Source organism: Lathamus discolor, chromosome W (assembly GCF_037157495.1).
Source record: "Lathamus discolor isolate bLatDis1 chromosome W, bLatDis1.hap1, whole genome shotgun sequence".
In the NCBI taxonomy this organism is placed as follows: domain Eukaryota; kingdom Metazoa; phylum Chordata; class Aves; order Psittaciformes; family Psittacidae; genus Lathamus; species Lathamus discolor.
Window position 1 is genome coordinate 21,584,393 of NC_088908.1, and position 70,581 is coordinate 21,654,973.

The 70,581-nt window shown below is 50.3% G+C and overlaps 4 protein-coding genes and 2 pseudogenes across 12 annotated transcripts; 2 read left to right on the forward strand and 4 right to left on the reverse strand.

Annotated features, from left to right (window-relative positions):
* Positions 1-12,209: 12,209 nt before the first annotated feature.
* LOC136004439 (5-hydroxyisourate hydrolase-like) lies at positions 12,210-12,878 on the forward strand. The gene is given in 4 exon segments (XM_065660928.1): positions 12,210-12,280; positions 12,282-12,338; positions 12,481-12,614; positions 12,787-12,878. Coding segments are annotated over 4 exon segments (354 nt in total).
* A 263-nt stretch (positions 12,879-13,141) lies between these two features.
* LOC136004440 (dynein regulatory complex subunit 4-like) lies at positions 13,142-22,930 on the reverse strand (annotated as a pseudogene).
* Positions 22,931-25,593: 2,663 nt separating this feature from the next.
* LOC136004351 (dysbindin domain-containing protein 1-like) lies at positions 25,594-35,650 on the forward strand. Of its 9 annotated transcripts, none has more exons than XM_065660806.1 (5): positions 25,594-25,985; positions 28,730-28,768; positions 30,372-30,420; positions 34,565-35,189; positions 35,261-35,650. In XM_065660806.1, coding segments are annotated over exons 2-5 (837 nt in total). In that variant the 5' UTR covers positions 25,594-25,985; positions 28,730-28,766; the 3' UTR covers positions 35,422-35,650. The 9 variants fall into 9 exon arrangements, with proteins under 9 accessions (XP_065516878.1, XP_065516881.1, XP_065516886.1 ...); XM_065660809.1 differs by lacking the exon at positions 30,372-30,420 and having other exon boundaries at positions 34,056-34,705; positions 35,049-35,189; XM_065660814.1 differs by lacking the exon at positions 30,372-30,420 and having other exon boundaries at positions 34,565-34,705; positions 35,049-35,189.
* A 745-nt stretch (positions 35,651-36,395) lies between these two features.
* On the reverse strand, positions 36,396-38,619 carry LOC136004441 (differentially expressed in FDCP 8 homolog; annotated as a pseudogene).
* Positions 38,620-41,361: 2,742 nt separating this feature from the next.
* LOC136004219 (tubulin beta-3 chain-like) lies at positions 41,362-43,921 on the reverse strand. The gene is made up of 4 exons (XM_065660520.1): positions 43,800-43,921; positions 43,383-43,491; positions 42,906-43,016; positions 41,362-42,625 (listed from the first exon to the last, which is right to left on the reverse strand). The coding sequence occupies exons 1-4, from the start codon at positions 43,854-43,856 to the stop codon at positions 41,550-41,552; spliced, it is 1,353 nt and encodes a 450-aa protein (XP_065516592.1). The 5' UTR covers positions 43,857-43,921; the 3' UTR covers positions 41,362-41,549.
* Positions 43,922-44,684: 763 nt separating this feature from the next.
* LOC136004445 (melanocyte-stimulating hormone receptor-like) lies at positions 44,685-45,853 on the reverse strand. Its single transcript, XM_065660932.1, is given in 3 exon segments — positions 44,685-45,572; positions 45,575-45,638; positions 45,786-45,853. Coding segments are annotated over 3 exon segments (1,020 nt in total).
* Positions 45,854-70,581: the final 24,728 nt, after the last annotated feature.

Sequence of the window (70,581 nt, forward strand, 5' to 3'; positions counted from 1 at the left end):
TATACAAAGAGTTGCTACCCCAATGAGTTTTATTATGTTCTTCCTGAACTAACTTCCAAAGTTGGTTATAGGGGATTACAATTCTCCCATCAGGTATCTGAACCCCACCCTCTTTATTTTCCTGTCCTTTTAGATCTTCAATCAATTTTCTATCCTCTTTTGAATACCTAGGTTTAGATTTCTCAATTGTTAGTTTGCCATCAGGGATTAAGGACATGATTTTAGATTGTTCAGCTGCTCCTTTGGCTTCAAAATCAGCCAAATTATTTCCAATTTCCTGATCAGAGTCATCTTGTTGATGTCCTTTACAGTACATAATAGCTACTTCTTCAGGTAGCTGAACAGCTTCCACTAATTGTAGAATTTCTGTAGCATGTTTAATCTGTTTCTCTTGTGTGTTCAAAAGTCTTCATTCTTTCCAGATAGCACCATATGCATGTACCACACTAAATGCGTATTTAGAATCAGTCCAAATATTTATCCTTTAATCTTTAGCCAATTCCAGGGCTCTCGCTAATGCTATTATTTCTTCCTTCTTGGCAGAGGTGTTTGCAGGTAAAGGTTTAGCTTCTATTACCTGTTAGGTGGTGGTAATGGCATATCCTGCCTTTTGTTCACTAGTTTTCATGAAGCTACTACCATCAGTAAACCAAGAATCAGCATCTTCCAGAGGTTTTTCTTTCAAGTCTGGTCAGCTCAAACATACAGCCAAGCAGTCATGTGTTAGTGGTTCTGTCAATCATTCCTGCAAAAAGGATGCTGGATTCACAACATTAGTGACCACAATTTCTATATCATCTTGTTCCACAAGGGTGGCCTGGTATTTTAAAAAACATGAAGGAGATAACCAGTGGGCTCCTTTCTGTTCCAGGACTGCTGATACAAAATGGGACACTAGCACGGTAATTTTTTGTCCTAGGGTGAATTTGTGAGCCTCTCCAATATTCATGACAACTGCTGCCACAGCCCTTAGGCATCCGGGCATCCTTTCCTTGCTTCATCCAGCTGTTTTGAAAAACACGCCACTGCCCTTCTGTATGGTCCTAGTTTCTGAGCAAGGACCCCTAAAGCTATTCCTTGTTTTTCATCTTGTGGGATGGGTGCTATATAGCCAAAACATTTTAGTCACATCTGGAAGTCCCAGAGCTGGAGCTCTCATTAACTCTATCTTTAAATTTCTAAAAGCCTCCTCTGCTGTATCAGTCCAGTCCAAAGAGGGAGGGTTTCCTTTCAGCAGTTCATATAGTGGTCTTACCAGAACACCATAATCATGGATCCAAAGTCTGCACCATCCAGTCATTCCCAGGAATGTCCAGAGATCCTTGACAGTCGAAGGTTGTGGAGTCCGGCTTCTTTTCTGGCAGCTCCAAGTTCTCTCTGTCCTCCTGTTATTTCATATCTTATGTAGGAAACTCGGTTTGGGATAGTTGAGCCTTTTGTCTGGATACCCGATAACCATTCAGTCCCAGAAAATTTAATAATTCCACTGTCCACTGGATACATTCTTCCTTTGTTTCTGTGGCAATTAATAGGTCATCTGCATATTGGAACAGAGTCCCCATCTGAGTAGGTGGCTACCATGATTCTAGTTCTCGTGCTGATTTCCAAAAATTGCTGGGTTGTTTTTAAGCCCTTGAGGTAATACCGTCCAAGTTAATTGAGTTTCCCTTCCTGTGTCAGGATTTTCCCATGCAAAACTAAATAATTTTGGCTTTCTTTGGCCAATGGTAAGCAAAGGAAAGTGTTCTTTAAAACCAGGACGTATACAAAGGCCACCATCGGTTACAATATTTTACCAGTGTTTTCTTATTTACCGAGCCCCTAGGAGACCCTCCAAGTTCTTTCCAGTGTGCCAAAATGCACCCTAAAGGACTCTTTTTCAAGATCTCTTCACTCTGCTGATTTTCCATTATCAATCTCACATTAACACACACACACGGGATCCCACAGACACACACCACACAGTTACAACACTTGAGACAAAGACAGAGACTAAAATTCAAACAACAGTTAATAACACAGTTATAACATCCTGTCACTAATACCAAAATCACAAGACCAATATCTTTACTGTAACAAGCCACAAAATAAGACAAATACCAGTAGAATCAAAAGCAATACTTCCTAACCCCTATGGCTCAGACCATATTGTAACATTAATAGGGGGGTTTCCTTGAACCCTTTATATTTGACCAGCCTGTCAGTGTCCCAAGAAGGACAAGACCCTTGTGTCCGACCAGCCTATCTCCGTCCCACTGTGGGAACCGTACTGGACAGCCCACTGTATCGGAGGGTGATTCGACTAACCTATTCAGGGACCCATGCTGACAGCATCACTGAATCAAATCCCTTATGGTCTGTTGATAGTACACTGGACCCAAAGCCATTTCCACAAGACAACACCACATCTTGTAGGACCCAAACCACAAGATGCTCCCTGCTTCTTGTGGGTGTATACCAAATGGATGCTAGCAGTCAGGTATAGGCCTTTACCGACGAGATTTCCTATCTCGATTTACTGAAGGCTTCCTAACCTTGCATACGCTTACCAAACCAACCCAATTTAGTCTTTATGTAAGATGCCCCCTGCACCTTACAGACTATACAAAAGAAAAGAATACCTTTTATGAGATGGTCCTTGTCTGCTCCTGCAGTGATCCTAATGAGTTGAGGTGTCCCTCTGGGAAAAATTCCCAAGGGCCCCAGGGAGCCCTGTCCTCAGCGGGTCCTACAGCCAAGCAGAGTAGGTCCCATATGGGTCGCCAAATTGATTCGGAGAAAACTCCAGGAACAAACTCGCCAACAAAGTTTTCAGGTTGACAAGCAGGTATTCTTTATTGCGGCGCTGGGAGACACGGGGGATAGCTCCTCCTAACATGTGTCCCATATTGCTACGCAAGCCATCCTTATATAGCCATTGGGCATACATACATATTCATGAGGCTACATATGGATTATATCATTTTCTAGAAAGTTCCCCACCTGCGTACAAAATTGTGGTGGTGGTCTCTGAAGGTGGTTTACTTCTTCCAACAATCTTCATCACTTCTGGCAGCCTTTGAAGCATGCGCAGTAGATGCTTATACCAGCTTAATTGGTTCGTTAACACCACAGACATAACAATCTTCCTGTCCTCCTTCTTATCAGTTAGCTTAGCTGCAGCCCATCCAGGACACCTGGCATTCCCAGATACTCCTTATCCTTGCGTCCTGTTCTTCTATCCTGTTTTTCTTACATTCATTTTGTACTAAGGTCATAGGGCCTAAAACTACGTCAACTACAACGGTTTATCTTGTACAATAATTCTCAGTATGTTTTCTAGCATTGCTACTGTTACAAAGCCATCAAACTTAACATTACTTAAAACTGATTCTAAAGGTTTATATATTACATTTTGTAATTTTGTGCCCCCCCTTTTCTCAGGATCTAACAATGTCTATCTTGCCATTTTATTCCCCAAAATTGAATCTCTTGAATCTCTTGGCCTTACTTTGTTTCATGGCAGAACAGGCCTTGTCGTGGTTTAAACCCAACCACAAATCTCGTTCACTCACTCCCCCCCTTCTTGCCCTCCCCCTGCTCCTGGAGGGACGGAGAGGAGAATCAAAAAGAATGCAACTCCCACGGGTTGAGATAAGAACAGTTTAGTAACTAAGGTATAACACAAACCACTGCTGCTACCACCAATAATAATAGTGCTAAAGAAAATAACAAGAGGAAACAATACAACACCTCAGCACCAGCCGACCAATAACTCGCCCCACTCCCCCCAGCTAAGCACCAACCGATACCTCATCCAAACCTCCAGTCCCTAGCCCTTCCGGGTAACTCTCCGTTACATCCTGGGCATGACGTGCGGTGGTATGGAATACCTCTTTGGTCAGTTTGGGTCAGGTGTCCTGTCTCTGCTTCCTCCCGGCCTCCGCTCCTCCCTGGCAGAGCATGAGGCTCAGAAAGTCCTTGGCCAGACCAAACATTCGAGCAGCAACTGAAAACATTGGCGTTATCAGCACTGTTCCCAGGCCAAAAGATCAAAACACAGCACTGTACTAGCTCCTAAGAAGGAGAAAAATGACTGCTGCTGCTGAACCCAGGACAGGCCTTCAGCAGGATTTGGATTATTTTCCTCCTGTTGTGTTTTAAGCCCAGCTTGCAACCCAGAACCACACAGCCGCTCGCTCACTCCCCCCCTTTCCTCCCCCTCTCCCAGAGGGATGGGAAGGAGAATCGAAAGAATGTAACTAACTCCCACGGGTTGAGATAAGAACAATCCAGTAACTAAGGTATAACACAAAACCACTACTGCTACCACCAATAATAATGATGATGACGGTTTGACTTCGCAAATGAAGATTTGGAAATGGCTTTACCCATGCTTACTACAAGCGCACCGATGACTAAAGTGGCCAATGGGGGATAGGAAAATCCGGTTGCAAAAAGCACAGCGAAAAGTCTCCTTGGGTGGTATAGGCAAGGCATGATTCTTTCTATATTTTCTTTTCTCCTCAACATTAATTCTGCATGTGTTCTCAAAGGAGACAACAATGTTATGTATGGTGTGTCTCCAAGTCTCCCGATTGGAGGCCAAGGTGCACCACTGATGGTAGTCAATATGGCCAAGGCTGAGGTATTGTTTCAGGGAGTCCTTATATGTCCACTTTGGGGCACTTCTCTTGTGGCAGCCGGTGATGAGTTCACTTTAACACCATCCTGGAGACATGCCCTGTCCAGAACAGCTGCGATTTCAGCAATATGGCCTCAATACTTGTGACCCCTGCCTGTTCAAGGACAATAACATTTGACACATAGTCCGTCAAATGGATGTTTAGAATTGTATGGAGGCTGCGCTGATGAAAGCGTTCGAGGAGCCACAGGTGATGGCGGTAGATAACGCATGATTCAGATCCATATAAAAGAGCAGACAGTACAATGGCTCTATAGACACCAAACTTTGTACTTTTCTTCAGGTGTTTATTGCACCAGACGCTTTTATGGAGTTTATCATAATAATGATAAGGGAAATAACAAGGAAAGAGAATACAACTGCTCACCACCTGCTGACCAATACTCAGCCTGACCCGACCAGTGATCTAGCCCTTTTGGGTAACAGCTCCCAGTTTACATATCGGGCATGACATGCTGCGGTATGGAATACCTCTTTGGCTAGTTTGGGTCAGGTGTCTTGTCTCTGCTTCCTCCCGGCTTCCCCTCTTCCCCGGCAGAGCATGAGACTCAGAAAAGTCCTTGGTCAGAGTAAACATTACATAGCAACAACTAAAAACATCGGTGTTATCAGCGTTGTTCCCAGGCTGAAAGTCAAAAACACAGTGCTGCACCAGCTACTAAGAAGGAGAAAAGCGACTGCTACTGCTGAACCCAGGACAATATCCACCCCTTATTCCATACCATTCACGTCATGCTCAGATCCCACATTTTTCAATATACCATCACTCTTGTCTCATATATATATATACATACACACACACACAAGGAGAGAGATATCATTCCTTAGTGCATGCACCAATCCCTGTGAAGTTGCTGAGTTCATCCAGTCCATGATGTCGGGCTCCATCACTTGTAACAGTCTTTCAGAGCAGGAGAGATGGTGCGCAGTGTTAGACTGTTGACTGCTGATGACACCGCGGAACTCGTCTGGTCACTGCTGAGCTCATCTGGTTTCATCAAAGTTCATTCTTTGTTGGAATGATGGTCAGAGGGAAATCAGGGCCAGTTGCTGGTGACGTAAAGACAACCCAGACTGTCTTCCCCAGCAAATTCTTTATGTGCACCACAGGAACTTTATCCCCTTCTGCAATACCTAAAAGTTCTGACTGGGCTGGGCCAGCCCTGTTGGCAGATCCTCTGGTGTTGACCAACGAGGTGGATTTTGGTAAATGTGTATCCCAACGTTTGAAAGTCCTACCACCCATTGCTCTCAGTGTAGTTTTTAACAGCCCATTGTACCGTTCGATTTTCCCAGAGGCTGATGCATGGTAGGAGATGATACCCACATGATGCCATGCTCTTTGGCCCAAGTGTCTATAAGGTTGTTCTGGAAATGAGTCCCACTGTCTTCCGTGTCGCCTCAAAATCTGTTTCTCAAGGCCCAGGACAGTGTTCTGGGCAGCGGCGTGGGGCACAGCGTATGTTTCCACCATCCAGTGGTTGCTTCCACCATGGTAAGCACATGGCGCTTGCCTTGGCGGGTTGGTGGGAGTGTGATATAATCACTCTGCCAGTCCACCCCATATTTATACTTCAGCCATTGTCCTCCATACCAAAGAGGCTTTAAACACTTGGCTTGCTTAATTGCAGTGTCACACTCATGAAAAACCTGGGAAATAGTGTCCATTGTTAAGTCCGCCCCTCGATCACGGGACCATCTCTGCCCTGATGGCCTGAAGTGTCAGGGGCCCACCGTGCCAAAAATAATTCACTCTTACGTTGCCAATCTAAGTCCATCTGAGCCACTTCAGTCTTAGCAGCTTTATCCACTTGTTGATTGTTCCGGTGTTCCTCAGTGGCCTGACTCTCAGGTACATGAGCATCTACATGGCATACCTTCACCACCAGGTTCTGCACCCGGGCAGCGATAACTTGCCACAGTGCAGCAGCCCAGATCGGTTTACCTCTGCATTGCCAGTTGCTCTGATTCCATTGCTGCAACCACCCCCACAGGCCATTTGCCACCATCCATGAGTCAGTATAGAGATAAAGTACTGGCCACTTTTCTTATTCAGCAATGTCCATGACCATCTGGATGGCTTTCACCTCTGGAAACTGACTCGATTCATCCTCTCCTTCAGCAGTTTCTGCAACTTGTCATTGGGGACTCAATACAGCTGCCTTCCATCTCTGACATTTCAAAAGCACTGGAAGGACCCACTGGACTACATACTTTCCCATATTGTCCCACACACCCTGCCACTCATGGCTGTCCATCCTCGGGGAAAATCTCTTGGTGGTCTTCCTATATCGTCATCTAATCCTAGACAAGACTCGAGCTAGACCCTGCTTAGCTTCCACAATCAGACAAGATCGGGTGTTCTCAGGGTGGTCACACTGTAGGCAAAACATAGAGAGCAGATGCAGCAACAAGCTGGTTCCCAGCAAGAGGAGCAGGGTGCTTTCATGGCCATTGAAAGGTTATTCAGAATCTTTAAATCTTCCTGAATCTACTCCCACTTTAAATCATAGAATCATAGAATCATAGAATAGTTAGGGTTGGAAAGGACCTCAAGATCATCTAGTTCCAAACCCCCTGCCATGGGCAGGGACACCTCACACTAAACCATCTCACCCAAGGCTTCATCCAACCTGGCCTTGAACACCGCCAGGGATGGAGCACTCACATCCTCCCTGGGCAACCGATTCCAGTGTCTCACCACTCTAACAGGAAAGAATTTCCCCCTTATATCCAATTTAAACTTCCCCTGTTTAAGTTTTAACCCGTTACCCCTTGTCCTGTCACTACAGTCCCTGACGAAGAGTCCTTCCGCAGCATCCCTATAGGCCCCCTTCAGATACTTGAAGGCTGCTATTAGGTCCCCACGCAGCCTTCTCTTCTCCAGGCTGAACAGCCCCAACTTCCTCAGCCTGTCTTCATACGGGAGGTGCTCCAGTCCCCTGATCATCCTCGTGGCCCTCCTCTGGACTTGTTCCAGCAGTTCCACATCCTTTTTATGTTGAGGACACCAGAACTGCACACAATACTCCAGGTGAGGTCTCACGAGAGCAGAGTAGAGGGGCAGGATCACCTCCTTCGACCTGCTGGACACACTCCTTTTGATGCTGCCCAGATACGGTTGGCTTTCTGGGCTGCGAGCGCACACTGCCGGCTCATGTTCATTTTCTCATTGACCAGCACCCCCAAGTACTTCTCTGCAGGGCCGCTCTGAATCTCTTCTTTGCCCAGTCTGTAGCTGTGCCTGGGATTGCTCCGACCCAGGTGTACGACCTGGCACTTGTCGTGGTTGAACTTCATAAGGTTGGCATCAGCCCACCTCACAAGCGTGTCAAGGTCTCTCTGGATGGCATCCCTTCCCTCCAGCATATCAACCGGACCACACAGCTTGGTGTCATCGGCAAACTTGCTGAGGGCGCACTCAATCCCACTGTCCATGTCAACAACGAAGATGTTAAACAAGACCGGTCCCAACACCGATCCCTGAGGGACACCACTCGTTACTGGTCTCCAGCCGGTCATTGAGCCATTGACCACAACTCTTTGTGTGCGGCTGTCCAGCCAGTTCTTTATCCACTGAGTGGTCCATCCATCAAATTGATATCTCTCCAATTTAGAGAGAAGGATGTCGTGTGGGACAGTGTCAGACGCTTTGCACAAGTCCAGGTAGATGACGTCAACTGCTTTACCCTTATCCATCAATTCTGTAGCCCCATCATAGAAGGCCACCAAATTGGTCAGGCAGGATTTCCCCTTAGTGAAGCTGTGCTGGCTGTCACCAACCACCTTGTTGTTTTTCATGTGCCTTAGCATGCCATCCAGGAGAATGTGCTCCAAGATTTTACCAGGCACAGAGGTGAGACTGACTGGTCTGTAATTCCCCGGGTCTTCCATTTTCCACTTCTTGAAAATGGGGGTTATACTTCCCTTTTTCCAGTCATCGGGAACTTCACCTGACTGCCATGATTTTTCAAATATGATGGCCAGTGGCTTAGCAACTTCATTTGCCAGCTCCTTCAGGACCCGTGGATGGATTTCATCAGGTCCCCCGGACTTGTGCATGTTCAGATTTTTAAGATGGTCTCGAACCAGATCCTCTCCTACAGTGGGCCCAAGGTCTTCCTTCATTCTCACAGTCCCTGCGTCTACCTTCTAAGAACTGGGTGGTGCAGTCAGAGCCTTTGCCAGTGAAGACCGAGGCAAAGAAGTCATTCAGAACCTCAGCCTTCTCCAAATCCTGTGTAGCCAGTTCTCCTGAGAGCTTCCTCAGGGGGCCTATTTTGTCCCTAGTCTGTTTTTTGTTTGCTACGTACCTGTAGAATTCCTTCCTGTTATCCTTAACATCCCTAGCCATGTTTAATTCTGACTGGGCCTTAGCTTTCCTGACCTGGTCCCTAGCTTCCCGGACAACATCCCTGTACTCTTCCCAGGCCACCTGTCCTTGCTTCCACTTTTTATAAGTCTCTTTTTTCCTTTGAATTTTCCTCAGCAGCTCCTTATCCATCCAAGGAGGTCTCCTGGCCCTCCTGCCGCACTTCCTTCTACTTGGGATGCAACCCTCTTGAGCTTGTAGCAGGTGATCCTTGAATATCAACCAAGAGTCTTGGGCCCCCCTGCCCTCCAGGGCTATATCCCATGGAACCTTACTAAGCAGGCTCCTGAAGAGGCCAAAGTCTGCTCTTTTGAAGTCCAGGGCAGTGAGCTTGCTACACGCTCTTCTCACTCTCCTGGGGATCTCAAATTCGACCATCTCGTGATCACTGCATCCAAGGCTGCCCTGGAGAACCACATTCTCAACAAGCCCTTCCCTGTTGGTGATCACAAGGTCAAGCATGGCATCTCTCCTGGTCGGCTCCTCTACTACTTGCAGAAGGAAGTTTTCTTCCACACAATCGAGGAACCTCCTGGACTGCTTGTGCCGTGCAGTGCCATCGTTCCAACAGATGTCAGGGTGGTTGAAATCCCCCATGAGAACAAGGGCCTGTGAGCGTGAGGCTTTTCCTATCTGTCTGTAGAGTGCTTCATCCACGGGTTCTCCTTGATCTGGCGGCCTGTAACAGATTCCCACAGTAATGTCTCCCACGGCTGTTTTCCCTTTAACCCTGACCCACAAACTCTCTGTAAACTGCTCACCTGTCTCCAGACAGAGTTCCATACTCTCCAGCCTATCCCTAACATAAAGGGCAACTCCCCCTCCCCACCTGCCAGGCCTGTCCTTTCTAAAGAGCCTGTAACCTTCCATTCCAACACTCCAGTCATAGGAGCCATCCCACCATGTTTCTGTGATGCCTATTATATCATACCCCCGTAGATGTGCACACATCTCTAATTCCTCTTGTTTGTTCCCCATGCTACCGGCATTTGTATAGAGGCATCTGAGACGAGCTCCAATTGAAGCCAGCTCGTTGGCTGGAGCAGCTGGAATATATCTACATTGTTCCGAGCATTTATTATAGGTGTTGGCAACTGACTGGGTGTGTTGGGATGGAATGATGCCCCCCTCCCCCAACACATCTAGTTTAAAGCCTCCTTGACCAGTCTGGCAAGCCTCCTACCAAAACAGCTCTTCCCCTTCTTTACCAGAGCAGCTCCACCAGCCCCCAGTAGATCTGGCCTACTAACTTCAGTCCTATCTTCAAGACACCCAAACCCCTGACTATGACACCACCCTTTTAACCATTTATTAACCTGGCCAATCCCCCTAGCTTTTTCTTGGTCCTCCCCTGTGTCCTGGAGAATTGACGAAAAGACTATCTGAGCACCGGAGCCCCTAACCACCTCTCCCAGAGCTCTGTAGTCTTTCCTTATGGTCCCCAGTCTACTATTACCTATATCCCTAGCACCCACATGGATCACCAGGAGCAGGTAATAGTCCGTGGAACTTACTAGAGCTGGCAGCCTCTCTGTAACATCCCTGATTCGTCCCCCTGGTAGGCAGCACACCTCCCTCGAGACGGTGTCAATAGTGTGATGGAGGAGGAGCGGATGTGAGGGGATGTCTCTTTCATAGGTTGACCATCTGAGGAGGAAAAAAAATATGTGTAATTGCTAAACACTTCCATTATATACCTCCCAAAGTATTGAGGTGAGGACCACACTGGGAACGCAAGCCAGATCAGTTTCATGATCAATGAGCCTATTGTATTACAAGTCATTACCATAAAGTACAGTGAAACAAGAGCCTTAGCCCAGGCTCCCCAGCCAATAAACACTGAAACAGCAAATACTGGCTGTAAGTAAGGTACATCATGCTGAAACTTTGAGATCAAGAGCAACAACTTTGAGAGCCATTAAGTCAGCATCACGACAAATGATTATTAATCCGAAACAATGAATGCTTATCTCAAATACGATTAGACACACTCTGGTCAGATCTGTCGTTATCTCAACCCTTCATGCCCCATGTTGGGGGCCACAAAGAACTGTTGTGGTTTAAACCCAGCTAGCAACCCAGAACCACACAGCCACTCACTCATTCCCTCCCCCGTCCTCCCCCAGCTCCTGGAGGGATGGGGAGGAGAATCAAAAGAATGTAACTCCCACAGGTTGATATAAGAACAGTCTGGTAACTAAGGTATAACACAAAACCACTACTGCTACCACCAATAATAATAATGATAAGGGAAAAAACAAGGGAAGAGAATATAACTGCTCACCACCTGCCGACCGATACCCAGCCTGACTCATGCAGTGATCCCACCCTTCCGGGTAACTGCCCCCAGTTTATATACTGGGCATGACGTGCTGTGGTATGGAATACCTCTTTGGCTAATTTGGGTCAGGTGTTCTGTCTGTCCTTCATCCCAGAAAAAACCTCCTATATTTTTCCCACACTGTGGAGACGCGCCCCGATGGCACTGGTTACCTAGTGCCAGGAGCAGCCCATGGCGCAGCCCTGGGAAGACACACGGTGGGGGCCACCAGCAGGATCGGCTGAAGGCGAATGATGAAAGGTGGACAGAGCACAGCTCCAGCATCCCCACTCCATCCAACAGCCAAGGCCTGGATCTGGGAAGGCAGCGAGAGCTGGTCCTACTCCAGGCAGGCAGCCACCAGGCCATGCTCCCACCCTGCCAGAGCAACCTGGAGGCTCCCAGAAGGGAAGGTGCCTGGGTGCTCCCAGCACTCCCCGCCCCATGGTTAACATCCACCTGTGTGTGACATTGCAGGCAGGGAAAGCAGCCAGGACACAGGGCTGCTGGATCACAGGGCTGTTTCCTCCCTGGGTCCAGGCCAGATATTGCTGCCATGCCGTTGGCCCACCAGGATGGGTGAGTGAGCAGGGAACCTGTCCCTGCCTCAGGCAGGACCCTGTCAGGCATCCGCACTGTGGAACTGAGCCCCACTGCATGGGAAGTATGTGGGCACCCACATCTGGGACCTGGAGCTGTGCTGGGAAGAGGCACACAGGCAGCCTGGCCCAGGGCCCCCCACCCCCGAGAGGGGTTGGGGGCACACCAAGAGACAGAAGGTGCTGCTGGGACACATCCCAGCCCTGCTTACTCCTCTGCCCCAGGCCAAAGGCATGTCTGAGGTGGTGAACGGCACCCTGACCATGCACATGCTCAACATGGCCATAAGGCTGCTGGCTGCCGGCTGCCAGCCTTGCCCAGCTGCAGGAGCCAGGGCTGCAGTGGATGGAGCTGGGGCAGAGGTAGGAGAGCTGGCAGCAGGCAGAGGGTGCTGGTGCCTGGCCACCACGAGCCCACTGACTGACCAGCCCTCATACCAGGGCTGCCGGTGGTCCTCGGGGCAAGTGACAGCCACTGCAGCAGGGCTTGCTTCTTCCCCTTCAGGTGGACAGATGAGGATGGGTGCTGCCAGCTCCTCCTGGCTCCAGGGCAGGCCAAGTCTGGCACCTACAAGCTGTACTTTGAGAGGGCAGCATACTGGCAGAGCCTGACACACACCAGCTTCTACTCCTTGGTGGAGGGACAGAGTGGAGAGAGCAGGAGACAAGGGCCACAGGAGCTGTGGCCAAAGCCACAGGGGCCGGGTGCTGTGGCCAGGCTCCCATAGGGAGTACCCCATATGCTCCAAGCATCCCAGCTGAACACCCAGTGGAGGGCAATCCCAGCCCCTGCCTCCTCACTCTTCCTCTCAGGTTGTCTTCACTATCATGGACCCAGCCCAGAAGCTGCACAGCCTGCTGCTAATCAGCCCCTACTCCTACACAACATATTGGGGCACTTAGTGAACATGCATGGCCTTCCCCCCTCAGGTGTTTAGGTCACTGTGGGGGAACTATACCACCGACACCGTTAAAGACTTCAAGAGCACCGTTTATCTAAAAAAAAAAAAAAAAAAAGTTGTTTTCCTGAATTCTGGAGTGGGAAGAGGAGGGGAGCTCCCAAGGGCAGGACAGCCAAGGGGTCCAGCCCAGGAGGTAGAGGGGTTTGGGTGATCCTTGTTCCCCACTCCAGCCTGCTCTGGTAGGTCCCTCAGTGTGGGCTGGCATCAGATGGGCACAGCAACAAGTCCTGCAGGGCCCTGCCCCAGCATGGGGCTTGCAGGCCAGATTGTCCAGGGGGATCCCAAAGGCTGTCAACTTTGCCTCGAACACCTGCAGCATGTCATTGTGTACCTGCAAGAGAAGTGTCCCCTTGGTCAGCCTGAAGCCCAGCTCCATGACAGCCCCTCTGTGCCTGGGCATGGGTTCCCCACGCCCCTCCTGCATGAGGGGGGACCCCAACATGTCTTCCTGTGCCAGGCAAATGGCAGCCTGGGCTGGGTTCTGCCTGCCCAGGGCATGAAGCCACTTGGCTGGCCTGCTGCTCTGGACAAGGCCTGGAGCAGAAGGACCCATTTCCACCCCCCAAGCTGCAGCCATCACCCAACAGCTTCCAACTTGGAGCCAAGGGGACAGGGCAGCCCCAGCCCTTTCCATCACCTTGCAGACCTGGGCCAGCTGGAGCTGCTGGTCCTTGATGGTGGCATTCTTGGAATTGAGCACGTCCTGCAAAGAGAGAGGGTGTGTTAGGAGTGGCTGCCCAGCCCCAGCAGCATGGCTAAGCTGGCCCCAGGGCATGGCTCAAGCAGAGCAGCTCCCAGCACTTCTTGTGCCCTTTGAGCTAGCACTGCCAGGGACAGCCAGGCCCCAGCAGCAGCAAGGGAGGGAGACCTCTCACACCAACAACCACCAACACAGCTTGTCCTAGGCTCAGCTGTAACAGTTATTTTTCCCCTTCCTCTCACAGCTGGTGCAGTGCTGTGTTTTCAGCTTTGGTTTGAGAACAATGCTGATAACACACCAATGTTTTAGTTGTTGCTAAGTAATGCTTACTCTGATCAAGGACTTTTCAGTCTCATGCTCTGCCAGTGAGGAGGGGCATGGGAAGCCAGGAGGAAGCAGAGACAGGATACCTGACACAAACTAGCCAAAGGGGTATTCCATACCATAGCACATCATGCCTAGTGTATAAACTGGGGGCAGTTACCTGGAAGGCCCAGATTGCTGCTTGGGTCAGGCTGGGTATCGGTCAGCAGGTGGTGAACAACTGTATTTGGCATCACTTGTGTTTATTGTTGTTTTTTCCCTTCCCTTTTTAGTTTTATTCTCTCTCCCCTTGTTATTTCCCTTATCACTATTATTACTGGTGGTGGCAGTAGTGGTTTTGTATTATACCTTAGTTACCAGACTGTTCTTATCTCAACCCATGGGATTTACATTCTTTTGATTCTCCTCCCCATCCAACCTGGGGGGGTGGAAGGGGGGAGTGAGCAAGCAGCTGCATGGTTCTGAGGTATTGTCTGGGGTGAAGCCACGACACAGCTCTGGTGTCATTGTCTGCCCTGCTGCAAGGGGGACACAACAGCAGCGCCTGCTCCAGCAATGCCGCCTTGCCATCACAGCATGAGGGGAATTACAAGGAGAGAGGCTCCCTGAGAAGATGCTGAAAGCAGCTGAACTAAGGAATTCCAGGACCCCAGCAGCTGCAGGAGAGCTCAATGTCATGACACCTTCCCAGGAATATGTTTTCCTTCCTGCTGCTGTGACACCTGCTAGTAGGTGACACATCCATCCTATGGTCCCAGAGCCTCAGCTGCTGCTGTGTCCATCCCCAGGGCACCCTGGCAAGAGGGTGTCCACAAGCATCACTGCTGCACACAGCAGAAGGACGTGGAAGGGGACAAGCTGGCATGTTATGAGTGGGAGGGCACCAGGACAGTGGACAAGCAGAGTATGGAGTCCAAGTCTCCTGCATCTCTACCAACCCGAAGCAAGTGCTGCTTCTCCAGTTACAGATGTGGCAGGTTCCAGGAACATGGGTCTCCCAGCCTCTGCACCAAGGCTTTCTGCACAGGCATCTTTAGCAGGGCAGGCTCTGCAGGGCACCTGGGAACCCATCTACACCATCTTTGCAGCCAGGGAGACCAGGCAGAGTCCACTGGCTGTGACTCCCCACGCACAGAGCACCCTGGGTTGCTGGCAGCTACAGCCATGTAGGATGGGGGAATCACAGGTTCTAAGGTCTACATTCACCCCCGAGCAGCCTTTGCTCCCCAAAGCCAGATTTCACAGGACCTCATGACAGTGCAGATACCTCCAGCCTGTGTGAGCCCAAGGTGAGGGGGCCCAGGTCAAGGTTGGAGGCAACAAAGACCTCGCTGAGCTTCACTTCCATTTTCTCCAGGACACTGAGGAGTCCTTTCATCTTGTGCTCCAGGAGCAGGTTCTTGAACCCTGTCTTCTGCTGCACCTCATGAATGTCTTCAGTGAATTTCTGGTAGAGCTCACCTCACTCTGCCTGCACCTGCTCCCAGAAACACAGCCCACCTTCACACCATGCTCAGTACCCCTGGCAGGGGGTTTGCCTGCAAACAGGTCCAGCAGCTCAGCCCTGCCTGCTCCAATAGGAGCTTGGCTATTCCCTATGGCACCTGCAGCCCACAGGGAAGGCAGGTGCTGGAGCACAGCTTACCTCCCTCCCAGGCTGGCACCTGCACTTCTGCTTCCACCTCCCCTCTGGGCATAGGCCACCCCCGAGAGCCCAATGGGCTGATGGACTCACTGCTGCACTATTATAGCCCTCGGAGAGGGCCCCACAGCACATGGGGGTCTCTCCTCCCCTCCCCACAGCTGGCAGCAGTCCCTGGCTCACAGCTAGTTAATAAGTGTCCTAATTAGGACACAATCTCTTCTCCAAAGCCTATTTCTGAATGCACTGAATATGTTGCTGCCTTAATTATAGGTTAACAAGGCCTCAGATCAGTGTTCATATTTCTGAGGATTTCTACGAATTGCAAATGAGCTCTCTGCCTCCACAGATTTATCTAGGTTAGCTGCAGGGGGGAAAGGCTGGGTCTGGGAGAACTTGGTCAACAGGACTCATCCTAAGCCACCCCAGAACTGGGGGAGCAACCTCCGAACACCAGCAGAAGGAGGGAGTGAGCTGGGGCTGGGGGCCTGTGACAATCTCCCTGCCCCCGAGACACTGCTGTGGTCACAGTCCCTCGCAGGCCAGGCGGGGACCACTGGAGCGTGCACAATTGCTTAGCAAAGTACAAGGCCAGGCTTGTCTACTGACCGTGGGAGAGGCCAAAGCTGGGAGAAGCTTTGTTGGAAGCAGCAGTTATCACATGGCTCTGGATTAGAACTTTGAAAAGCCCTCGGCTATGCACACTCTCCTGCTCAGTTTCCTGCAGTGGGGACGGGGTTTGGAGAGGGAAGCAGAATGCCCAGATCCATCTGCAATTCTCACCTTACTGAATCTTTGCTCCAGCACCTCATGTTCCCACTGAAGATCCTTCAGTTCCTTCTAGGTGACTTTCAAATGGGCTTTTGTATTCTGTGAGCAGGAAGAGACTGTTAAAGAGCAGGGGTTTCTCTGGGAGGTGTGGGAGAGGTGTTCTAGCAAGGGAGGAGAGTGAGCAGAGGGAGAGTTCTAGCAAGGGAGCAGAGACATGGTGGGAAAAGACAGGCAGCAGCACCCACACCATCTCCCTGCCCTCTACTCTGGTTTCTCAGAGTTCTGGGAGTCCCGTCTGAGATCTCACAAACACCTGGCCAAGCTGAAAGGGACTCACTTGCTTTGCTCAGCAACCTGGCCAAGCCAAGTGGCAGAGGTCACTGCTGAGTGACTCCCTCCAGGAGGTCGAGGGTGACTTGGGAACAGGCAGGGCTGGCCACTCACCGTCAGGGCCTCCTTGTCCTTGTCATAGCGGACCAACTTCTGCAGCTCAAAGACCTGCTCCTGTGCCTGATGCAGGGACTCCTTCAGCTGCTTGCTCTGGAGCAGCACATCTGCCTTCTTTTCCAAGTGATTCACTCTCTTCTGCAAGTCCTCGATCTGCTCCTGTTCTTGGGAACACAAGTGCCAACTCCTAGAGGCTGCCCAGCTCCTCAGAGCTTCCCACACCATCAGACATCCTCCTGCTGCTGGCCCAGCAAGCACACCTCCCTGTGCTCAAGAACTTCACTCATGTAACAGTGTACAACCTTCAAGAGACTAACAGCACCCACACCACCACCTGGGAACTGGCCAGATCTGGGTGAAATCCTCCCAGGACTGCTATCATATTGGCAGGGTGACACTCTGCAGGCCAGGGTGGTGGCAGCAAGGGGGCCAGCAGTATCTTCAGCAAGCTGATAAGCTCCAGGTTTTTAAGGGTGATGTCATTGTACTAGTTCTTCATGTCATTGAAGGCCTTCTTGTGGTTCATCATCAGCTCACTGATGTGGCCGTTCTTCCTCTCCTCCACATCATGGATCTCAGTCTTTCTTCACAAAGTCAAGCTCATTCCACAGCACTTGCATCTTCTCAGCATACCTGGCCTTGATCTCTGGGGGAGTGCAGAGGGGCTGGGTGAGGACCTCCTGCAAACCCTGCATGATGCACCCCAGCTCTGTTAGCCAGCACCAGCACAAGGACAAGACCCCTGTTAGCAGTGTCATGGCAGCTGCCACCAGCCTTCAAAGCTGGGACCATGGAGAGCAGAGCCCAGAAATAGCATCCTTGGAAAAGGCAATGGAAAATTTCAAGTCAGCCCATGAGAACCTGAAACATCCCCTGAGGGATCCCCCCTGAGGGGGATGGTGGAGCTGTAGGCTTAAATCATAGGTTTAAACTAACAGTAGTGTGTGTGACTTTAAAGTAACATAGTAAAATACAACAAACTGTTCTAACTTGCTAACACGTAGAGAGTAAGGAATGTCCATCTGACAGGGGAAAGAACTTTACGGGACTGATAACAACTAAGAAGACAGTAAATAAGACCAAGGATGGTAGCATTCAAGATAGTAGAGACTGGAACAGAACAGAAGCAAGGACATACCAACTGCTAACTCAGCACTAGGACCTTGCAAGCACTGAGGTCATTCAGTACACACAGTGAGGAAAACTGACAGAGACCACCAGAGACCCCCACTCAGCAAGAAAGTGCATGTGTAATTAGAATGCAAATATTATAATTAGTTCCTGGAGATCTTATGAATATGTAAACAATTTCCTGGGAAAGCTGTAAATATGCATGAGTATGCTAAATATACAGCTTCTGCCAGCAAGTATCTGGTGTGCTCACCTTTGCGGAAAGATGTGTGTGTGCCCAGCACTGCAATAAAGAATGCTGCTTTCTAAAACTACAAATTGAGTCTTATTTGATCAAATTTCTTTGATCATCTTTTTCAGTAACAGAGTGAGAACTCAGCAAGGCCTCCTCCAGCCATCCCACTGTGTGGATAAGTGCTGCCTGGTAGCAGCCACTGGCGCTCTGCCTGCACCCCTCAGCCCACACTACAGGCACCCAGCTTCATTCTGTTTGAGTGATTCTGGGGTTCTGCAGAACCAGACAGAACTGGGGGGAAACCATCCCCCTTTCTGCTCTAGGCTGTGTTGGGAGGCTCAGAGGAGACTTCCCTAGCACATTGACAAAGGAAGCTCACACATGTCCTGACTTGTCTCTCAAAGTCATTGCACAGCCAGGTGTTCTCCTGCTCTTGTTTCTGTTAGGGAGAAGCTACATGTTAGAGGCAGACAACCAAATCCTGAGTCAGCCACATCCAACAGGATTCCCTCCTGCTCCCTGGGAAAGGCTCCTGCTGTGGCACCAATCCATTATCCATGAAAATAGCAGCTGGTAGGTTCTCCAGCTGCTCTCACAGCTCCCTCCTCATTCACAGGAGCTGTCCTAGGAATCCCTCCTCCCCATTCCTGCACTTTCTAGGGCCTCCAAGTTACTGGTGCCTGTGGAAAACCCCATCCCACCCCACAGAGAGAGTCAGGAGGCTCCTGCTCACATGCTGGGGCTGGGAGGGCTTAGCCTGCAGCCCTACCACCTCCCTGTGCAGCAGACACACCTCACACACAGCTCCAGCCAGGCCAGGGATATGCCAGGTGCTTATTTTGCACTACCACCTTGTTGGTCAGCTCCTGCTCCTTCAGCTCTGTAAAACATATTGTTTTTGCATATTGGGGATGGGGCTTTGCAATATTAAGGCTTTATAATATTAAGACTTTGCAATATTGGGGCTGGGGCTAAGTTACTAAGGAAACGAAACAAAGGGTTTGAAAGGGTTTCTCAGCCTGGAGAAGAGAAGGCTGTGTTGAGACCTCATAGCAGCCTTCCAGTATCTGAAGGGGGCTATAGGGATGCTGGGGATGGACTCTTCATTAGGGACTGTAGCGATAGGACAAGGGGTAATGGGTTAAAACTTAAACAGGGGAAGATTAAATTAGATATAAGGAAAAAATTCTTTACTGTTAGGATGGTGAGGCACTGGAATGGGTTGCCCAGGGAGGTTGTGAATGCTCCGTCCCTGGGTTCAAGGCCAGATTGGACAGAGCCTTGGGTGGCATGGTTTAGTGTGAGGTGTCCCTGCCCATGGCAGGGGGTTTGGAACCAGATGATCTTAAGGTCCTTTTCAACCCTAACTATTCTATGGTTTTATTGTTCTATTCTAAATACCATGACTCAAACAGACACGCTCTGTGGTTAAAGACAATGTCATCTCTGGACGAAAAATATACTCTGTGGTTAAAACGACTATCTTTGTACAACCCATGAAACTAAGCCAGTGCAAACTGGTTCTGTAGTTAAACAGTAAGTTGGGGTACCAACTTGCCAGAGAGTTATGAAATCGAACCATAAAAGATAAATAAGAGGAAGGGGCATACAAAATCGAGTAATGGGGAGATGTAACCAGCGCAGGACAGTTAGCACGTAGATTACACATGTCGGATAGGCTGTAAACCTTGGAGTACCCAACCAATGGGGAAATAAGGGAGGGAACCTGCGGACAGGATGAGAAATGTAAATCAAAGTTCTGCTTTTGCTGGGTGTGCCTATTTGCTAGGACACCCGTTTTTGCACAAACATTAATAAATAGCTGTTTCACTGCTGTGTCTAACCGAGGCCTGCCTGAACCTAGAAGCCATTTCTCACAAGCTTCACTTTCAAGGAGCACTTGTCTTTCTGCAGCTCCATCTCCTGGGTCAGCTTCACAGACAGGATGCCCTCTGCCTTCAGCTCTGAGGTTTTCCTGGTGTTTGTACAGCAGGTGCTTCACCTTCTGCTTGTAAACCTAAAGACAACCCACGGACTGGGTGGGATTCTTCAGCAGGAGACACCCAGAGCTGGGATATTGGCCAAGATGCTCTTGGCTCACAACCCTCCCAGCTCCTCCTCCTCTTCCCCCTTCCCTCTCTTCCTCAGAGCTGCCCAAGGCTCATCCCAACCTTGGGGCACTCTCAGACTTCTCCCCTCCCACCTTGATCTCCACTTGATGCTGCTCCTCCATCTCCCAGTCCTTGTTGCACAGCTCCACTCTCTTCTCCAGCTGCCAGGGGGTGATCTCCCAGAGGGTGTGCATCATGTCATGCTCCAGCTGGAAATAGTTGCGCTCTTCCTGTTCCCAGTCCAGCTCCTCCCGGAGATGCACAATGTGCTTCTCCAGCTGCAAAGGAGAGAGGAAGAGTCAGATAGGGGGACATGGAGGCCTCAGAAAGGTACCTTTGCAAGACACCCATGGCAAGCCATGTTGCAAACCTAACAGGACACAGTGGCATTTACTTGGGTGAAGAAGAGCAGGAAAAAAGGGGAGAAGCCCTGACCTACCCTGGGCTCAACAGAACCCATCAGTCTCTGGAAGATCAGTAACAAAAACTGTACAGTAACAAACTACTGTAGGCAGCCTGGGCTCAGCTATTCTATCTTGCAATGTCCAGTAACACCATTCTCGTGTGCCTAAATACTCCTGAAGCATAGAATCAGACTTGTTTAGATTGGAAAAGGCCTTTAAGATCATCAAGTCCAACCATTAACCTGGCAGTGCCAAGTCCACCACTAAACCATGTTCCTAAGTGCCACATATCCACATCTTTTAAATACCTCCAGGGATGGTGACTCCACCACTTCCCTGGGCAGCCAGCTCCAGTGCTTGACAACCCTTTTGGGGAAGAAATTGTTCCTAATATCCAGTCTAAACATCCTCTGGTACAGCTAGAGGCCATTACCTCTTGTCCTATCGCTTGTTACTTGGGAAGAGAAACTGATACCACCTTGCTATAACTTCCTTTCAGGTAGCTGTAGAGAGCGATAAGGTCTCCTCCACTCAGCCTCCTTTTCTTCAGGCTAAGCAACCCCAGTTCCCTCAGCTACTCCTCACAAGACCTGTGTTCCAGGCCCTTCACCAGCTTTGTTGGCTTTCTCTGGACCCACTCCAGCACCACAGTTTCTTGTAGTGAGTGGCCCAGAACTGAACACAGGATTTGAGGTGCGGCCTTACCAGTACTGAGCACAGGGAGACAATCACCTCCCTAGTCCTGTAGGATGAGGTGGCTGCTCCTTCCAGAAACAGGGAGAACCGCCCCCACATAGCCCAGATAGGTATTAGGCAGCAAAAGAAACCCCATATGCTTGTCTCCATCATGCTCTGCAACCTGTTGACCCCAGAGACAGGTGCTAAACAGGGGTCCTGAGTGCAATGCCCTCCTAATCAGGGGTGGGCTGCAAGATGGATGTTCTCTCATCTCCTCCTTGCTCATGCCCGTTGAGAACAAGGCATCAACCACTGCTGGACTTTTGCTCACATTCCCTTTTTTTCCAACATTCTTTTTGGGTGCCTAAGGAAAGACAGAAAAATCACAGTCACAGACTGGTGTGGGTTGGAAGGGACATTAAAGCCCCTCCAGTTCCAACCTCCTGCCACAGGCAGGGACACTTTCCACTAGACCAGGTTGCTCCAAGCCCCGTCCAACCTGGCCTTGAACACTGCCAGGGATGGGGCAGCCACAGCTTCTCTGGGCACCCTGGGCCAGCACCTCAGCACCCTCACAGGGAAGACCTTCTTCCTAAGATCTCAGTCTCATCTCTGGCAGATTAAAGCCATTCACCCTTGTCCTGTCCCTACAGGCCTTTGTCAAAAGCCCCTCTCCAGCTTTCCTGTAGCCCCTTTAGGCACTGGAAGCTGCTCTAAGGTTTCCCCTGAGCCCTCTCTTCTCCAGGCTGAATGGCTGCCACCAGCCCACACCACGAAGGCCCTTCACGGCAGGGGCGTACGAGGAGAACAGCGGGGAGTGCCAGAGCCAGGGAGAATTCTGAGGCCTCTGAGGCCCTCACCAAGATTGAAATTAGGCCAAGAAGCAAGTCTACCTTGGCCCCAGGCACTCCCACTGGCCCTACTGAGAATTCGGACTAAACCATGAACACAAGAAGGGTTGAGTCCCTTCGAAATTCTATATGGAAGACCATATGGAGTTCAACAGGGAATGTCTCCCCAAGTGGGAGAAGAGACTATGAGCACCTATATAACAGAATTAGGGAAGCAACTCAGGAAAATTGAAAAGCATGTGGCTGGAACTCGGAGTAGGGGATTGGATAGTCCAGTATATCATATACAACCTGGAGATTATGTGTATGTGAAGTTTTTCAAACCTACAGGAAAAGATAACCTTGAACCAAGGTGGAAAGGACCATTCCAAGTATTACTCACGACCTTCACAGCTGTCAAAATTAAGGAGCAAAACGCCTGAATTCATCACACTCGAGTTAAGAAGGCTCCAAAGGCTCCTTGGAGAACCGCACCAAGTGGTAACAAACTGAAACTAAAACTGATCGGCACGAGATAAATGTACTTTGGGTAAAACATTCAACGATCTAATCTGTAGAATTCTAGTCAAAGTTTTATGTACAATCATATTGTATCAAAAGGGAGAAGGAGCTACATGATCCAATTTGGGATCTAGCCCTCCCTGGGCACACAGGATACATAGAATCAGAACCTGAGATAAAACATCTAACCTTATCCATAGTAGTCTTCCGCAATAACCAAACAGTATACCCCTCTCCTTATGTACCCCGGGAATAGAGAATAATTCAAGGAACTATGGGAGAATCAGTCAGTATAGAGTGCCGACTGGATTGTGACAGAGACAGTATAACGTATAACTCACTAAAACATAGAAAGATAACTACCCACAAGAAACCAACTCCAATTAGTGTCCGGATGTCCCCGACTGACAAGCAGAAACAGGTGACAATCTGTGAAAAATTAACTGAACCAGATTGCTGGCATAATTTTACGTTAACACAAAATGTTGAAGTAGTTTGTCTATGGGCATGTGATACTATAGCCCTGGAGGGCAGGGGGGCCCAAGACTCTTGGTTGATATTCAAGGATCACCTGCTACAAGCTCAAGAGGGTTGCATCCCAAGTAGAAGGAAGTGCGGCAGGAGGGCCAGGAGACCTCCTTGGATGGATAAGGAGCTGCTGAGGAAAATTCAAAGGAAAAAAGAGACTTATAAAAAGTGGAAGCAAGGACAGGTGGCCTGGGAAGAGTACAGGGATGTTGTCCGGGAAGCTAGGGACCAGGTCAGGAAAGCTAAGGCCCAGTCAGAATTAAACATGGCTAGGGATGTTAAGGATAACAGGAAGGAATTCTACAGGTACGTAGCAAACAAAAAACAGACTAGGGACAAAATAGGCCCCCTGAGGAAGCTCTCAGGAGAACTGGCTACACAGGATTTGGAGAAGGCTGAGGTTCTGAATGACTTCTTTGCCTCGGTCTTCACTGGCAAAGGCTCTGACTGCACCACCCAGTTCTTAGAAGGTAGACGCAGGGACTGTGAGAATGAAGGAAGACCTTGGGCCCACTGTAGGAGAGGATCTGGTTCGAGACCATCTTAAAAATCTGAACATGCACAAGTCCGGGGGACCTGATGAAATCCATCCACGGGTCCTGAAGGAGCTGGCAAATGAAGTTGCTAAGCCACTGGCCATCATATTTGAAAAATCATGGCAGTCAGGTGAAGTTCCCGATGACTGGAAAAAGGGAAGTATAACCCCCATTTTCAAGAAGTGGAAAATGGAAGACCCGGGGAATTACAGACCAGTCAGTCTCACCTCTGTGCCTGGTAAAATCTTGGAGCACATTCTCCTGGATGGCATGCTAAGGCACATGAAAAACAACAAGGTGGTTGGTGACAGCCAGCACAGCTTCACTAAGGGGAAATCCTGCCTGACCAATTTGGTGGCCTTCTATGATGGGGCTACAGAATTGATGGATAAGGGTAAAGCAGTTGACGTCATCTACCTGGACTTGTGCAAAGCGTCTGACACTGTCCCACACGACATCCTTCTCTCTAAATTGGAGAGATATCAATTTGATGGATGGACCACTCAGTGGATAAAGAACTGGCTGGACAGCCGCACACAAAGAGTTGTGGTCAATGGCTCAATGACCGGCTGGAGACCAGTAACGAGTGGTGTCCCTCAGGGATCGGTGTTGGGACCGGTCTTGTTTAACATCTTCGTTGTTGACATGGACAGTGGGATTGAGTGCGCCCTCAGCAAGTTTGCCGATAACACCAAGCTGTGTGGTCCGGTTGATATGCTGGAGGGAAGGGATGCCATCCAGAGAGACCTTGACACGCTTGTGAGGTGGGCTGATGCCAACCTTATGAAGTTCAACCACGACTTTTGTTTAACCATGCCAAGTGCAAGGTCCTGCACCTGGGTCGGAGCAATCCCAGGCACAGCTACAGACTGGGCAAAGAAGAGATTCAGAGCAGCCCTGCGGAGAAAGACTTGGGGGTGCTGGTCAATGAGAAAATGAACATGAGCCGGCAGTGTGCGCTCGCAGCCCAGAAAGCCAACCGTATCCTGGGCTGCATCAAAAGGAGTGTGACCAGCAGGTCGAAAGAGGTGATCCTGCCCCTCTACTCTGCTCTCGTGAGACCTCACCTGGAGTATTGTGTGCAGTTCTGGTGTCCTCAACATAAAAAGGATGTGGAACTGCTGGAACAAGTCCAGAGGAGGGCCACGAGGATAATCAGGGGACTGGTGCACCTCCTGTATGAAGACAGGCTGAGAAAGTTGGGGCTGTTCAGCCTGGAGAAGAAAAGGCTGCATGCAGCCTTCCAGTATCTGAAGGGTCCTATAGGGATGCTGGGGAGGGACTCTTCGTCAGGGACTGTAGTGACAGGACAAGGGGTAACGGGTTAAAACTTAAACAGGGGAAGTTTAGATTGGATATAAGGAGGAAGTTCTTTCCTGTTAGGGTGGTGAGGCATTGGAATCGGTTGCCCAGGGAGGTTGTGAATGTTCCGTCCCTGGCAGTGTTCAAGGCCAGGTTGGACGAAGCCTTGTGTGGGATGGTTTAGTGTGAGGTGCCCCTGCCCATGGCAGGGGTGTTGGAACTAGATGATCTTGAGGTCCTTTCCAACCCTAACTATTCTATGATTCGAAGATCGGAGTGAAGCATGCCAAGCCTCCCCTTCCCATATCTCCCGGCTCCAGGGGACCCTTCAGCAATGGGTCAGAACCCCTCATACACCAGCCGGTCTCGGTCCCCCTCTCACCATGACGGCTGCCACCGGCGCCAGTCTCCAGGCAACGGTCGTACTGATCTCGCGAGAGGCGCGCGCCGGCCTGGACACACCCCCTAGCAACGCGGCACTCCGCTTTAGCAACGGCGGCGGGGCCTATTCCAGGCCCGGCCAGCAGGGTCTCCGCGGTGACCGGTCCCTGCACCCCTCCGCGCCCCTAGGCTCAGTGCTGCGCTGCTGCCCCCCGCACCCGCCGCTGTGCCCTCCGCCGCACCCTTGCACGGTCTCCGTGTGCGTGTCCCGGGTGTCCTCCGCACCCCCGATCCCTGCCGTACCTCCTCCTTCGCCTCGTGTCCGCCCCTCCCGGTGTCCCTGGTCCCGGGTGGGCCTGTCCGCGCCCCTCAGCCCCTCAGCCCCCGCCCCGCCCCCGGCACCGCCCCCGCTGTGGCGGGCAGGACCGTGGGGGCTGCGGGATAGCACCTGGCTCGCTTCGCCTCGCACCGGCCTATGGCGGCTCCGGGAGTGATCGGCACCGCAGGTGAGGTAGCTGGTGGGGGCGGGTAACGGACCAGCGCACCCACCACTGCGACCCCGGCGGCTCTGAGCCTGCAGCGGGCGGAAACGGGCCGAGCCCGCGGAGCGAGAGTGCCGGAGTTCACGGGGAGATGTAGGGTCGAGGAAAGAGAGGTGTGCTAAGGGGTGGGTGTGCTAAGGGGTGTGTGTGCAAGAGGAGGTGTAACGGGGGGATGTATGCAGATGCAGGACGGTGCGGGGGACTCTGGGGGGGTTATGTGGGTTGTGTGTGCAAGGAGAGTGCAGAGGTGCATGGGGGGAGTGTGTGCACCCGGGTGCGATGAGCTGGGGGTGCCCATCCGCGGGGGGGGGGGGGGGGGGGGCGGGGGGTCCTCGGGATGGGGACAGGAGGGTGCAGGGAGAGTCTAGGATGGGGCTGTGGGGGTACCCAGGGGACATGGGGGAGCAGTGAGGTGCCAGGCAAGGGTTTGGGGTGCTTGTGGCAGGCCAAGGCATGGGGGGGGGGAGGGGGCCGGGCAGAGCCCCAGTGCAGGTGTGCCAGTGCTGTAGGAGGGGCATGGAGGACTGGAGGGGTGCTTGGGGACAAGGTGGTGGCCGTGCTGGTATTACATGGGGCTGCAGTTGGCCTCTGCATGGTGACACAGGAGGCTCCTGCACACAGCCATCCTTCCCACATGTGCCTTGCACACGGCTGATCCATGGTCTCGGTCCTGGTGGCAGCCCCGGTCATGCCCTCCCAGAGCACTAGACCTTTGGCAGCTGGGTAGTGCCACCGGGACTTGCACTCACCTGGAGCAGGGCTGCCACCGATGGGGTGACCAGAGCCATCTACTGATAGACTCTGCAGTTTGACATGAGTCAGCACAGTGGTGGTAGCAGTGAGGGAGCCCTGATACCGGCCCCACTTCCCCCCAAGGCAGCCAGTGAGCCCAGGCCAGAGTGGGGCAGCATAGCTGGTGTCCCAGTGTGACCATGTAGACAGAGGCCTGCGGGGATTTCTGCAGCAGGGAGCAGCGCCCCGGTGGGTGGGAATAGTGGGAGGGGGGAACACATGCTCCACAGGGTAACACCACCGTGTCACCCACTGAGGCTGGGTGGTGGGGTGGCAGGAGCAGGCAGCCCCTGTGACCCCCTGGGAGCTCTTCCCAGTGTTGAAGTGGGGTGGGGACCCCGTTTTCTGGCTGGAGGGAAGGTGCTGGCAGTGCAGGGTACCTGGTTGGTCCGATTCGGAGAAAACTCCAAGAACAAACTTGCCAACAAAGTTTCAAGTTGACAAACAGGTATTCTTTATTGCGGTGCCGGGAGACACGGGGAATAGCTCCTCCTAATGTGTATCACTGTATTGCTATACAGGCCATCCTTATATAGTCACCGGGCATACATGCATATTCATGAGGCTACGCATGAGTTACATCATTTTCCAGAAAGTTTCCCACGTGCATACAGAAATGTGGTGGTGGTCTTTGAGAGTCGTTTACTTCTTCCAACAATCTTCATAACTTCTGGTAGTCTTTGAAGCACCAGCTTAATTAACATTACAGATATAGCAATTATCCTGTCCTTCTATTTATCAGTTAGTTTAACTGCGCCCATTTTTTTGCAACCTTTTATATATTACCATTAACATCTAAAGTCTTTTTGAAATAATTTCCCGTTTCTACTTGGTGCTTAATTTAATTTCTTTTCCAATCTTCATAATTTATCATAGATGGTTTACAGTACCAGAAGGAACACTGTATCATACCACAAGTAATCGATATTAAAACAAGTAATATTAACATTCCTGCAACCAATTGCCTTAACCAGGAGAGATCAGGTAACTATGAAATTAACTTTTCCCATATTTCTTCAACCCCTCAGGAGGTATCATCCTTGGCCATTTCATGAAATATTTTAGTTTTCCAAATTTCCTCCAGATCTGTTTCAATTCTGCCACTTTGATCTATATAGGAACAGCAACTTTCATTGATTATGGAACAAACCCCTCCTTGTGAAGCCAATAACATGTCTAGAGCCATTCGGTTTTGTAATACCACTTTAGATAGGCTGGTTATCTCTTCTTGTTCCTCTTGGATTATATCAACAGTTTTACTTTCTATTTCCTCTATGGTTGCTGAGATATTTATGATTACCTTCTCTAATTCACTTACTCCCAAAGATGGAATTAGCTATCTCACAAAACTATGAAATGCAGTGTTTCGTTCAGCAATAGGGTTAAACCCTCGCTTAATCCATTTAGCAAAACTTCTAACCCAGGTTCCAGAAGGATATATGTCAATAATAGTGAGATTGGGTATCACAGCACCTAAAGTGCATGCCCCCTTCAAGTTGGGGGGTAGGGTCTTATAAGCATTTTCTCCACATAACCAATACCATCCTTTCCGTTCAGGAATGGGCCACCACTGAACCACAATACCATCTATATTAATAGTGTGATTGCAATTTGAATAGTGACTTACACCTGTGGCATTTAAACAGACAATCTCATACTCTGGTTCCTGGTGTAATACATCTTTGTGTGCAGGTATAATAGTTATTACCTGGATTAGGATTAACTATCCCAAATTTTAACCTTTCCCTCAGATGTAGATCGCTAGTGTTCACCCACAAATTTGTCCATGAGATAGTGCTGGAAATTGGAATGCCAATTAATGGAAGGTCCTGATCTTCTCCTGATTTAGGCAACTGTGCACACACCCAACAGTCACTACAATTAACAACTTTAGTAACATTCTGCATTAATTTCAGGTATAAGTTCTGGTCCCAAGCTGGTACGCCAATTATCATGTAAGTCCAAATTATGACTGACGCAATTTCATATGTAAGGGTCCTGAAGGTTTGATCTGCCATGTCTTCTCTGGTTCTGGTGCTTTCTTTATTCTTGAATAATGTATACAAGCAGGTTGTTCCTTTATCTTCACTGCTGTAAAGGTGGTCAGTAATATCTGGTACGGTCTGCTCCACTTCTCCTGTAGAGGATCTCCTGAAAAATTCTTAACATAAACCCAGTCTCCAGATCTAAAAGGGTGAGTCGGATAATCCACGCCTCTCACTCTTGTCCCTAATATTCTCTTATTTCTTCTAATTGTTTTCCTCTTATTTCGACTGAGGTTTAGTTCAAATTCTTAATAGAGCCAGTGGTAAGGCTTGGTACCAATATTAATTCATTTCCTGAAATGTTTTACCAGTCTGTTGTTTAATCAGATGGTTCATTTTTTCTACTTGCCCACTGGCCCAAGGCATGTATGGAACATGTAGTTGCAAATCAATTTCTAATTTTTTGCTAATTTCTTGTAACTATTTTGCGCTGAACTGCAAGCCTCGGTCGGAAGAAATTGCCGCTAGTACCCCAAAACAAGGTATTATATCGTTTAACAGTGTTCCAATTACTTGTCTTGCATTATTTATTCTACAAGGGAATGCTTCTGGCCACCTGAAAAAGTATTGGTTAACACCAGCAAATATTGGTAACCTCCTTTTCTTGGTAATTCAGAAAAATTTATTTGCCAGTGCTGTTCCGGATAACTTCCTCCCCAGTTGTCCCAATTTCATTTTTATTTTCAATTTTAGGATTATTCTTAAGACATAGCTGACATTGTTTAGTCACCAATTGAACTATGGTGTATAGATTCCTTCCTACAATTTGTTTGTCTAAATATTTATACAAAGAGTTGCTACCCCAATGAGTTTTATTATGCTCCTCCTGAACTAGCATCCAGAGTTGATTATAGGGAATTACAATTTGCCCATCAGGTATCTGAACCCAACCTTCTTTGTTTTCCTGTCCTTTGAGATCTTCAATCAATTTTCTATCCTCTTTTGAATACCTAGGTTTAGATTTCTCAGTTGTTAGTTTGCCGTCAGGGATTAAGGGAATGATTTTAGATTGTTCAGCTGCTCGTTTGGCTTCAAAATCGGCCAAATTATTTCCAATTTCCTGATCTAAGTCACCTTGATGTCCTTTACAGTACATAATAGCTACTTCTTCAGGTAGCTGAACAGCTTCCAGTAGCTGTAGAATTTCTGTAGCTGTTCCGTTTCCCCCGGGTGTTCAAAAGTCCTCGTACTTTCCAGATGGCACCATGTGCATGGACCACACAAAATGCGTATTTAGAATCAGTCCAAATATTTATCCTTTTGTCCTTAGCCAATTCCAGGGCTCTTGTTCAGCATGTTCCAGAGGTTTCTTTCAAATCTGGTCGGCTTGAATATACAGTCTCTATAGTGGCCAAGCAGTTGTGTGTTAGTAGTTCTGAGTATCGTTCCTGCAAAAGGATGCTGGATTCACAACATTAGTGACCACAATTTCTATATTATCGTGTTTCACAAGGGTGGCCTGGTATTTTAAAAAACATGAAGGAGATAACCAGTGGACTACTTTCTGTTCCAGGACTGCTGATACAACATGGGACACTAGTACAGTAATCTTCTGTCCCAAGGTAAATTTGTGATCCTCTTCAATATTCATGACAGTTGCCGCCATAGCCCTTAGGCATCTGGGCCATCCTTTGCTCACTTCATCCAGCTGTTTTGAAAAACACGCCACTGCCCTTCTGCAGGGTCCTAGTTTCTGAGCAAGGACCCCCAAAGCTATTCCCTGTTCTTCATAGGAATATAGCCAAAAGGATTTAGTCACATCCAGAAGTCACAGAGCTGCAGCTCTCATTAGCTCTGTTTTTAAATTTCTAAAAGCCCCCCTCTGCTGAATCAGTCCATTCCAAGGAGAGAGGGTTTTCTTTTAACAGTTCATATAGTGGTCTTACCAAAACACCATAATCATGCATCCAAAGCTTGCATCATCCAGTTATTCCCAGGAACGTCCAGAGCTCCTTGATGGTTGATGGTCATGGAGTTTGACAGATGGCTTCTTTTCTAGTGGTTCCAAGTTCTCTCTGTCCTCCTGTTATTTCATATCTTAGGTAGGAAACTTGGGTTTGAATTCGTTGGGCCTTGTCTGGATACCTGATAACCATTCAGTCCCAGAAAATTAAATAATCCCACCATTCACTGGACATATTCTTCCTTTGTTTCTGTGGCAATTAATAGGTCATCCACATATTGTTAGAGTCCCCATCTGAGTGGGTGGTTTCCATTATTTTAGTTCCAGTGCTAACTGATTTCCAAAAATTGCTGGACTGTTTTTAAACCCTTGAGGTAATACTGTCCAAGTTAATTGGGGTTTCTGCACTGTGTCAGGATTTTCCCATTCAAAAGCAAATAAATTCTGGTTTTCTTTGGCCAATGGTAAGCAAAAGAAAGAGTCCTTTAAATCCAAGAAGGCAAACCATTTCTGATTATTATTCAATTTAGTCAATGAGGTATACAGATTAGCTACTACTAGATGAATATCCTCTGCAAATTTGTTGATTGCTCTGATATCTTGAACCAATCTGCAACTTTATTTCTATACTGGCAAGATAGGAGTATTATATTCCAATTCACATTCAATTAATAATTATATTTTAAAAATTATCAATGATTTTTAATTCCCTTTCCCTGCAACTTTAGGGGATATTGTTTTATTCTAATTGGGCAGGCCCCCCCCCCTTTTATTTCTATTTTAACAGTAGAAATAGTAGTTTTTCACCTTACCTGTAACTTCAGATGCCCATACTCCCAGATATACCTGATTAAGGATTTCTTCTATTTCAGGGAGGTCCTCCTGTTCGCTTTTCTGTTGAATTAAAGATAAACTCAAAACTGCAATTAATTGATCATTTTTAACTCTTAATTCCATTTTGCCTTCTTTACATGTTGCTTCTTGCCCTAATAAAGATTTGGGAGACTTTGGCATGCATAAAAAATTATGCATTCCTATTTGTTTTCCCAATTTGTACTTTAAGGGTTTCAGAAAGAATGCCTCTTTTCTTTTTCTTGCCTTTTTTTTTTCCTTGGTGGCCAGTAGCACCCATATCTGTAACAAATTATTTTCCCCCTGATTTAACGCCGAATAAGTTGCTCCTGTATCAACTAAAATTCCACTTTATTTCCTCTAGTCCCTAGTTTTGATTTAACCAGTGGATCTGCTAGGGTAGATTCCCCAGGTCCCTGTCAGTCTAGTTCCAATTCAGTCACTGGAGCCACCCCATGGCACTTTCCCCAGGGCAGTCTCACTTCCAACATCCAAACTCCCCACAGCACGCACACCGATTCGGTCCCACAGGAGAAGAACCCACTCCCCCACCTCTGCCTGACATCCCTCCATCTCTGCTTCCCCAGCACTCATCCCATGCTCAAACACAGGAGCTGCCTGAGCTCCCCTCCTTTCCCCCTTGGTTTTCTTTAACTTTAAACATCTTTCCCCAACATCACAAGCTGAACAACATCTCTCCATCTTAGCTTTCAGTTTTTCCCTGTCCTTTTCCAAAGCCAAAATTAAGGGATCTGGCGGAGCTATATTAATTTCGCATTCAGAAACCACCCAGATTGGTAGATGGAAAGTGAAAAACATGTCTGCATACATTACTTCATCCCATTCTCCTTGCCACCTCAAAAACAACATTAATTGTAACAATGTATCATAGTTTGAAGTTTAATTTTTAGACCATTTTTCCTGATCTTCCAAACTATACAAAGGCCACCATTGGTTACTATTTTATCAACGTTTTCTCATTTACCTAGCCCCCAGGAAACTCTCCCTGTTCTTTCCAATGTGCCAAAATGCGGCCTAAAGGACTCCTCTTCAAGATCTCTCCACTCTGCTGATTTCCCATTATCGATCTCACATTCACACACATGGGATCCCACAGACACACTCCACACAGTTACAACACTTGAAACAGAAACAGAGACTAAAATTCTATCAAAGAAACAACAATTAATAACAGTTATAACAGCCTGTCACCAAGACCAAAATCATCACTATAACAAGCCACAAAGTCGAATACGAACAAGATCCAAAACCATTTCCACAAGGCTCCCCCTGCGTCTTGTAGGACCCAAACCACAAGATGCCCCGTTTCCTGTGGGTGTATACCAAACAGATGCTAGCAGCCGTTTATACACCTTTACCCACGAGATTTCCTATCTCGATTTACGGAAGGCTTCCAAACCTTCTGTACACTTACCAAACCAACTTACCAAACCAAGATGCCCCCTGCATCTTACAGACTATACAAATGAAAAGAATACCTTTTATGAAGATGGTCCTTGTCTGCTCCTGCAGTGATCCGAATGGGTCGAGGGGTCCCTCTGGGAAAATCTCCCAAGGGCCCTAGGGAGCCCTGTCCTCAGTGGGTCCTGCAGCCGAGCTGAGCAGGTCCCATCTGGGGTGCCAAATTGATTCAGAGAAAATTCCAGGAGAAAACTCGCCAACAAACTTTCATGTTGACAAGCAGGTATTCTTTATTGCGGTGTCGGGAGACACGGGGAATAGCTCCTCCTAACGTGTATCACTGTATTGCTATACAGGCCATCCTTATATAGTCACTGGAAATACATACATATTCATAAGGCTACGCATGAATTACATCATTACAGAAAGTTCCCTGCTTGCATACAAAAATGTGGTGGTGGTCTCTGAGGGTCGTTTACTTCTTCCAACAATCTTCATAACTTCTGGCAGTCTTTGAAGCACCAGCTTAATTAACATACATAGCAATCATCCTGTCCTTCTACTTATCAGTTTGTTTAACTGCTCCCATCCTGAACATCTGCTAGTCCCTGATACTCCCCAGTAGATGTTTACACCAGCTTAATGGGTTCATTAACACCACAAACATAGCAATTATCCTGTCCTACCTATCAGTTAGTTTAACTGCTAGTCCCAGACACTCCCCATCCCCAGGTCCTGTTTTTCTATTCTGTTTTTCTTACACTTTTTGTACTAAGGTCTTAAGGACCTAAAACTATGTCAACTACCTTCAAGCACCTCAGTTATTTTCCATTACAAAGCCATCCAACTTGACTTTACTTAGAACTGATTACATTTTATGCTTTTGTGCCTCCTTGTCTCAGGTCCCACCTCATGGGGTCGGGATGCGGCAGAGCCAGTGTCAAGGTGCAAGCATCCTGCAGCTCTGTGTGCCAGGAACAGAATCCAAATGCCCCCATAACATCCCTTTCCCCATCCCAGGTCCTTTGGATTGGGGGCATTTCTGTCCCCTGCCCCGCTGTCTCCATCCTGGGGGGACAAGGAGGTACCTAGACCACAGTGAGTCTGTCCCTGTGCTGGCTCACCTGGCAGCGCAGCGATGGTAGGGCCCGGTGGCACATGGTGCCGGGGCTCAGCTGGTTCCTGCTCCATCACTGACCTCAGATGGGCTGGGGGACTGGGTGTTGCTCCAGTGGGGACACGAGGTATCCTGACATCATTGGTGTCCCTCAGTGTGCCACCACCACTGGCAGACAAGCTACCTTTTGCATGGGCTCCATCACAGGCCATGCTTTTGTCTGACACAAAGGGGCTGCACGGGGCAGGGGGTGTGGGGCTGCAGCTTCCAGCACAAGACCCTGGGCAGTTCTGCCCATCCCACCAGGCCCTCCCGGGGGTCTTGCTGCCCTCTCAGCAAGACTGCCCATGGGGGCTGGTGGGGCCCTGGGATGAAGCTGCTGTCACCAACATGGCATGTGCTGGTATCGCAGAGCTTGGCAAGGAGATGCTGGTCCCGGCGCACCCGGTGGGGACCCCCACCCATGGGCCAACCCAGCAGCCCCCCGGAGTCCCTGTTGAGGAGCAGGGTGGCATTCCCATCCCTGGCCTGCTGCAGGTCACCGAGTGCAGACGTGAGTACAGCCCTGCCTGTCCCCTGCCATACTCTGACTGCCCCCATGGTCTCCCACCAGCCCCTGAGGTCCCCTGCCAGCCTGTGCCTGCCTCTGAGGTCCCTTGCCAGCCTCTGGGATCCCCTGCCTGCTTTTAGTATCTCCTGCCAGCTCCTGGGGTCCCCTGCCTGCCCTCAGCATCCCTTGCCTACCCCAGTCGGTCATCTTCCCCCACCGACCCCCTTATCTTCCCTGAGCACCAGCCCCCCCGACTCCTTCGGGTGCCCCCCCAGCGCCCCCCGCCCCTCTCCGTGGCGCCGGGCTGAGCAGCGGGCGGGTCCCGGAGCGCAGCCGCCGTCCACAGAGCCGCTGAGCAGCGTCTCCTCGTTGGAGGTGCACTTCGACCTGCTGGACCTGAGTGAGCTGACCGACATGTCGGACCAGGAGCTGGCCGAGGTCTTCGCCGACTCCGACGAGGAGAACACGGCCAGGGAAGCCCCCGGCGGTGAGCAAGGGACCGGTCCCGGTCCCAACCCCCCCAGTCCGTCGACCCTGATCCACCTGTCTGTCCCGCAGGGTTGCAACCGCAGGCGGTGCCGCGGGCCGGGTACCTGCGCTCTCCCTCCTGGACCCGGGCGCGGGAGCAGGGCCGGGAGAAGAAGCATCTCAGCGACCCGGAGCTGCCGCCGGGACCTTCAGATGCCTTTCTGCCCACTGATCGGCCGCGGGATCCCTAGGAGCGGTACCGGCCACTTCCTTCCGGCACCACTGGAGCCTGCCCTGGGGACTGGCACCGCGGGTCGGCCGCGGTGAGAGGCGACCCGCAGCTCCGCTGGGGGAGCCAGTGGACCAGAGCCTGCACACCCCACCCCACCCCCGGAGCTGCCCGCAGCCTAGCATGGCCGATGCCTGCCCGGTTCTCATGTAGCAGTGCTGTGTTCCAGTAAAACCGAGCGACCCACCACCGCCGCGCCTCTGTCCGTCTCCATCGCCGCTGGGGAGGGACACAGGGCTCCCCTCGGGCCCGGGAGCGCCGGGAGGGCGCAGAACCGGCCCGGTGAGGGGGGAGAAAAGGGAGACCGGCTAGTACAGGTGCAGCGCTGCTTTGGCCCCCGCCGACGGCAGTGCGGGATGGACACGACACTGGAGTCCCAGTCTCACTGCGCCAAAGCAGGGACACGAGTGATGGGTTGCACAGAGGCTCATTAATGCTACAGGAAACCCGGTGGGGGAACCGGGTGTTGGTCCCCAGACTCAGTGTTATTCCAGTAGTGCATGTGTGTGGAAGGGAGGTTTCCCCCAGCTCCCACCACCCTGCCCAGCCCGCAGGAGATCAGCTCGGGTCTGTCCTGGTGCAGCTGTGGCTCCAGCTCAGCCGGTAACACGGACCCATGCCACACGGGTGCGGGCAGCAGGGTATGGTACTCCTGCCCTGGCTGCACCCACCCCCTGGGCTCCAGGCATGGCCGCTGCAGGTGGCATCAGTGTAGGGACAGAAGGAGCTGCTGTGGGTCATTAACGGGATCCCAGTCCCCCTCACCCCGGGGCTCACCCAGTTCCCAGGGAGCAGCTGGGGTCTGGCAGCAACCCCCCCCCCCATCCCATCTCATCCCTCAGGGCCCCATGGACAGAGGGTCCAGCAGGAGTCAAGAGTCACCCTGGTCCCAGGGCACCATGGGGTGGCTGTGAGGCCCGCCCTCTCCCCCCCCCATCAGGGCTCTGCCTCTATGCTGGAGTCCTGAAAGAGGGTCTGCTTGTGCAGGCTATGGAGTTGTAGTAGCAGTCCCTGGAGGGAGGGAACAGCACTGATCACCCCCACACTGGCCCTTGCGTGTCCCTCCCCCAGTGTAGCCATCCTGGTACGTGCCATACCTGTGGAAGATGGTGGAACAGTCGGTACAGACTGAGGTGTGGCTGATGAAGGGGAAGAGGACATTGCCCTCCTTACAGAGCTCACAGATTAAGCCTTTCACCTGGCAGCACTGGGGCAGGAGCAAGCAGAGGGTCCCAAAGATGCACTGAGGGGACCCTGCCAGCCCCTCCATGGTGCTGACCCCATGGAAGCAGTTCTGTGGGTCTGCCCCATGGCACCAGCTCACCTCACAGTCTAACTTGATGTGCTTGGCAAAGAGGGTGTGGATCTCAGTGAGGGAGCAGCTCAGGTGCCCAGCCTCAGCATCAATCAGGTCCTGCAGTGAGTATATCTCTCATTCTCCACAAAGTGCTGCTGGTCCTGCAGCCAGACAGCCTGCCACTGCTGTGCCTGTCACCCCTGTGCCCATCACTGCTACATCAGGCCCTGGACCCCCAACTCAGTCCTGTCCCCCAGGCTTGATCTGCAGCAGCAGCTGTGACTCCATCACCTCCTTGCAGGTGATAAAGTAGGGCTTCATGAGCAGGATGTCCTGGTGCAGCTTCTATGGGGGGATAGGGCAAGATGGAATGGGACCAAGACATAAAAGGGCAGTGGCAGGGGTAGGATGGAGACAGGTACAGGGATGAGATGGATATGGTGTGGGAATGGGACAGGATGAGAATGAAGATAGGGATATGATGGGGACAAGTCAAGCTGGGTCAAATTCAGCCCTGTAGCAGTTTGGTCACCCTCTTCCCTGACCCCCACTCCTGCCCTGCTCCCCCTTTGTGGGACCCAGTGGGTGCTGCCAGGGTCCCCCTCTCCCTCCTGTTCACCTCATGCTCCATCTGCTGTGCTGCCTGCAGTTGCCCACCCTGCCCAGCTCCATCCCTGCAGGATGGGATCCCCCCTGTGCCTGCACCCTCCAGCACTCACCTGGGTCTCCACCAGCTCTTCCACACAGTTGAAGAGCAGTGGGTTGATCTCCTGCAGCTTCAGCACAGGCCAGGACACCATCAGCATCAGGTACCACATGCTGCAGCGTGACACCTGCCTGCCTGTGGCCACCGTCACCCCATAGCCACTGGGCCCCATTGCCAGGGACACAGCCCTGGGGATATGGCCCCCCCAAGTGACCTTTACCCAGGGACATGGCCTCCAGCCCATTCCTGGGGCAGATGCTGAGCTGGTACTCAGCCTGATGGCTGACCTTGGCCTGCATGTGGGCCTTGGTCACCAGCAGCAGGCACTTGCTGTGGCACTGGTAGTAGCAGCCTGGGGGGGGGGGGGGGCATAGATGTCTGTCAGCGTGGGGATGTGGGATGGGTGTGTGGGAGGTCCCAGGGGTCCCAGCCCCACCTGTGCAGGTGTACCAGGTCTGGATGAGGCCCCAGATGATGATGCTGTATTTGTCACACATCTGCTTCACACTCTTGCTCTTTTCCTTGTAGAAGCAATGTTCTAGCACCACCCGGATGTTGGGCTCAGCCTTACCAGGATCCTGCAGAGGTGGAGGGGGATGTGTCAGTGTGTGTGTTCCCCACCATGGAAACCCCCCTGGGCCCTGGTCCCAGCCCAACCTTCAGCTCCTGCAGCTTGAGGCAGAGGTGGATGAGCCGCACCACCAAGTCCTTCTGCCACTCTGAATGTTTGGGCAACACCAGGATTGCTTGCTTGCACTCCTCAATGGCCTAGCACAGCTGCTGCACATCCGACGCCAGGATCAGACCCTGAGGCACCGGGAGGAGAGGGGAGGGAGAGGGGAGAAGAGGAGAGGGTAAGCCGACAACCCCCAACCCCCCACCCCACTCACCACGGGGTGGGAGAAACAGTCCTTGGCCAGGCCCAGGCCCGGGGCGCTTTCAGGGTCCCCCCGGGAACGGGTCCAGCCGCCGGCCTGCAACGGGGCGAAGTGCCGGGGGTTCCGGTGCTAGGGGCTGTGCGGGGGGTGTCAGCACCCACCCGGGTCCGGGTCACCCCCGTCGGGCCGCTCCTGCGGTGGCGGCTTGGGGTCCTTGTCGAAGGGGTTGAGGTGTACCTGGTGGAAGCGGGAGAGCCGCTCATCGTACGCTATCGCCATCTGCCCTGCGGGACGGGGACGAGGCCGCAGCCCCGTGAACAAACCCGCTCCCACGCCGCTGGCCTCCACCCTGCCCCGCTCAGCCCACGGCCGCTCCTATCCCGACTCCGTGCAACCCTAATCCGCCCCGTAGAGCCCCCTGTACCGGTACCAGCTCCAGACCCCGCACCGCTCACCGCCGCACTGCCGTCCCCTGCCGGCCGGCGTATGACATCACGCCAGAGCGGGGCCGCACAGTGGTGGTGGGGAGAGACCCACGGGAACGGCCTCATAACCCAGATCTGCATAGGCCCAGAGTCACCGGTCCCTACAGCCCCAGCCCCATAGCTCCCACCCCTCCCCTCTGCCCCCACAGCACAGACCCTTTTCCCACAGGGACTCCTGGAGGGCTGCAGCCCCATGGCAGCACATCCCAGACCCCTACTCCAGCTTCAGCCCAGCACCTAAGCTGGAGCAAGGGGGCTTAGCACTGTTTGGGTGTGCCCTGGATCCCCCAACCCCGGGCACAGGCTCAGCTCCAGCCCTGGGGCAGCACACTGGAGTTTGTGCCCCCACCTCAGTTTCGGGGGACAAAGGGCCAGTGCTGCCCTGACCAAGGAGAGGCAGCCACTCCGCCCCCCCGCACCCCCCTCTTCCCCCACCCCCCAGCATGGAGAAGGATGACAGTGGAGACAAAGGCACAGCCAGGCAAGGTATCTGCACCCCCAACCCCAGATCTGTGGGGCAGGAGGGCATGGGGCACCACACACCCAGCAGGACTCTAGCCAGGGATGTTAAGGATAACAGGAAGGGATTCTACAAGTACGTAGCAAACAAAAAACAGACTAGGGACAAAATAGGCCCCCTGAGGAAGCTCTCAGGAGAACTGGCTACACAGGATTTGGAGAAGGCTGAGGTTCTGAATGACTTCTTTGCCTCGGTCTTCACTGGCAAAGGCTCTGACTGCACCACCCAGTTCTTAGAAGGTAGGCGCAGGGACTGTGAGAATGAAGACCTTGGGCCCACAGTAGGAGAGGATCTGGTTCGAGACCATCTTAAAAATCTGAACGTGCACAAGTCCGGGGGACCTGATGGAATCCATCCACGGGTCCTGAAGGAGCTGGCAAATGAAGTTGCTAAGCCACTGGCCATCATATTTGAAAAATCATGGCAGTCAGGTGAAGTTCCCGACGACTGGAAAAAGGGAAGTATAACCCCCATTTTCAAGATGGGGAAAATGGAAGACCCGGGGAATTACAGACCAGTCAGTCTCACCTCTGTGCCTGGTAAAATCTTGGAGCACATTCTCCTGGATGGCATGCTAAGGCACATGAAAAACAACAAGGTGGTTGGTGACAGCCAGCATGGCTTCACTAAGGGGAAATCCTGCCTGACCAATTTGGTGGCCTTCTATGATGGGGCTATAGAATTGATGGATAAGGGTAAAGCGGTTGATGTCATCTACCTGGACTTGTGCAAAGCATTTGACACTGTCCCACACCACATCCTTCTCTCTAAATTGGAGAGATATCAATTTGATGGATGGACCACTCAGTAGATAAAGAACTGGCTGGATGGCCGCACACAAAGAGTTGTGCTCAATGGTTCAATGTCCGGCTGGAGACCCGTAACGAGTGGTGTCCCTCAGGGATCGGTGTCGGGACCGGTCTTGTTTAACATCTTCGTTGTTGACATGGACAGTGGGATTGAGTGCGCCCTCAGCAAGTTTGCCGATGACACCAAGCTGTGTGGTCCGGTTGATATGCTGGAGGGAAGGGATGCCATCCAGAGGGACCTTGACATGCTTGTGAGGTGGGCTGATGCCAACCTTATGAAGTTCAACCACAACAAGTGCAAGGTCGTACACCTGGGTCGGAGCAATCCCAGGCACAGCTACAGACTGGGCAAAGAAGAGATTCAGAGCAGCCCTGCAGAGAAGGACTTAGGGGTGCTGGTCAATGAGAAAATGAACATGAGCCGGCAGTGTGTGCTCGCAGCCCAGAAAGCCAACCGTATCCTGGGCTGCATCAAAAGGAGCGTGACCAGCAGGTCGAAGGAGGTGATCCTGCCCCTCTACTCTGCTCTTGTGAGACCTCACCTGGAGTATTGTGTGCAGTTCTGGTGTCCTCAACATAAAAAGGACATGGAACTGTTGGAACAAGTCCAGAGGAGGGCCACGAGGATGATCAGGGGACTGGAGCACCTCCTGTATGAAGACAGGCTGTGGAAGTTGGGGCTTTTCAGCCTGGAGAAGAGAAGGCTGCGTGGGGACCTAATAGCAGCCTTCCTGTATCTGAAGGGGGCCTATAGGGATGCTGGGGAGGGACTCTTCGTCAGGGACTGTAGTGACAGGACAAGGGGTAACGGGTTAAAACTTAAACAGGGGAAGTTTAGATTGGATATAAGGAGGAAATTCTTTCCTGTTAGGGTGGTGAGACACTGGAATCGGTTGCCCAGGGAGGTTGTGAATGCTTCATCCCTGGCGGTGTTCAAGGCCAGGTTGGATGAGGCCTTGTGTGGGATGGTTTAGTGTGAGGTGTCCCTGCCCATGGCAGGGGTGTTGGAAGTAGATGATCTTGAGGTCCTTTCCAACCCTAACTATTCTATGATTCTATATGGGGTCCCCAAACATCCCCCAAGATGGGAATGGCTGGGGGTCAAGCACCTGAGAGCAGAGGGTGCCCCCATCCCCCCAAACAGAGGCACAAACAGGAGGAACCTGGACAGCAATAAATTTATTAAATATTAAAAAAAGCCCAAAACAAACAGACACAACCCAGTAAACCATCAAGGGGGGAGGCGGGGGGGGTGGGGTGGGTGGAGCAGGCTCGGTGGAGGGGACGGGGTCATGAGACACCAAAGGGGTGAAGGGGGAGTCCAGCCGGGGCCTGGGGGTGCAATAGCACAAAGCTGGGGGGGCTGTGGGTGGCAGAGGGGTGGGGCATTGGGCATTACTTGGCACCCTGCACCTCCGACTCCTCCTCCTCATCTTCGTACATCTCGCCTTCCTCCTCAGCCGTGGCATCCTGGTACTGCTGGTACTCAGACACCAGGTCATTCATGTTGCTCTCAGCCTCGGTGAACTCCATCTCGTCCATCCCCTCACCTGTGTACCAGTGGAGGAAGGCCTTGCGGCGGAACATGGCTGTGAACTGCTCCGAGATGCGCTTGAAGAGCTCCTGGATGGCTGTGCTATTGCCGATAAAGGTGGAAGACATTTTCAGCCCTCGTGGAGGGATGTCACAGACGGCCACCTTGACGTTGTTTGGGATCCACTCCACAAAGTAGGAGCTGTTCTTGCTCTGGATGGCCAACATCTGCTCATCCACCTCCTTCATGGACATGCGGCCCCGGAAGACAGTGGCCACAGTGAGGTAGCGGCCGTGGCGGGGGTCACAAGCAGCCATCATGTTTTTAGCATCAAACATCTGCTGGGTGAGCTCAGGGACAGTGAGGGCACGGTACTGCTGGCTGCCACGAGCCGTCAGTGGGGCGAAGCCTGGCATGAAGAAGTGGAGACGTGGGAAGGGCACCATGTTGACTGCCAACTTGCGGAGGTCAGCGTTGAGTTGGCCAGGGAAGCGGAGGGAAGTGGTGACACCACTCATGGTGGCTGAGACGAGGTGGTTGAGGTCACCGTAGGTGGGGGTGGCCAGCTTGAGGGTGCGGAAGCAGATGTCATAGAGAGCTTCGTTATCAATGCAGTAGGTCTCATCCGTGTTCTCCACCAGCTGGTGAATGGAGAGTGTGGCATTGTAGGGCTCCACCACCGTGTCCGACACTTTGGGGGATGGCACCACACTGAAAGTGTTCATGATGCGATCGGGATACTCCTCCCGCACCTTGCTGATGAGGAGGGTACCCATGCCGGAGCCAGTGCCACCACCCAGTGAGTGGGTCAGCTGGAAGCCCTGCAGGCAGTCACAGTTCTCGCACTCCTTCCGTACCACATCCAGCACCGAGTCCACCAGCTCGGCCCCCTCTGTGTAGTGCCCCTTTGCCCAGTTGTTCCCAGCCCCGCTCTGCCCTGCCAAGGGGGGGGAAAAAGATGCACCGATGGCTGCCAGCACCCTTGTGCCCACACCAGGGAGAGGATAGGGCACTGCCGGCAGCGACATTGGCAAGATCTGAGGCTGGGGTGGGGTAGGAAGTGGGAATTGCAAAGGTTTGACAGTGAACTGACTGTGCCAGGCCCTGTGGCAAGGGTGGGGATGCATCTGCTGAGTGCCCCAGGCATGGCAACAGCCCAGGAGGGGTGTGGGGACGTGGGTGCCTCCCACGGTGTCTCCCCCTCCCCAGGGACCTACCAAAGATGAAGTTGTCAGGGCGGAAGAGGTGGCCAAAGGCACCAGAGCGCACACTGTCCATCGTCCCTGGCTCCAGGTCCACCAGGATGGCGCGAGGCACGTACTTGTGAGCTGCGAGAAAGCCTGTGACAGGGGCGGGACCTGCTGCTGCCCCCACCCACCCTGTGGGGTCCCATGGGGCTGGGTGCTCACTTCTCCCCCCAAACATAATAGGAATTCCACAGGGATTGGTGCACAGTCTCCCCCCCCCCCCAACCATGGGGCTCCACGGGTGGGGGTGCAAGTGTCCCTTCCCCCCCCCAACCCCCCCAAGGGCTGGGTGCATGTATCTTGCATGTATTTGTCCCCCACCCCGAAGACCTGGGTCCTGCTAGCACTGGGGGGGGGAAGGTATAGGGGTGTCCCCCCCAGACCCAGGGTGGGGGTGCTGGGCTGCCCTGCCCAGGGGATGTCCCGGGGGAGATGTGCGTCGCTTACAAGAGGCCTCATTGTAGTAGACGCTGATGCGTTCCAGCTGCAGGTCCGAGTCACCCATGTAGTTGCCGCTGGGGTCGATGCCGTGCTCGTCGCTGATCACCTCCCAGAACTGGAGGAGACAGGGCTCAGCGGTGGCCGGGCACCGGATACGGGGGACCCGGAGGACCTCTCATCATCACACACCCCTCTCCCCCCAACCCGCCAGGCAGGGCGGGGCGCCCCATGGCAACAAGGACGGACCAGGCGCTATCCGCAGTGCTGAAGGGCGGACACAGGCGGGGGGAAGAGGGAGGGGGATGGTGTGGGGCGGGGCCCTTTGTCTACCCACTGCGGTGGGAGCGGAGGGCAAGTAGTGGTGCGGAGAATAGTCTTTGGCTGCCGCCCGGCTCCGCAGCGGCAGGGTAGGGCCGCTGTTACCTTGGCGCCGATCTGGTTGCCGCATTGCCCCGCCTGGATGTGGACAATCTCCCTCATGGTGCTGCCGAGCCGGAGCAGAACGGGATGGAAACGGAATAGAAACAGGACGTGGACCGAGAGCAGCACCGGTAACACAAGGGACAATCCTATCGCCGTCGCCTCCTTTATAGACGCCTCGAGCTGCACCGGGCCGGGCGCTGACGTCACCGCCGACTCGCAGCCAATCGGCGGACGCTGCCGCAATGCTGCAACAGCCCTGCAGCACCGGCACCGCCACCCCCCTTCCACTCGGCACAGGGACCCCGACACTGCGGGCACGGGTGGGGACATCCCGGTACCCCCGGGGCAGGGGGACCCCGGTACCCACGGGAGGGGGGAGCACGACACGAACGGGCCACAGGGACCACCCGGGAGCGGCGAGAGAATCCCGGGGCGGCGGCGGGTGGGGGGGTGACATCCCCCAAAGCGCGTCCTGCTGGGGGGGGGGCCGCCCCGGGGGTCCCGGGCGCCAGGAGTCCCACCCTGGGGCCGGGTTGAGCGGTGGTGGGCGCGGCCTGAGAACAAAGGCCGCGGTGAGGGGCGCTTTGTCTGGGATGTGCCCCGCTGGCGGCCGCCCCCCCCCCCCCCCCCCCCCCGGCGCAGCCCCGGGGCCGGTGCAGGAGGCAACCAGGAGCAATGGAACTTGAAAGAGACGGTGGGGCCGGGAAGTGGTCCCTGGGAGCTGCACGGCGGTGCCAGCCACGGCATCACTGCAAACAGCCTTTATGGGAAACCACAAGCCCCTCAGCCTGGATTGGGCGACAGAATGGGACGCCCCTCGGTGCATCCCATCGCATCCGTCCATCCTGTATCAGGGCGGCTGTGCCATTACTGGTGTCCCACGCCCTACCAGGAGCACAGCACCACCTCCCACAGCATCCACTGGAGCTCCTGTCTCTGGAAGGTGTAGATGAGGGGGTCAGTCACAGAGTTGCAGATGATAAGGATGAGGAAGAGGTTGAAGTAGCTGAAAAAGCAGGTGCAGAAGGGGTTGGTGGGGCGGGTGACGATGAGGATGAGGTAGAAGAAGAAAGGGCCCCAGCAGATGAAGAAGATGCCCAGGAGGATGGTGAGGGTGACAGCTCCCTTGAGGCTGCTGCTGTGGTAGACAGTGGGCTGCTTCTGCTGTCTGGAGATGCTGTGGAGGTGGTGGTGGGCCAGGGCGAACATGTGGATATAGAGCACCAGCATGAGGACCAGCATGAAGAGGAAGAAGCTGATGAGGCAGAGGAGGATGGTGATGTTGCAGTAGTATGTGATGAATATGGTGCTGGAGACCATGCTGTCCAGCCAGCTGCTGGCCATAGTTACCATGGCCCATTGCAGCCTCCTGATGCTGTGGTAGAACAGGGCGTAGAAGATGGTGATGTATCGGTCCACAGCAATGACCCCCAGGAAGGAGAGGGAGGACACGACAGAGCTGCAGATGAGCATGTCGATGACTTTGTCCATGTGGCGGACAATGCTGGTGTGGATCACCAGCATGCTGTGCTCCATCAGTAGCATGAAGAGCATCTCCACCAGGTTGCTGATGCTCACCAGCATGTCAGAGACAGCCAGGCAGCAGATGAAGTAGTATGTGGGTGAGTGCAGGTTCCTGTTCTTCAGGATGGTGGCTACCACCAGCAGGTTCTCCACCAGGCTCACCAGCCCCAGTGTGAGGAAGAGCTCATTGGGGATGTTGAGCCCCTGGCACCAGGCACTGCCAGCCTCAGCCATGGCATTGCTCTGGTTGGGTTGCCCATGCTGGCATTCCAGGGCTCATGCAGCAGGCACAGGGGGCCAGTGTCAACATGGCCCCTACCTCAGCCCTGCCCCCCCCCCCCCCCCCCCCCACAGTACCCACACACCCTCTGAGTCCCTGTTGCGCCCCACCAGCGCTCTTGTGGTGCCCAGCAGCAAAGCCAAGGGGATGCAGAGGAATTGGGGATGGGAGGTTCCCATCACCTGCCCACCAGGACCTTAGTGTCCCAGCCACCTCCTTGCTGGCTCTGCCCGGTGTCCCGCATCCACATGTCCACTGGGCTGGGGTGTTGAAGAAGAAAGGGCCCTTTCTCTGCCCCACTTTAAAGCTGGCTCCCATGGCTCCTCCTCCCAAGGAGGGTGGGCACCTGCATGACGATGGCACCCCAGCAGCAAGGGGAACCACTGCAGAGGTTGGGGCTGCCAGACCCTCAGCACAGCCCTGGGGAGCCATGGCCTTGGGGTCACCACATGCCCAGGGGTCCTTGGGAGTCCACATACCCCCCAGGCCTTGATCCATGGGCGGTATGTGCCACAGGGGTCCTCTGCACCCTGGGGTCTGTGCTCCTTGGGGTTCCCATGTGTCCTGGGGTATAGTGTGTGCTGGGGGGATCCCAGCATCTTGGGGGGACTGTGTGTCTTGGGGTATCCATGCACCTTGGGGACCCCAGTAGGATCCTCCCCATTGCAGGAGCCAAGCTGCACCTCCCAGTCCCCATCCCTACCACTGGCCTCATGGTCATCACTGGCCTGGCCCTGGGGAAGATGTTTTGCCATGGGGCAGGCGATGGGTCCAAGAGGGATTGTCAAAGGCACCATTAAATGTGACACCACACCTATGCCCCAGCAAAGCCTGGCACCAGCAGGAGCCGCAGCGGGCTGTGGGACATGGGACCCATGTGGCCATCATGTGCCTTGGGTTGATGTTGATGCCTGGAGCCACTTGGCTGCCAAAGAGCCATTCATGGCTGCCTGAAAAGGCCCATCCTGCGGTTGGCCACTTCTGCTCCTTTCCGTGGGGCAGTTGGAACCCTTCACCATGGCACAGAGCACCCTGCAGCTCCAGATGCACTGGGAATGGGGTCCCAGTCTGCCATGGTGCCTTGCTCACCACAAGCACCAGCCCAGCAGGGAGCTCAGCTAATACGTGGTGTGTGCTGAGCCAAAGCTGGTGCACACATGGTGCTGGATGAATGGCAAAATCCCGCTCACCCCCTGGAAAACATAAGCAGGAGGAATCCAGATCAACAGCCCCCAGCTTCCCCCCCCCCCCCCCAGCTGCTGCTCAGCTAAAGAGTATGCTGATACATGCCAGGAATTTTTAGCTTTATTAATGGAGGCTTTGGGAGCCAAGTTGGAAAACGCCAAGTCTGCAAAAACAAGTGATGTGAGAGAACATCACAGGGAGCTGGGATTTGAATGGGCTGGGGTGGGCTGGCCTGAGCTCACCCCAGCCCCCTCCCCAAGCATCCAGGCTGCTCCCCAGCCCTTCCAGATTTATTTGGGGCAGCACAGCCTGGCTTAGCATTAGAGCCAGATACACACCATTACACAGCAAAAAAAGGAAAAAAAGCTTTGCAGGCAGCAAGGCTGAGTTAAAGGTTTGAGCGCAGCTGATCTCATTCCTTGCTCTGTAAGGTGAAGGTGGGGAAATGAGGGATGGAGGGAGAAAAAGACGAGGGATGATTTCTGCTCCCAGCATGATGCAACAGATGCAGCACAAGGAAAAGCTGCTCCCCACATCCCTCCAGGAGCACAGGGAGAGCTGCAGCTCTGAGGGAGGGCCCATGTTCTGCTGTGCCCTAAGGGATGGCACTGGAGCAGGGACCCTGAGGTCTTTGTCAGCAAGCTGGAGGGTCCAGTGCTGTTTCATGGAGGGAAGGAGGCTTCAGGCTGGGGGAAGCACAACTCAGGAGCAGGGAAAAAGAAACCTCCAGTCATTAAGCAAGACAAGGAAAAGAGCAGACAGGGGAAGGGGACAGCAAACGTTCCTGGAGGAGGCCAGAAGGGGCTAAGCTGACAGGAGGCTTGAGGGACAGCTGCTGTAATTAGCTCTGCCATGCTCAGACAACCCTCAGCACCTGAGGAGATGCGAAAGGTGCCAGTAGTGGCTGCCCCCCCTTCCCAACAGAGCCTATCCCTGCAGCGAGAGCAGACACCTGAGGCTTGTGTGACTTTATTGGAGTGTGACATGAGTAATGGGGTGATTACAGAAGAGTGGGGGGAAGACGTGCTCTCATCTTAGTCACCTTAGGGGTTGTCATCTTGGGGGGGGGGGGTCCTGAAACTGGATGTTTTGCCAGCATGTCACACATGGCCACTATGAGTCTGTTCACCCCCCTACTTCAGGTCCTGCCCTGCTCCAGTCTCTTCATCCCCATCATGCCTGATGTCCCCCTGCAAGAGAGTGGAGCTGCAACAGCCATGCAGGGAGCTGTCTGCCTGCCTGCAGCAGGCAGGGAAAGATGCTACTGCTTGCCAAAAAACATCAGGCTGCTTTGCAACCTGACATTTAATACACACTGCATATGCCAAGAGCCACGCCCTTTGCAGAAACACTGTGCAGTGGAAACTACTGTGTACCAACAGCAAAAGCGCGCTTGGATCTGTCCACTGCACATACCTGCAAGTTAAAATTTGGCAACAGCAAGCACAAGAGAGGTAAAGTACTTTTGTTGGATGGATGAGTCATCCTGAAAGACAGGAGTCGCAGCAGGGTTAAGGGAGCAGCTTGGTACTCAACCTTGTGCTGGGGCTGAGGCAGCACAGGGATGCTGGAGAGAACCAAACTGTCCAGACCAGCACCCAGCTACTCCTTAGCCAGCCCTGAAGCAGGGATTTGGGGGATTCCTGGAGTTTTGGAGGGATTTTTTCCCTTGGGCAGCCAGCAGCTGGACAAAGCAGACACTAAAAGCACCGCCAGGTTTGCTCTGAGCTGGGTCAGTGCATAAAACATACGGGCTTCACCTCAACAGCCTGTGCATGCTGCAGCTGGCTGTGCTTCAGCCTGTGTTTATCCCAAACCACCTCAGTTAAGAAACAGCCGAAGTTGTTCAGTGGCCTTTGCCTTAACGGCTGCGACCAGCCACCCTCTCCAGTGGTGGCCACCAAGGAGAAACAGCAGGACCAGTTCTGCCTGTATGCACCACCAGCCAGGCGGCTCTTCCTTCAAAATGGAGGAGAACCATGAGCTCCGAGCACCCATATGCACCCAAGCCCATGGCTGAGTGCATGCTGGGAACACATTGGCTGTGCCAGCCCAGAAATGAGGGGTGGAGGAGGAACTTTTCTGGTCTGATGTAGGAAATAATGGAATCCAAAGAAAGAAAGGTGTCAAACCCCATCACAGGTTGGGAGGTCACCTCCTGGGGGGAAGAAGAAAGAAGGGGTGAAGCTGTATTACCAGCAGTAGAAAGCACTGAGTCATGGGGATGGTTGGACCACCCAGACAACCCTGGTGGAGTGCAGTGCCCAGCCTGCCCATACATACACCCCATGGATGTTGGTCTCCAGCCATGCCATGATGGCTGGGTCCTTCCACAGGGAGTGAGTCCTTCCCACATAGAGGGATGTCAGCTGGTTCAAGGCAGGAGGCTGGCTATGGGAGATAGTTGTTATTCAGGGCACTCTCCTCCTTCCTGCCTGCAGGTCCCTGTGTAGGCTGGCAAGGGCTCATCATGCTTTGGCGTGAGAACACAAAGAGAGGAATCTCAGGCTTCCTGCCTTACTATTTCTATCTACCTTCACCAGGGTTTTTTGCCTCTGTCTATTTTTGGGATAAGCACAGCCATGAGATGAAAGTTAACTTTGCCTTGACCCAAGGGGGAGACCATTCATATGTTTTAAGAAGACCACGTGACAGAGAAATACAGACTGATAGGAGACAGCCTGCCCTGAGAGCACACACATGTTCCCTCTCACTACAGGTACAAGCTTTGATATGAACTTCTGACCCATCCACATTAAAGTGAGGTAGGTCTATTAGAATTATCTGGTGGCCATTATAGAAATTAATTACCAAAGCATCTAAGAGCCTACTCAGGAAAACCAAATATTCTCCTATGCAGCTTTGTAACTCCATTAGCTGCCTGAGCAAACAAAAGCCCCACTACCAGCAAAATCAATTCCTTCTCTTTACTGAGAACATCTCCAGGGCTTACTTTATCTGAAAATTCAGCCTGAAAAAGGAATGGTTCGTGACCCTGGCATCAGGCTGCACACTGCAGTGATCCAACAACGGCATAAGAACTGGAGGAGAGTCAGACAGCTCATTGTCAACAGCCTGGTGAGGAGCACCATGGCATGGACAGGGAAAAAAGGAGACAGCCCCTGACCAGGGGCAGCACCCCACCAGGGCACTGATCCATGTAAGGTGGGCGTGAGGATGCTGCTGGGGTTTGTGCTGTGTTCTGATCTCTGTGTGGATGATGGAAATGGATCCAGAGTAAACAAAAAAGTACAAACTTTATTCCCCCCCGGTGCAATAAGGTGCAATATTCTGCACTTAATGCCACTGGCCTTTGAACTTGAACAAGGGTTTTATTTTAGTCACCATGACAAAAAATACAGTTTCAGCCACCACAAACTAAACCTCTGTTCGAGAGCTGGTTATTCCTGCCTATAAAGACACACCTACCTCTGGACCCAGAGAGGCTGTGTATCTCCTTTAATGGACAGCAGCACCAACTGGATGGAAGCAAGAGAGACGGGCACCCATGGAGAGCACATCTAAAGCCGAGCAGTGCTTCGGAAGGAAAGCCAAGAGAGACTTGATGTCTCTGGTCTGGGCAACCCTGGGGTGAAACATTTTCTGTTCCAAGACTCTGGTACTCATCCTCCCCCAACTTGCACACCCGTGACCATCGCTAATGAAGGGGCATCAGCTGCTGATGATCCCTGAGGGATGGGGAGGAGAATCAAAAGAATGTAACTCCCACGGGTTGAGATAAAAACAGTCCAGTAACTAAGGTACAACACAAAACCACTACTGCTGCCACCAATAACAATAATGATAAGGGAAATACCAAAGGGAGAGAACGAACCCACTCACCACCTGCCGACCGATACCCAGCCTGACCTGAGCAGTGATCTAGCCCTTTTGGGTAACTGCCCCCAGTTTATATACTGGGCATGACGTGCTGCGGTATGGAATACCTCTTTGGCTAGTTTGGGTCAGGTGTCTTGTCTCTGCTTCCTCCCGGTTTCCTGTGCCCCTCCTCCCTGTTAGAGCATGAGAGACAGAAAGTCCTTGGTCAGAGTAAACATTACATAGCAACAACTAAAATCATCGGTGTTATCAGCATTGTTCCCAGGCTGAAAGTCAAAAACACAGTGTTGCACCAGCTACTAAGAAGGAGAAAAGCGACTGCTACTGCTGAACTCAGGACAGTATCCACCCCTTATTCCATACCATTCACGTCATGCTCAGATCCCACATTTTTCAATATACCATCACTCTTGTCTCATATATATATATACATACACACACACACAAAGAGAGAGATATCATTCCTTAGTGCATGCACCAATCCCTATAAAGCTGCTCAGTTCATCCGGTCCTTGATGTCGGACTCCATCCCTTGTAACAGTCTTTCAGAGCAGGAGAGGCTGTGTGCAGTGTTGGATTGCTGCCTGCTGATGTCACCGTGGAACTCATCTGGTCACTGCTGAGCTCGTCTGGTTTCATCAAAGTTCATTCTTTGTTGGAATGATCTCAGAATCACAGAATCCCAAGGGTTGGAAGGGACCTCAAAGATCATCTAGTCCAACCCCCCCACAAGAGCAGGGTAACCTACAGTACATCACACAGGAACTTGTCCAGGCGGGCCTTGAATATCTCCAGTGTAGGAGACTCCACAACCCCCCTGGGCAACCTGTTCCAGTGCTCTGTCACTCTTACAGTAAAGAAGTTCTTCCTGATGTTAACGTGGAACTTCCTATGCTCCAGTTTACACCCATTGCCCCTTGTCCTATCACTGGATATCACTGAAAAAAGCCTAGCTCCATCATCCTGACACCTACCCTTTACATATTTGTAAACATTGATGAGGTCACCCCTCAGTCTCCTCTTCTCCAAGCTAAAGAGACCCAGCTCCCTCAGCCTCTCCTCATAAGGGAGAAGTCAGGGCCAGTTGCTGGTGACCTGAAGACATCTAGTCGGTAGGCTATAAAAGTGCTACATAGCAGGCAACAGCATACAACTGAGTTCATTGGCTGTTTTCCCCTAAAATCAAATCCCCTTGAGGTACACATCGGACTTCCCCATCTTCTCGCATTACCCACTGAGACAAGGGGGGCACAAAATTACAAAATGGAATATATAAACCTTTAGAATTAGTTTTGAGTAATGTTAAGTTTGATGGCTTTGTAACAGTAGCAGTGGAAAATTACTGAGGTGCAGGATACATGGAGAAAAAATAGAGTACAGCTAGAGAACATACTGAGAATTCTCACACGAGATAAATTGTTATAGTTGACATAGTTTTAAGAAAAACAGTCTAGAAAAACAGGACATAGGGATAAGGAGTATCTGGGAACGGCAGGTGTCCAGGATGGGCTACAGCTAAACTAACTGATAAGTAGGAGGATAGGAGTCTCTGGTGCTAACGAACCAATTAAACTGGTATAAACATCTACTGCGCATGCTTCAAAGGCTGCCAGAAGTGATGAAGATTGTTGGAAGAAGTAAACGACCCTCAGAGACCACCACCACAATTCTGTACGCACGTGGGGAACTTTCTGGAAAATGATGTAATCAATACGAAGCCTCATGAATATGTATGTATGCCCAGTGACTATAAAAGGACAGCGTGTGTGGCAACTGAGGAGATACACGTTAGGAGGAGCTATCCCCTGTGTCTCCCGGCACCGCAATAAAGAATACCTGCTTGTCAGCTTGAAAACTTTGTTGGCAAGTTTGTTCCTGTAGTTTTCTCCGAATCACCACCAAGTATATCTGGGTCCCTGAGCAAAAGCAATCCCACGAGTGGGTTTGCCTTTACCTGAAGCTGGAATAACCCTGACTGTCTTCCCCAGCAAATTCTTTATGTGCACCACAGGAACTTTATCCCCTTCTGCAATACTCAAATGTTCTGACTGGGCTGGGCCAGCCCTGTTGGCAGATCCTCTGGTGCTGACCAACCAGGTGGCTTTTGGTAAATGTATATCCCAATGTTTGAATGTCCCACCACCCGTTGCTCTCAGTGTAGTTTTTAACAGCCCTTTGTACCGTTCAATTTTCCCAGAGGCTGGTGCATGGTAGGAGATGTGATATACCCACTTGATGCCATGCTCTTTGGCCCAAGTGTCTATAAGGTTGTTCCGGAAATCAGTCCCATTGTCTGGCCTGAGGTGTCATGGGCCCACCGTGCCAAAAATAATTCATTCTTATGTTGCCTATCTAAGTCCATCTGAGCCACTTCAGTCTTAGCAGCTTTATCCACTTTGTTGGTTTTTCTGGTGTTCCTCAGTGGCCTGACTCTCAGGTACATGAGCATCTACATGGCGTACCTTCACCACCAGGTTCTGCACCCGGGCAGCGATAACTTGCCACAGTGCAGCAGCCCAGGTCGGTTTACCTCTGCATTGCCAGTTGCTCTGATTCCATTGCTGCGACCACCCCCACAGGCCATTTGCCACCATCCATGAGTCAGTATAGAGATAAAGTACTGGCCACTTTTCTTATTCAGCAATGTCCATGACCATCTGGATGGCTTTCACCTCTGGAAACTGACTGTATTCACACTCTCCTTCAGCAGTTTCTGCAACTTGTCGTTGGGGACTCAATACAGATGCCTTCCATCTCTAACATTTCAAAAGCACTGGAGGGACCCACTGGACTAGGTACTTTCCCATACAGTCCCACACACCCTGCCACTCATGGCTGTCCATCCTCGGGGAAAATCTCTTGGTGGTCCTCCTATATCGTCATCTAACCCTAGACAAGACTCGAGCTGGACCCTGCTTAGCTTCCACGATCAGACAAGATCAGGTGTTCTCAGGGTGGTCACACCATAGGCAAAACATAGAGAGCAGATGCAGCAACAAGCTAGTTCCCAGCAAGAGGAGCAGGGTGCTTTCATGGCCATTGAAAGGTTATTCAGGATCTTTAAATCTTCCCAAATCTACTCCCACTTTAAATAGTGTGATGGGGGATCAGAGGGTGTGAGAGAATATCTCCTTCATAGGCTGACCCTCTGAGGGAAGGAAAAAAAAATGTGTAATTGCTAAACACTTCCATTATATACCTCCCAAAGTATTGAGGTGATGACCACACTGGGAACACATACCAGCCCAGATTCATGATCAATGCGTCTATTGTATTACAAGTCATTGCCATGAAGTACAGCAAAACAATAACCCTAGCCCAGGCCCCCCAGCTGATAAACACTAAAACAGCAAATTAGCTATAATTACATCTTAATCCATTTGATGTTGTACAATTATTAGTAGTGTTTTTCTGACAAACTGGTTGTCCACCTCTGTAGTCCTGAGGAAAATGCTGAACTTGCTATGACAGCAAGGTTCATTCATATTACAGATGCAGTTATCTTGTCTCCAAGATCTGGTGTCACTCTTCCATTTCCAGCACACAAGTGAGATGTCAGGCCTTTTCAGATAACTTCCTAAGGTAATGGCATTGCCCAAAGGGCCATGAGACATATGAGGACAGCTAGGATCTGTAGTTTCTGTAAAACACAAAACATACTATAATAATATCATTCTCTCAAATAACATTTATTTGCAGGACATATTCCCATTTTTCTTGTCCAGACTTAATCACTAATACTTCATTGTCTTTTCCAGTGGCAATAATTTCAGCCCGCTCAGGTGGGACATTGGGTGTTTGAACCAAAACTTTAGCTCCACTATTCAATTGGTCAGTGGATCCCAATCCACAGTTCCCTTGAGCAGTATTTATCTGTGGGCCTTCTCCCCTGCATTTTCTACAGAGGCAAAATCAACATTTGAGCAACACGGTCTCGTGGATGAATTAAGATATCTTGATCTCTGCTATTCAACAAAACCACTTTGATCTCCCCTTGATAATCTGAATCAATTATGCCCCCAAGTATTTAAGCACGTTTGATCGCCAAAGTGGACCTTGGGGCTATCAAACAAAAGTAACCTGATGGAATACATACCCCAATACTGGTATCAATGACACAGATGCCTTGGATGTTCAATCTGTGCATTTGTAAAGAATACGAATCTAATCCTGCAGCATCCGGAGTCACTCGATAAGGTGCTAAAGTTCCCTCCTTTATTTCCCAGTATGTGAGGGTCTCTGCCACTGTTAATGGTTTTATTTTCAAATTGGGAGTAGTCATCCTCATTAAAAGGGGGTTTCCATTTCCCCAATGGGTCTGTTGTTCAATATCTGTAGTGCTTCAGACAAATGGTCTCTCCACGTGTTTGATTTATCAATAAAGTCATCATAATGCCTTTATATGACAGTGGTGCAGTCCTAATAATCCTGTTCTGAATTGATACTGATAGTGGAGCCTGCAGCATAGCATCTGCATCTCTGACAAAAATAGCAGTCTTCATCCCCTCCTCCTTGACACACTGAGCACAATCCCATAAAGCATACCAAGGTCGATCTGCACCAGGCCATTCCCCTTCAGTAGGGTATTTTCTGCTACAACCTTCCGTCACCACTGTTAATAAATTAGCAGCCTTGGCGTCTCAGAAGGTGTCCTGAGCTAATGAGTCAGAGCTTAACATAACAAGTTTTTAGCATCATCCGGATCCAATTTAACTCATGAAGCCACTAAATCATGTGACCTGACGGTCCAAAAAAGAAAAGATTCTCCAGACTTTTGTTTGAACTTGTACATAACGTCATTAATTTCATGTTCAGTGAAATCTTCTAAACTGTCCTGCCTAAATGGACGACCTAGAGGGAGGTGTTCAAATTTTCTGTATAATATTGGCTTTGCTTCAACAAACACCTCACCCTCTGAACTGCTATTCAACTTGGTTGAATCCTGCACATCTCTGTCCCATTTCTCAGGGTTCCAATTCCTTCCTGCCTCTGCAATCACTGCATGAACTTTTTGCTGGTTTATTTCATAGAATCATAGAATCATAGAATAGTTAGGGTTGGAAAGGACATTAAGATCTAGTTCCAACCCCCCTGCCATGGGCAGGGACACCTCACACTAAACCATGCCACCCAAGGCTCTGTCCAACCTGGCTTTGAACACCTCCAGGGATGGAGAATTCACAACTTCCATGGGCAACCGATTCCAGTGACTTACCACCCTTACAGTAAAGAACCAAACCAAACTTCCCCTGTTTAAGTTTTAACACATTACCCCTTGTCCTATCGCTACAGTCCCTAATGAAGAGTCCCACCCCAGCATCCTTATAGGCCCCCTTCAGATACAGGAAGGCTGCTATGAGGTCTCCACACAGCCTTTTCTTCTCCAGGCTGAAAATCCCCAACTTTCTCAGCCTGTCTTCATATGGGAGGTGCTCCAGTCCCCTGATCATCCTCGTGGCCCTCCTCTGGACTTGTTCCAACAGTTCCATGTCCTTTTTATGTTGAGGACACCAGAAATGCACACAGTACTCCAAGTGAGGTCTCATGAGAGCAGAGTAGAGGGGAAGGATCACCTCCTTCAACCTGCTGGTCACACTCCTTTTGATGCAGCCCAGGATATGGTTGGCTTTCTGGGCTGCAGGCACACATTGAAGCTGGCTCATGGACCAACACCCCCAAGTACTTCTCTGCAGGGCCGCTCTGAATCTCTTCTCTGCCCAACCTGTAGCTGTGCCTGGGATTGCTCCGACCCAGGTGTACGACCTTGCAAATCACATGGTTAAACTTCATAAGGTTGGTATCAGCCCACCTCACAAGCGTGTCAAGGTCCCTCTGGATGGCATTCCTTCCCTCCAGCGTGTCAACCAAACCACACAGCTTCGTGTCATCAGCAAACTTGCTGAGGGCACACTCAATCCCACTGTCCATGTCAGCGATGAAGATGTTGAACAAGACCAGTCCCAACACCGATCCCTGAGGGACACCACTCGTTACTGATCTCCAGCCGGACATTGAGCCATTGACCACAATTCTTTGTGTGCAGCCATCCAGCCAGTTCTTTATCCACCGAATGGTCCACCTATCAAATTGATGTCTCTCCAATTTAGAGACAAGGATGTCATGCGGGACAGTGTCAAATGCTTTGCACAAGTCCAGGTAGATGACATCAACTGCTCTACCCCTGTCCATCAGTTCCATAGCCCCATCATAGAAGGCCACCAAATTGGTCAGGCAGGATTTCCCCTTAGTGAAGCCATGCTGGCTGTCACCAAGCACTTTGTTGGTTTTCATGTGCCTTAGCATGCCATCCAGGAGAATCTGCTCCAAGATTTTAGAATAGACTATAATATAATATAATATGATATAATATAATATGATAGGGTTGGAAAGGACCTTAAGACCATCTAGTTCCAGTCCCCCTGCCATGGGCAGGGACACCTCACACTAAACTATCCCACACATGGCCTCATCCAACCTGGCCTTGAACACTGCCAGGGATGAAGCACTCACAACCTCCCTGGGCAACCGATTCCAGTGTCTCACCACCCTAACAGGAAAGAATTTCCTCCTTATATCCAATATAAACTTCCCCTGTTTAAGTTTTAACCTGTTACCCCTTATCCTGTCACTACAGTGATACACAAAACCACTACTGCTACCACCAGTAATAATAATGATGAGGAAAATACCAAAGGAAGGGAATACAACCTCTCAGCACCTGCCGACCAATACCCAACCTGACCCCAGCAGCGATCTAGCTCTTCCGGGTAACTGCCTCCAGTTTATATACTGGGCACGATGTGCTGTGGTACGGAATACCTCTTTGGTTTGTTTGGGTCAGGTGTCCTCTCTCTGCTTCTTCCCGGCTTTCCCTCCTCCCTGTTAGAGCATGAGACTCAGAAAGTCCTTGGTCAGAGTAAACACTGCTTAGCAACAACTAAAATCATCGGTGTTATCAGCATTGTTCCCAGGCTGAAAGTCAAAAACACAGCACTGCACTGCACTGCACCAGCTACTAAGAAGGAGAAAAGTGACTAATACTGCTGAACCCAGGACAAGAGGTTATTTATGTAAAGAGTGAAAAGGCATGTGTACACCTACAAAAGTCCACAATTGTGATAATAATTAAAAAGTTAAAGAAATTAATAGCTATTTTCTAAACTTATCTTGATTTGTCTGTGGTTATTCATGGTGACATGAATATTTCTTATTTGCAGGAGCCAGATTAATTCTTGTAGTAATGAGGTGGCACTGCACAGCTTTGGCATTGTTAATATTTTGCTATATTTATTTTCTGTCTCAGTATTTTCAGGCGACCATATTATATTTCTTGGTTACTTCCTGCTTTGCTCAGGCCACATGTGGTTAATATTTGGTTTTGGCTTCTTTTTTTTTGATTCTCCCATTTAGGTGTGTGTCTTGTGTATGTAGTTTGCACCTAACCTGCCTCTTTTTCTATTGCAGCTCCCTAAAACCCCAGATGAGTGCATGGCTTTTATAGACTCTTTAAAGAGGTATTATGACTTCCCAGTGTTATTTTCTGTGCTTCTGGACTTTTCTTGTCAGAACATTTTACTTCATATCATATTGTTGGAGGCTTTGATACCTTGTTTGCAGAAGGCTGAGTCCTGGCTAACCCTCTTGTTAGAGCTTCATAGCCTGGTTTATGGTGTGCAGGTTGTGGAGGGAGTAGTTTATTTGTATAGGTGAATGTCTTCAGTTCTAGTAATTAGTCCTCTAGCCACTGTGAAGCCATTAACTAGGAGTCCCATGCAGCCCTCTGACTGCAGGCGGGATATATTTTTATGCGCACTTTGGAGGATATTGCTGAATATAAAAATTGACAGGAAGATGAGCACCCCTGGGAAAGGCTTCTCTCTTTGGGAGAGAATATGGGAGAAGTGGAAGATGAAACTGAAATGTCTATTAATGCTTTATGAGCTGCTCTTGAGGCACACCAGGATAACACCCCAGGGGAACACAGTCCCCCTCAGAACTCAGGCTTGTCCTATATGCATGTTCATAAGTGCTTTTCTGCATTGCAAAAACAGCCAAGCAGCTTTACTTTAAATCCAGTAATTTCCCTTTAACCTATCATGAAGAAAAAATGTTTGTGACACTGCCTACAAATGAGGCATTTGGTCCTGCCTCATCATTTCAGTCTGGCTCTAAAATTAAAGACTGGATTGCTGTTTAAAGTTGAAATTGTGAGAGAAGCAGCTGAGTTCTGGGGGAGCCTCATGTAATATGTTTCCAGTATTGATTGCATGCCCAGCAAGCGTCAGAGGTCAAATTTTGGCCTCCATCACAGCATTTTAGACATGTGAATACTGCATGTCACAACTTATTCTTATGTGATCTTAGACAAGTGTTATATATGGAATGAGTATTAATGCATGTGTTAATAATATATATAGTACTGTTTTTGTGTAGTGTGTGTTACACGTGTATAACACTTGCTATGAAAGCCTTGGATATAGATTTCTGGCCCTAGTGTCAGATGAGGATGAAAAAATGCTTCAGATGCTCTGTATCCTTAGGAGCCTCTAATTACATTTCATAGCACAGCTGTTGTTTGGGCTTATATTTAATAAACCTGAAGTTTGAACATGGTTATGTGGTATAATAATTTTATTTTTTTTTTTTTGTTACAGAGCTGATAAAGTACCCTCCAACTTGTACCCCACATACATGCAAACCTGTCATGCTATGAAAGAGAAAATGTCACAAGGTTAAAAATACAACATTTACTTATAGATCAGTTTGAAGAAAAGTTATTTTTTTCATTGATGGTCCTCCTGAATTGAAAACTTTCAAGTTACGTCTGACGAGGCCTTTAATCTATACATAAATATATGTATGTTCTTTATGTCTTACTGATGTATTAAGGAGTTCTCTTGTAATGACTTTCTCTGCCTATTCTGCTTCGGTGGGATTTTTTGAGTCCTTGTGGAGCTCTGTGCTGAGGCTGCAAATGATGCCTGAGCTCACCGATTTAAATCTACTTCACAGATATCTCCATGAATCAGCATTTACAGAATCACAGAATCACAGAATCCCAAGGGTTGGAAGGGACCTAAAAAGATCATCTAGTCCAACCCCCCTGCAAGAGCAGGGTAACCTACAGTACATCACACAGGAACTTGTCCAGGCGGGCCTTGAATATCTCCAGTGTAGGAGACTCCACAACCCCCCTGGGCAACCTGTTCCAGTGCTCTGTCACTCTTACAGTAAAGAAGTTCTTCCTGATGTTAACGTGGAACTTCCTATGTTCCAGTTTACACCCATTGCCCCTTGTCCTATCACTGGATATCACTGAAAAAAGCCTAGCTCCATCATCCTGACACCTACCCTTTACATATTTGTAAACATTGATGAGGTCACCCCTCAGTCTCCTCTTCTCCAAGCTAAAGAGACCCAGCTCCCTCAGCCTCTCCTCATAAGGGAGATGTTCCACTCCCTTAATCATCTTTGTGGCTCTGCGCTGGACTCCTTCCAGCAATTCCCTGTCCTTCTTGAACAGAGGGGCCCAGAACTGGACGCAATATTCCAGATGCGGCCTCACCAAGGCTGAGTAGAGGGGGAGGAGAACCTCTCTTGACCTACTAACCACTCCCTTTCTAATGCACCCTAAGATGCCATTTGCCTTCTTGGCCACAAGAGCACATTGCTGGCTCATGGTCATCCTCCTATCCACCAGGACCCCCAGGTCCCTTTCCCGTTCACTACTTTCCAGCAGGTCACCCCCCAACCTGTACTGGTACATGGGGTTTTTCTTCCCCAGATGCAAGACTCTACACTTGCCCTTGTTAAATTTCATCAAGTTTCTCCCCGCCCAACTCTCCAGCCTGTCCAGGTCTCGCTGAATGGCAGCACAGTCCTCTGGTGTGTCAGCCACTCCTCCCAGTTTTGTGTCATCAGCAAACTTGCTGAGGGTGCACTCAGTTCCCTCATCCAGGTCATTGATGAAAATATTAAACAGCACCGGTCCCAGCACCGACCCCTGAGGAACTCCACTAGTCACAGACCTCCAGCTAGAATCTGCGCCATTGACCACAACTCTCTGCCTTCTTCCTCTCAACCAGTTCTCGATCCACCTCACTACTTGATCGTCAAGCCCACACTTCCTTAGCTTATCTGTGAGGATGCTGTGGGAGACAGTATCAAATGCCTTACTGAAATCAAGAAAAACTACATCTACCGCTCTACCATCATCCCTCCACCTAGTCACTTCCTCATAGAAGGCTATAAGGTTGGTCATACATGACTTCCCCCTCATAAAACCATGTTGGCTGTTCTTAATGACCCCCTCATCCTTGATATGCCTAGTGATGGAGTCAAGAATAAGTTGTTCCATCATCTTTCCAGGGATGGAGGTAAGGCTGACCGGTCTATAATTACCCGGGTCCTCCTTCTTGCCCTTCTTATAGATTGGTGTGACCTTTGCCATCCGCCAATCCTCAGGCACCTCGCCCGTTTCCCACGACTTACCAAAGATGATGGAGAGTGGCCTAGCAATGACCTCCGCCAGCTCCCTCAGCACCCGTGGGTGCATTCCATCCAGACCCATCGATTTACAGATGTCCAGTTTGCATAGCTGATCCCTAACCCAATCCTCATCTACCAAAGCAAACTCCTCCTTTGTCCTGACTCCTTCTGGGGCTATAGAAATCCGGGGCCCTCGGCGAGAGTCTGCAGGAGTAAAGACAGAGGCAAAGAAGGCATTCAGCACCTCTGCCTTCTTTATATCCTCTGTCTCCAGGGTACCCACTTCGTTCAGCAGTGGGCCTATATTGCCTCTTGTTTTAGTTTTATTTGCTATGTATTTGAAGAAGCCCTTTCTATTGTCTTTAACCCGACTAGCAAGATTGAGTTCCAAGGAGGCCTTAGCTGTCCTAATTGCCTCCCTACATCCTCTAACAACTGTCCTATCAGCTCTGGCTAACCCAGGGCGTGAACCTGCTGTGTCAATCCCTTGCATAATGGCAATGTCTCAAATCATCATGGTCCCCTTAAGAATGGATTTCTGTGCATGACTGAGCTCGGGGGAAACAGGAGGGGCTAGGAATGGAGCCAGTGGGAGAGGGATTGCAGCCCACAGTTCACATGTGTTTGGGTGAGAGGGCCATGCTAATTTCAGGGCCCATCACTGTAGCCACATTACTGGTGCAGTGTGTGTCAGTGTAGTAGATATTTAATGAGCTCTCCCATCTCTTTCAGCAAGTGGACATTTCAGATGAATCTTAAAATGGGCAACATCCTCACCACAGGTTTATAGAAATAAAAAGGTCAGGCTGGTGAGCAAGGAGCATTCTCAGAGTGTGGCAGAGATAAGTGTGCTCCGTGTACAGAGATGAACCTGTAATTGACTCCTCTTTAGGGCACTTCGGGCCTTTGAAGCTTTCTGGAGATGCTTGATAAGCGTGACAAAGCAGTCCCGGAGCACCGCAGATGTGCAGCAGCCCGCCTTCGGAGGTTGTCCTGGCAACCGGTGGGGATGAAGGATCCGGCCTGCTGGATTGGGATCAGCAGGATCCCAACGGGCAGCCAGGGCTCTGCAAGAGGCCTTGAATTGCCTATGACCTCTAGCGGCACTGAACCGTGTCCCCTGCATCCTGATTCACCTGATATATGTCCCCTCCCAACCCCTACATCCTAATCCTGTCTGTAAGGTTCTTCCACAGAGACTGGATCTAGGACAGGATTGAGTATTGGTCAGCTCTAAGCCTGTCCTGTTCATTAGTGCTCACTCTTGCACCTAAAGGTGACACAGCAGACTCCTTGTTGCCTTGAAGTGTGCTTATAATGAGTATTCATTTTAACCTTTGTTATTTACTTCTCTTGTTCATGGCTGAGTTATTTCTGGCCCACATACAAGATGCTGTTCCTGCCTAACCAACTGTAGGGGTGGTTTCTGGGGCTGCGCTGTGGCAGCTTGTTGCTGGTGGCATTCTCTTTCTAGTGGTGAAAGGAATTTCATTTAATTCTTCTTTTAAACAAAAATCAGAACAGAGGAACATGTAGGATCTGGAGATGCAGCATGGAGGAGAAGCTGATGATGTAGTATTCACGCTGTAATGTCTGTCTCTGAATTTTGAGACTGGTTCCAGTCTTTTGAGGACAGCAAATTATTCTGTGAGGGGCAGACCACTAAAGCAAGTAGGAAGAAAATTCTGAAAGGAGAACTCTTTTATCTCTTGCCTTTTAAAAACTGACTTCCTTTCTGCAACTAGGTGTAAACTCATAAATGATTAATCAAATAGCACATTATGAATGTGAAACCAAAGCTGTTTATGCAGCAGATTGACAGTTTGGGGATCTGCTATAGTTTATAGAAAAGTAAATACTTTTTTTACAGAAAATGTATGCAGAGGCTGGTGAATGGATTTTATGAACTGATAGAATGCACAAAGGTGAGGATAATGTGTTGCATTTCTCTTACTTGTCTAGATGGATTGCAAGTAGGGAATAGCCATTCCAAAGAGCCTGTGGAGCAGCTGAAGGCTAACCTGGCTAAACTAAGGGTGCTGATTGTGGAACAGGCTAAATATGAAGGTATGCAAGAGGTCAAGTTACAACTACCTGTAAATGACTATTACAAAAGCTGCGTTAATAAAATGTGGCTAATGCTAGCTAAAGCAATAGCAGTAGTTACTTGCCGCTGGCACGTGAAGATGGTAATTTTTCAGATCTGTATAATCCTTCCAGCTATGAATATATATAAAAATGTCTGACCTATTTCCCATGCTTGAAATTGGAAGTTCAGGTCTCTGTAGTGATCACTTGGTACCACACTGATCTTTGCCAAGATGGGCAGCCCCATGCCTGGGGCTCACCTGGTGGCTTGGGCCCCCTTTTGAAGGCTGTTTCCTTTCTGGTATGAAAAACTATTCTCAATGTGTATTGAGAATACACATTGGGGAAAAAATAGTGCTGCCTTCTAAAACAAAGGTGATAATCATTGTGGTCCAGCTAACTTTTTTTTTCCTCTTTAAAACTTTTGGTAAAATACTTTGAGCTATGATCAATTAGAGTATATATTTCACTTGTTCTTCTTCCTGCTATGTGGAGTTGTAAATATTTATGCTTTTTGTCCTAGTTCTCCTCTTGTTAACCTTCCTGCAGATGTGCCAGCACATAATTGCAGTGATTTCTGGCAAGGCTCTTAGGTCACAGCAGTGATGAGAGTGAAGCTGGTACTTTGAATTCTTCAATTCAAGTCGACATTTCTGCCCCCAGGTTGGAACCCTGACATCAGAGCATAATTACAGTCTTTCCTGGGTTGAGAAATGAGGGACTGGGTGGGTAAAAATGCATCTGGGTAGTACTGCGTGAAAGGCTGCTATGACTGGGGAGAACAGGAAGTACATTGTCGTGGTTTAAGCCCAGCCAGCAACCCAGAGCCACGCAGCCGCTCGCTCAATCCCCCCCCCCCCCTCTCACCGCTCCCGGAGGGATGGGGAGGAGAATCGAAAGAATGTAACTCCCACGGGTTGAGATAAGAACAGTCCAATAACTAAGGTATAACACAAAACCACTACTGCTACCACCAATAATAATAATGATAAGGGAAATAACAAGGAAAGAGAATGCAACTGCTCACCACATGCCAACCAATACACAGCCCGACCCCAGCAGCGATCTAGCCCTTCTGGGTAACTGCCCCCAGTTTATATACTAGGCATGACGTGCTGTGGTATGGAATACCCCTTTGGCTAGTTTCGGTCAGGTATCCTGTCTCTGCTTCCTCATGACTTCCCCTCTTACCTGGCAAAGCATGAGACTCAGAAAGTCCTTGGTCAGAGTAAACATTACTTAGTAACAACTAAAAACACTGGTGTTATCAGTATTGTTCCCAGGCTGAAAGTCAAAAACACAGTGCTGCACCAGTTACTAAGAAGGAGAAAAGCGACTGCTACTGCTGAACCCAGGACAGTATCCACCCCTTATTCCATACCATTCGTGTCATGCTCAGATCCCACATTTTTTAATATATCATCACTCTTGTCTCATATATATATACATACACACACACAAAGAGAGAGATACCATTTCTTAGTGCATGCACCAATCCCTATAAAGCTGCTCAGTTCATCCAGTCCATGATGTCGGATGCCATCTCTTGTAACGGTCTTTCAGAGCAGGAGAGGCTGTGTGCAGTGCTGGACTGTTGCCTGCTGATGACACCGCAGAACTTGTCTGGTTTCATCAAAGTTCATTCTTCATTGAGATGATGGTCGGAGGAAAGTCAGGGCCAGTCGCTGGTGACCTGAAGACATGCAGTTAGTGGGCTATAAAAGTGCTACATAGCAGGCAACAGCATACAACTGAGTTCATTGGCCGTTTTCCCCTAAAATCAAATCCCCTTGAGGTACACACTGGATTACCCCATCTTCCCGCATTACCCACCAAGTATATCCGGGTCCCTGAGCAAAAGCAATCCCACGAGTGGGTTTGCCTTTACCTGAAGCTGGAATAACCCTGACTGTCTTCCCCAGCAAATTCTTTATGTGCACCACAGGAACTTTATCCCCTTCTGCAATACCCAAAAGTTCTGACTGGGCTGGGCCAGCCCTGTTGGCAGATCCTCTGGTGCTGACCAACCAGGTGGCTTTTGTATATCCCAATGTTTGAATGTCCCACTACCCGTTGCTCTCAGTGTAGTTTTTAACAGCCCTTTGTACCGTTCAATTTTCCCAGAGGCTGGTGCATGGTAGGAGATGTGATATACCCACTTGATGCCATGCTCTTTGGCCCAAGTGTCTATAAGATTCCGGAAATGAATCCCATTGTCCAACTCAATTCTCTCTGGGATGTCACCACAAAATCTGTTTCTTGAGGTCCAAGACAGTGTTCCGGGCAGCGGTGTGGGGCACAGAATATGTTTGCAGACATCCGGTGGTTACTTCCACCATGGTAAGCACATGGCGTTTGCCTTGGTGGGTTGGTGGGAGTGTGATATAATCAATCTGCCAGGAATCCCCATATTTGTACTTCAGCTATCGTCCTCCATACCAAAGAGGCTTTAACAGTTTAGCTTGCTTAACTGCAGCACATGATTCAGAGTCGTGAATAACCTGGGCAGTAATATCCATTGTTAAGTCCACCCCTTGATCACAAGCCCATCTGTATGTTGCATCTCTGCCCTGATGGCCTGAAGTGTCAGGGGCCCACCTGGCCAAAAATAATTCACTGTTATGTTGCCTAAGTCCATCTGAGCCACTTCAGTCTTAGCAGCTTTATCCAGCTTTTGGCTGTTCTGGTGTTTCTCAGTGGCCCGACTCTTGGGTACATGAGCATCTACATGGCGTACCTTCACCACCAGGTTCTGCACCCAGGCAATGATATCTTGCCACAGTGCAGCAGCTCAGATGGGTTTACCTCTGCGTTGCCAGTTGCTCTGCTTCCACTGGTGCAACCACCCCCACAGGCCATTTGCCACCATCCATGAGTCAGCATAGAGATAAAATTTAGGACACTTTTCTCATTAAGCGATGTCCAGGGCCAGCTGGATGGCTTTCACCTCAGCAAATTCACTCAATTCACCCTCTTCTTCAGCAGTTTCTGCAACCTGTCACTGAGGACTCCATACAGCTGCCTTCCATTTCCGATGTTTTCCCACAATACAGCAGGACCCATCAGTAAACAAGGCATATAGCTTTTTACTTTCTGACAGTTTATTATATGATGAGGCCTCTTCAGCATGCATCACCTCCTCCTCTGGTGACATTCCAAAATCTTTGCCCTCTGGCCAGTCCATGATGACTTCCAGAATTCCTGGACAACTGGGATTTCCTATACGAGCTCGTTGTGTAATTAGTGCAGCCCATTTACTCCATGTAGCATCAGTTGCATGGTGTGTAGAGGAGACCCTGCCTTTGAACATCCAGCCCAGTACGGGCAACCGGGGTGCCAGGAAGAGCTGTGCTTCAGTGCCAATCACTTCTGAAGCAGCTCGAACCCCTTCATAGCCTGCCAGTATCTCTTTCTCAGTTGGGGTATAGCTGGCCTCAGATCCTTTGTACCCCCGGCTCCAAAAGCCAAGGGGTCGTCCTCGAGTCTCCCCTGGAGCTTTCTGCCAGAGGCTCCAGGTAGGACCATTTTCCCCAGCTGCAGTGCAGAGTACATTTTTTACATCTGGCCCAGTCTGGACTGGTCCAAGGGCTACTGCATGAACTATCTCTTGTCTAATTTGCTCAAAGGCTTGTTGTTGCTCAGGGCCCCATTTAAAATCCTTCTTCTGGGTCACATGATAGAGAGGGGTTACAATTGAACTGTAATTTGGGATGTGCATTCTCCAGAACCCCACAACACCCAAGAAAGCTTGTGTTTCTTTCTTATTAGTTGGTGGAGACATTGCTGTTATCTTGTTGATCACATCTGTGGGGATCTGTCTACATCCATCTTGCCATTTTATACCCAAAAATTGAATCTCATGTGCAGGTCCCCCGACCTTACTCTATTTTATGGCAAAACCTGCTTTCAGCAGGATTTGGATTATTTTCCTCCCTTTCTCAAAAACTTCTTCCGCTGTATCACCCCACACTATAATGCCATCAATGTATTGCAGGTGTTCTGGAGCTTGCCCCTGTTCCAGCGCAGTCTGGATCAGTCCATGGCAAATGGTAGGGCTGTGTTTCCACCCCTGGGGCAGTCGGTTCCAAGTGAACTGGACACCCCTCCAAGTAAAAGCAAACTGTGGTTGTCACTATGCATCTAGTGCATATGCACTAGTATCTACTAGAGCCTTATACTTCTGTGGGACTGATGTGCCAGGCCGTCTGATCCACACAGTCCAGTAAATCCGATTGTCCCATACCTCTACCTGGCTGGAGGCATCACCTCTCTAGTGATCACAACACTGGTCACTTACATCTGCTTGACAGGGTTTAGTCTTCTTTATCACAGGAGCTGGAATAAAATCAGCTCTTCCACTCCATCTGTGAACCTGCTGAAGCTGCAGCTTTCATGGGATGATCAGCCTTGACCTTTGTTCTCCTCTTTAGTTCACACACCTGTCCCTCCAGAGCTGAGGTAGATTTTCCATCCTGCTTCCTCATGTCTTCTCTGTGATCCCGCAGGTAAAACCATAGGGAGGCCCGTGGTGTATACCTCTTATATCTTCTCTCTTGAGCAGTAGGACGCCTTTTGTTAATATCTGAGACGTGGGTTGGTACACGTGGGGAGCTGGAGAGATTGGATAGATCATCTCTCAATTGTTTGAACTTCTGAGACAGTTTTTCCACAGCTGAAATGATGGAAGGGGTGAGATTGTCTTCGAACTTTCGGAGTTGAGGAATCATTTCATTCACTGTTGGTGGTACTATGTAATGCCAGGTTATTGTTGCCAGTGAGTGGGCATATGATAACGGTGCATTCCATGTAAATTTCTGCCCCATGGGTGTCCTGGGTTCAGCAGTAGCAATCATTTTTCTCCTTCTTACTAGCTGGTGCAGTGCTGTGGTTTTGACTTTCAGCCTGGGATCAACACTGATAACACTGATGTTTTTAGTGGCTGCTTAGTAATGTTTAGTCTGACCAAGGACTTTCTGGGTCTCATGCTCTGCCAGGGAGGAGGGGAAGCTAGGTGGAAGCAGAAACAGGACACTTGACCCAAACTAACCAAAGAGGTATTCCATACCACAGCACGTCATGCCCATTGTATAAACTGAGGGCAGTTACCTGGAAGGGCTAAATCATTGCTCGGTCGGGCTGGATATCGGTCAGCGGGTCGTGAGCAGTTGTATTCTCTTCCCTCATTATTTCCCTTATCATTATTATTATCGATGGTAGCAGTAGTGGTTTGTGTTATACCTTAGTTACTGGACTGTTCTTATCTCAGTCTGTGGGAGTTACATTCTTTCGATTCTCCTCCCCAACCCTCCGGGAGTGGGGGGGGATGAAGAGGGGGGAGTGAGCAAGCAACTGCGTGTCTGAATTGCCAGCTGGGTTTAAACCACGACAATGGGTCATGTACGTTCGACTTCATCTGGATCTATGTGTGCATTCCTGGCATCTGGCCTGCGATAGATCATCTCTACAATGTCTGTTTCCCTCAAAGACTGGATGCCTTTCTCTACAGTATTCCACTTGGCCAAACGACTCATAACATTGTCCTTATGTGGAAACCTTTCTTTCACAGCTGCCAAGAGCCACCTCCAAAGGCTGAGGGACTGTTTCTCTTTTGCAATTGCTTTGTCAGTTCCCCCTTCCCTAGCAAGTGATCCCAGCTACTTATCTTCCCTACCATTTATTTCATGACCGTCGGCCCCATTATCCCAGCATCGAAGTAACCAGGTGATGATGTGATCCCTTGGTTGACGGGTAAAATATTTTCACATATTCTGTAGCTCGGTTGAGGTCTGGAGTCAAGAAGTCACCTATTCTTCTTCCTCCTCTGATTCAAGTAATAATAACTCCTGATCAGATGCTGTCCAATGTATTAAGTGCATTGTTGCTTCCTCTTTCTTCACTATGAGGGTTGCTTTTTGTGCCTCTCTTTTGCTTTTGCTTACAGGGGCAACCAATATTTGCACAAATTAGTCCTCTGGTTTAGCTGCAGTGATTATCACCATGGTTGGAGTGGCTGCAGTATCTGTTGTCAGGGTTTGGGTAGCTGCTATAGTTGTCGCTGGGGCTGGTGTAGCTGCTATTCTTGGAGGTGGAGTAGCTGCGCTCTGTGGCGGTGGGGGTTTCGGTAGCTGCCATAGCTGTCGCTGGGCTTGGTGTAGTTGCTGTACTTGGAGTTGGAGTAGCTGCGTTATGTGTTGTAGTCAGAGTTTGAGTAGCTGCTGTACTTGTCACTAGGTTTGGTGTAGCTGCTGTATTTGGAGTTGGAGTACCTGAGTTGTCTGTTGCTTTGCCATCAGATCCAGAGACGTTTTGTTCCCTTTGAAGGTGCTGGACAGTGTTGAGCAGGGCTCTGTAGGCGTAGGCCAAGCCCCAGCACATTGCCATGATTTGTCCCTCCCTGGTATGACTAGGATGACAACACACCTTATTTAAGTGTTTTACTATTTTTTCTGCATTTTGCACCTGTTCAGTGGTCATGTTCCAAAGCACTGGTGGGGCCCACTGGCCTAGATACTTGCCCATACTATCCCACACACCCTGCCACTCATGACTGTCCAGACTTGGGGAAAATCTCTTGGTCCTCCTATATCATCATCTAACCCTAGACAAGACCCAACCCCTACCCTGCTTAACTTTCGAGATCAGACAAAATGGTTGTGGGTAAAACACACTCTGTATGCGTGCCAACATGGTGATCCCCATCACAATCAGCAGGCAGGTCTCAAGGGTACCCAAAGGCCATTCAAAACCTTCAGAACTCTCAAATGATGCTGTAAATAGTCTGGCGGAGGAGCTGAAGATGTAAGGGAATGTCTCTTTCACAGGTTGACCACCCGAGTAGGGGAAAAAAAGATGTGCAATTGCTATACACTTCTATTATATACCTCTCAAAGTATAGAGGTGATGACCACACTGGGAACACAAGCCAGATCATTTTCATGATCAATAAGTCTATTGTATTACAATTCATTACCATAAAGTACAGTGAAACAAGAACCTTAGCCAGGGCCCCCAGCTGATAAACACTGAAACAGCAAATACCGGCTGTAAGTAAGGTACGACATGCTGAAACTCTGAGATCAAGAGCAACAACTTTGAGAGCCAATAAATCAGCATTGCGATCACAGAATCACAGAATCACAGAATCCCAAGGGTTGGAAGGGACCTAAAAAGATCATCTAGTCCAACCCCCCTGCAAGAGCAGGGTAACCTACAGTACATCACACAGGAACTTGTCCAGGCGGGCCTTGAATATCTCCAGTGTAGGAGACTCCACAACCCCCCTGGGCAACCTGTTCCAGTACTCTGTCACTCTTACAGTAAAGAAGTTCTTCCTGATGTTAACGTGGAACCTCCTATGTTCCAGTTTACACCCATTGC

Excerpts from the sequence above, each read along its gene's own strand:
- LOC136004351 (XM_065660806.1), top strand. Across the intron at positions 30,421-34,564 it reads CAGTAATCTTCTGTCCCAAG|AGCTTGGCAAGGAGATGCTG; the intron begins GTAAATTTGTGA and ends CTGGTATCGCAG. Across the intron at positions 35,190-35,260 it reads GGCCAGGGAAGCCCCCGGCG|GGTTGCAACCGCAGGCGGTG; the intron begins GTGAGCAAGGGA and ends TCTGTCCCGCAG.
- LOC136004219 (XM_065660520.1), bottom strand. The coding sequence starts at position 43,856 with ATGAGGGAGATTGTCCACATCCAGGCGGGGCAATGCGGCAACCAGATC. Across the intron at positions 43,017-43,382 it reads CTACTACAATGAGGCCTCTT|CTCACAAGTACGTGCCTCGC; the intron begins GTAAGCGACGCA and ends GCTTTCTCGCAG. Across the intron at positions 42,626-42,905 it reads CCCTGACAACTTCATCTTTG|GGCAGAGCGGGGCTGGGAAC; the intron begins GTAGGTCCCTGG and ends CCCCCTTGGCAG.